Here is a 72,089-nt window from a genome sequence, read left to right on the forward strand (position 1 = left end):
AAAAAAAAACTTTCAGCAAGACCTTCAAAGACCTCCGGGCACTCACGAAGTGCATCCCAACTATAGTGCTGGAGGAGAAAATCGGAAGCCTTCCTCCAAAGCAACGCCTTGGTGTGAAGGCATGTTTCGAGGCAGCTTCCAGAAAGTCAACCCGGGGCATGCGGTTCAATCAGCTGTGGGTGTTGGAATGTAACCTCATGCGGATGAGGAGCCCACAGCTCCTGATCCGCATTTGCAAAGGGACAACGTCTGAAACATCGACACGACAGAACGGTTTGTAAAACTAATGGAAAGACTAATTTTTATAATGTCGTCTAGAATCCCATCAAAAGGCCTTCGTGCTGATTCAAGAAGTGCACAGTTTTTGAATGATTTTATTGTTTTTCTCAATAATTGGGAAGAATATGCTGCACAGCATGGTGGCGGCTTTTTAAGTGCAGGAACTGCCCTTGGGCTGCGTGTAATGCTGCAAAGCACTGCCGCTTGTAAAATACCTAACCACGTCCCTGCAATACAAGTACTTGTTGACCGCAAACCTAAGCCAAGACAGGATGGAGAATGTATTTGGTATTGCGTGCCAGTGCTTCGGTTGCAATGATCATCCAATAGTGGGGCAGGTTTTGATAATTATCAACAACCTGGCTTTCTACAGCCTCGCAAAGCCTCCAAAAGGAGCAAAAGTACCTGCAGAAGTAGTGACTGCCCTCTTGCAACCATCTCATGTCCCCAAAGAAAAAAATGCGCGAATAACTGAACTTGTCGATAATTTACTGGATGGCGGAAACTTGGCTTCTGCTGCATGCAGAGCTGCTCGAGGAGCACAGCAGCCTGAGCGATCCTCAGGGCTGCGTAGACAAAAAAAAAAGAAAGTGACAGCAGACTAATTTTTTTATGTAGCTGGGTATGTTGTAAGAAAAATCCTTAAAAGATTTCCTTGCCCTCAATGTGCAACTTGTTTCAGCACTTTGTCTTTGCAAGCCGAGTCAAACAACAATGCCTCGCTTAATCGAAATTTTGACCATGGAGGCTTAGTTTATCCATCAAGGCCAATTGAACAGCTCATAGCAAAGCTTGAGGACGCATTTACGGTGTTTTTCTGTCGCAATAAGCTACACGCAGATAGCATGGTCAGCTTTCTGCATTTTCTTCAGGGACGTGAGCTTCAATTGAAGCTCGGTGTGAGCTGCGAGGAGCATGGACGTCGAATTACGACAGAAGTGATGAAGTTTTACGCCTTGACTAGGATGCATTTTCTTGTAAAGTTAGTAAACAAAGAGCGCAGCGATAAAAGAAAAAGCAGCTGAAAATGAGGCGCTGTCGGTAGCCTCGCACAGGGCACTTCCCACAAGGAAAGACATTAGTATATTGTTGTCATGGAACCTTGTGTAATAAAGACATCCCGCCCTGCAATTTGTCCCGCTTCATTTTCTCGTTTCGGTATCATGTACAAGATGTGTTCCTACGCTTCTTTACGGCGCAGTAGGTCGGGCCCGATGTGACGCTTGCATTTGCTCCTGCCGCGGCCCGCTCTCGGCGTTACAGCTAGTCCGTGTCGAATCTAAATGACAAGAGAACCTATGCCAGAGTTTGCACTGTCTTTAGCACTTTAACGCCTTGTCAAAGCAGGGACAGCAGCACACACACGATCAACCGACTGAACCAGAGAGCACTACACCCATGAGGGCTTCTTGCGCCTGCCCGCGCGCCAGCGGGCGGTAGCGCCATCTGCTTTGCGCATAGCAAATTATTTCAGCTGCGCCGGCTCGTTCGTGACACTAGGAAAACCTTCTAGCCTCTATAGACGACCGCACGCCAAGTTTCATCCTAGACGCCAGCGCTCGTTTCTCCCCTGGCGGAGCGATTTCATCTCCAGCGGGACGAGACGGTCATTAGAGGAAACGCCAGTTCACGGGATTGGCCAGTCGTTTCAGCGGTTGCGAGAGAGAAAATCTGGGGGCGTTTGCGCCTGAAATTTCTCCCTTTGCCTAGGTACCACGGAGGAGCAGTTTCTTTGCTCGTTCTGTCCCTAGGCGTGCCTGGCGTGGCGGCATTTTGCCATGTGTCGGCTGGCGATCCGTGCGTCGTGTACAAGTTTTCCTCGTGCGTCTCCTTGGGTGTTGCTGGCACAGTGCACTGGCGCGAACGATTGTTGTCGTTTCGTCAGTGGTCTCCCGTGAAGGCGAGTATGATATGGCGTTGCCCTGTCACTACCAGTGTCACACGTATACTTCTGATCGCGATCGGCACCGATCCGGATCGAAATTCTCGACTGTGATTGGGTCTCTCGCTCATTTTGTCCAAAGGAGGCAATCACGACCGCGAAATTCGATCAGGATCGGGCGTGATCGCGATCGGCAGTGAGCCAGAACACAAGATACACACACAGCGCACACTGTCAACAATTTCATTGCGAAAGCATTGCGACCTTTGAAGATTAGAGCATGGCACTAGTCACTTCATAGATATAGCATATATTACATATATAGCAAAATATATAGTATCTCCACAGTTTGCCCTGTGTGTGCGTTTTCGTTCCTTGCTTGTGCCTCTGTCACACTGGTATCTTACCGTCCTCGCGAATTTTTCCATGCGTCGAACGCTTCGAGAGGGCTCAGTTGCGCGTTATTCAATTGCCATCATTTAAACTTTAAAATACTACTAACTTGTAGCGTGCGGTCTTTTTTTTCACGTTTCTGTGTCTTCGTCCGCTTCCGCTGCTGCCTTAGTATGTTAAACGGCAAACTTCTGACTGCTATTGCAGAAGTCTTTGCGTCACAAGTTGGCGGCTGGACGTAATAATATTTATTTTAAGTCCAGCACGCTTAGGCCTCCGCCACTCCAATCTACGGACCATCCTGCTTCCAGCTTTGATCTCCCCACTACCCCTTGGGTGCTCTCAGGTCCTCTCCTGAGGCCTTTGGTTGCATGTGCCCTCCTGGAGCAGTGCTTGTAAAAAATCCAATCTATCGTCGCGACTTAAAAAGCGACCTGCGACTTATACAACACCAGTCAGAACCTTGCCTAGGCGAAGCCGAAGCCTCCCTCCCCCTTCACCCCCCCCCACACACACACACCTAAAGTGCCAATACCAGTGCTTTGTCACCCACATCATTTGAGGTTTCTTTTCACTTTCCTCGACTTTTTCCCTTGAAATTTTACTGAGGCTAATAGCTTACTGCATCCTTGTTGGCGCGGACTTGAACGGCTTTTAATTAATATTTTCGATTATTTCTGCAAAAAAGAATATTAAATTATGCGGTTTTATGTGCCGAAACCACGATCTCATTGTGAGGCACCCTATAGTGGGGGACTCCGGAAACTTGGACCACGGGGGGCTCTTTAACAGGTACCTAAATCTAAGTACATTGGTGTTTTCACATTTCGCCCCCATCGAAATGCGGCCGTCGTGGCCGCGATTAGATGTGGCAATCTCGAGCTTAGCAGCCCAACACCATAGCCACAAAGCAACCACGGCGGGTCACTTTATTTCTTCAAATCCTGACAATAGGGGGACACGCCCATCAGAAGCACTCGCGGTGGCTGCCTTATCCATACTTTCTCACTTCAACATTATTTTAAAGTTCCACTGTAAACACCATGCACATATGCAATATATTTAAATATACACACAGGACAAAGTTTATAATATTTTTGAAAGAGATGGAGGCAGCCAATTAAGAATTATTTCTAACGGTATGGATAGCCTATGTCTAGAGAATGAATATGTTGTTGTAAGCTCACGATGCTTCAAATTGTTTTGCGTGCTTTTTTGATCATTAACGAAACCTATAAACTTCACTGACCCCGTCAGCAGACTCTTTTATCCACGGCGTATGAAATGCATGTGAATGTTGTGTGTCTCGGTGTTGCTTCTCTTTACAGTAAGCAATGTCAACGACTCAAGAAAAAAAGAACATTTCTAATAACTTACAACATTTATTACGTATGGGAACATTGTCACTTACATGCAAACGTAAATATATACAGAGTGTCCCAATTAATTATAATGCACCAAGATTTAAAAAGAGAGCAATGCGTTACTCGAAGAAAACCTAGCGCATATTGTTTGCAGTACATTGCAGTAGCTGCCAGTAATTTTTTCGTTCCAGATTTAATTTGGTCATTTAATTAGTTATCTAAGCCGACATGTACTATCCTAATTATCAAATGATAAATGAGGCATCTAAAGGCACAGCCAAGGGACACCTAACTGCGATATTTTCAGCGACGTACTAATTGTGTACTAATTTTTTATGATAGATAAATAAACCCTGTGAAATATGGAGAATACTACATGACTGTGCTCCCACTCGCATCATAAAGCAGCGCCCTCGAACATGCTCCCTCTGAGTAATCCAGGACGAAATAAAGGAAATAAAGAAAAACATTGTGATCGACCTAATGCCTTATCTGCCGCATCCCTGCCGAAGTAACACGTCTCGTTTGGTGTTACCTGGAAAATAGTTGTGATAGCTGTTGTTTTAGCGTAGATAAAGTGCACGAATGTTTTTTTTTTTTTGCTACAGAACCTGTCACCACAAAAGTGAATTGACGTCAGTGCAAAGATTTAAAGGTACGTTTTGTTCCATCCCATTTGCCATGTGTTTCTCTAATGAGCACCTGGTAAGCATGATCCTCGCCTTGGCATCTGCAAATGGCAACAAGAGGAAGACTACAAATATGTATATCACTAATGGAAGTGTGGCGGTAGACCAAATACATCGACTATCATCAGAAATTGTGAAAACCTGAGACAAACCGGCAGCTTCAACAAACCAGCGGAGGACTCCATGTTTGAGTCCTAGCCTACGCAGGGATGTTCTAGCATTTATGGCCTCAAATCCTCATGCTAGCATGCAGAACGTGGCCGCCCAGGTACCAATTCCCAAGTCAGTTTGGAGAATTCTAAATGACAGCCTTTCACCCGTCCCACCTTAACCAGCAACAATGCTTGGAAGATAGGGACCCGTAGAATCGTTTAAATTTCTCGCAAAAGCCCATGAGTCATCATACCTTTTGAGCAACATCATGTGCACAGATGAAGCCAATTTTCGCCGAAACGCCTAGGTACATTTGCATAATGCGCACTAGTGGAGGGACTCCAATCCACGCTGTGTGAAGTGCAATAGGCACCAGTACCAGTAGTTGCCCAAATTGTGATTCAGAATTTATGCTGGTGCTATAATCGGTCCCACCTTCTTCGATCACATACTCACTGGACAGTGTTACATCAACAAAATCCTTGAAAGAGTGGTGGATGAGTTTCTCTGTGAAGTCCCGCTGTCACCTCTTCCGCTTCTGTGGTATCAGCAAGATAGGGCACCTGCACACAGCAGCAGCCAAGCACAAAACTGGCTGGATGCGACTTTCAATGTGCAATAGATTGGAACGCACAGGCCTGTGAATTGGCCCGCTAGGTCATGTGACCTCTCTCCACTCGATTTCTTTCTTTGGGGTTATTTATGTGAATGATCTTGCTTACGTAATTGAGACAGAGTCAGATTAGTTCAAGGCAAGGATAACGGATGTCTGCCGTAGAACTCCGGCGTCGGTCATCAAGAAAGCCACTAAAGATGTTTCATATTTAAAACAGCACCAAAAAACACGGACAAGGAAGGACACAGAACGAGCACTGACTGCCGACAACACCTTTATTGAAGCTTGCACAAATATATACAATTCGCAATGGGCATAAAGAGAGTAAAAGAAGAAAGGGAAGGCGAGTCATCGTCATTCAACTCCTGCTGTGCATGCGTCAATAACATTAAACTTGAGCAAGGTTAGTGACATGTTAGTCGCACATTCAGCTACACAAACTATAAACAAAAATACTAGTGACCTATTTCACTAAGTGTCCCTTAATTCATAGAATAAGGGTTCTCTCTACTTTAACATGTCCAGCCAGCTCAATTGTTGGCGGCGGTGTGGTGTACAATCTTTACAACGATGTGACCGGTATTACGAACGATTTTGGAGGTCCCAGGCACTTTCTTATGTCTTTGACTGTACATGTCAATGCCCATCTATCTGTCACCCTGAAGGTCCAAGCCAAGTAGGTCCACTTGCTAAGTTTCTGTTACTGAGTAAGATGCATGCTAATCCCATTTTTTTAAAGACTTGCATGCCAAAGAACCAGCAATAAGTGCAACATTTTTTCTCAAAGTATAGATCAGAAGACACTTCTTGAAGCAAACCAGCTTGGTGCCTTTGTGCAAATGCTGCTTAGTCACTAAAAGTCGTACCATAACATGTTTGAGGAAAATCGATTAGAACATTGATGCTTTAATGCAGTGCTGCTGTCGTGCTTAACACTGCACTGTAAGTCAATTAGAACGCAGTATTTTTTCATTCCAGTTACAGTGGAATCTTGCTAATCCCAGTGGTTCTGAGGCACCACAATGCATTATTGCTGTAAACATTTTGCAAAGCCTTTGCCAGTAGGCAGTGAGCTGTCATGCTCATTTCAATATGCCTTTGTCTTCTTCACAACCTTGTGTTATACTGTGAGATGTGGATCCTTCAAATATTTCAGGAACTTGCATGGCTTGTGTACAGGATACAACATTTCCTGGGAGTGTTCTCAGCCTAGGTTGTGAAAGACTGCTTTAAACTCATGGGGACAACTGAGAGTGACAAGAGGCATTATTTTGTTGAGGTAAGCAATCCTTAAGCTAAACCAAGAGGTAGTATGCATGATTGGAACTGAACTTTCATATTGAGTGAGCAATCCTCTAGCAGCACTGGCACGATGCTTAGATCTCTGTGCTTCGTGCAGTTCTTTTTCTTTGCCTTGTTGTTGCCACAGTTTCACTTCCCTGCATTCGTGTCATTGACTCTTGCTAAGCTTGTGCAATTTTTCCTCCATGCAAGCATGGACTGATTTATCTTCTGTTTGGGAAACAGTCATAGTTTGTCCAGTGACCCACTGGGCTATGTGAATAATGTACATAATGATACCACTTCAGACTTTTAAATCATCATGATGTCGATGGCACTGTCTACAAAACTATCACCACTGGATTGCTCCTCTTCAGCGGGCAAGACAGCAGCAGCACCAATAGGTGTGGTACCATGATAATGCTTACTGCATATGTTCTGACCATCCCTTCATTGCTTCATAGCTTCATTGCCCACATAGTCGGTGCCTTAATTTTATTCCTACTTGTTGCCCAGGTGGTGTCCCAATCCTGTAACCCTCTGGTGAGTGGGGATATTGAGATGAACCATCGCCCTATTAGACCAACAGGATAAAAATTGTAATCTTGGTCCCCCACTTGATTTATGGCTAATGTCATGACTATTGTAGGGTTGATAGCTCAGATATGTTGAAATAATTTTTGCTCTTCAAAATGAGAAAACACATGACATTGCTGAACTGTGGCTGTTCGTCAACTCTTGATATTAAACAATAAAAAATCTTCTTACCGCCCTCAAATAGTTTGTGCGCAGTTTACAAGCTGGAACATACATTCAACAAACTTTCTCCTCAAAACTTAATAACCGCTTCTCAGAATTACAATATTGGAAATTGTTCATGGCAGAACAGCTCTTTTTGCATCATTTTGTGGAGTCTTGATAACAACAATTCCTTGCTATTGAAAGTTGTAACATTCTTTTCATTAACATTGAAGTTCAAATGCTTTCAAGTCCTCTTAAATAAAAAAAAATAGGAGGCTTGGGACATATTGTGATATAGGGCCTATACAGGCATTTTTTAAACTGCTGGAATAACAAGTTAACATTCACGAATGCTTGTACTGAGAAAAAGGTACTGAGTTCGATTTATCTAAGCAGTGGTTCATACACACCTCTAACACCACCCCAGGAGGAGCCAGACACTGCCAAACTTTTTCCAATATACCCCCCCCCCCCCACTTTCTCCCGCACGCAAGAGGTATTCGCCAAATGCCAGTTAGGTCGGAAGAGACAAAATAGAAAGGTCTCTTTTTGCACCTCTTGTTCATCGAGCAATGTTTAAGAAAAAATGAGGACATACAAGGCACTGTTTCCAACTAAATTTTTTATCCAAGAAAACCAATATACAGTAAACTACCACTTGAACGTCACTTGAACAAATTAGTCAGCTGTACGAAGTTTTTTATATCCCCCATCGAAACGCCGTTCAACCCAATGCAAATGCCTTTCAGTTTTACAAAATTCAGTACAGTGGCATTTCACTTCTGTGAACATATTCTGCTACATCATCATCATCATCATCATCATTTTTATTTTCACCACTGGATACAAGGTGAAAAAGGGAGAGCTGGGATAAAACCGAATTCTCTTCGGCTTGACAAAGTTCCGGTCTCCCAGACAGGCACGGAAGCGGCTGGTGTAGGAATACAATTACGGATAAAGTGTGGATATAAGTATGGACAGCTGGGCTAGTTGGTTATGATTAGCATTGTGAAACATAGTTCCAGCGCACATTTTGAACAAGGACGAGGCGAGAAAGACAACACAAACGCCGTTTTTTTTTTTCAGGCAAGTCACACTCACCGATGCAGGTAACTTGCTTTGGAGCAACATGCTGTCGCACTTGCGCTTTCTTCAACGCACACAGATTTCTAAGACACATGCTCCACAAAAACTCGGAAGTCCTTGTAGCCTCACTGTTCAGCGTTCGAAAAAGTGGGTCACCATTCTTTCCAGGCACTAACGAAGCGGAGTAGGTGCGCAGGCAGTTCTGCAGGTGTCTGATCTGTCGCCACAGCTCGGAGCGCATAATCTTCATTATCCTTCTTGAATGTCGGGCAGACGGGAAGCACAGTGCAAACAGGGCATGAACACCAGGTAGGACAAGACGGTGGTCCAGAGCGAACGTGAGCTCTCTTGCACGGCATGTGGTCACTGCTAATAGGTTGACAAGGGTCGAGGAAGGGTTTGCACATAAAGGAGGAGGGGGGAAAGGGCCCAATGTACTAGAAAGTATATCGCTAAGTATGGACAGCTGGGCTAGTTGGTTATGATTAGCATTGTGAAACATAGTTCCAGCGCACATTTTGAACAAGGACGAGGCGAGAAAGACAACACAAACGCCGTTTGTGTTGTCTTTCTCGCCTCGTCCTTGTTCAAAATGTGCGCTGGAACTATGTTTCACAATGTAGATATAAGAGTTTTTAAGCGCAAATACATATAGAAATTTTCATGTTATTACATGGAAACTAGTTGTAATACAGTTGTGTCAAATGACTCCCAGTATACAATTATGATCTGTTATCTTGCATATTATTATTTAACACAGGCTCAGTTGCATATATCATAGTGGACTTGGAAGCACCAAACGAGCGCGGATGCTGATCAAATTTTTTCTGATCGCAGAGATCGTGCTGTCGAGGACCAGATTCGTCGACGCAGGGTCTGAGCATGCACTGCATCAGGCCTATCTACTGGTACCTCTGGCTGTCTGCCCTGCTGGCTTCATCGAACGAAACAAGTCGCAGGAAGCTGTACCACGTGCACTGCACTGGGACCACCTGACCAGCACGGTGACGTCGACGGAGACACCATGGCACCCGGATAAAAGCAGCAGCCTTTTCGACGTTACCTTCAGTGGACTTGGAAGCACTGAACGAGTACGGATGCTGATCAAATTTTTTCTGATCGCACAGGTTAGTGACCAGCATTTAGTCTCTTCAACTAAAGACAATGACATAACGTTAACGGTGCTCCCAAGTCCACAATGCTGTGTTGCTATTTTGCGGGATTGTTTTAATGTTGTCCGCTTAATGTTACTAATATTCGGAGACGTTGAACAAAATCCAGGCCCTGACTCTGATTCAGATGAATGTTCGCAACGGGAACGAATGAAACGCATTCTAAGAGAACAAAAGGAAACGAACAAAACACTGAAACAACTGTCTTTAAATATCAAGCATGTGGAGACAATAGTTGCAGATTTGCAAGAAAGAATGACAGTTATTGAGAATGAAAGGGGATTATGGAAAGAATGCGAAGACAAGATAGTACACTGCGAGGAATCTTGTAAATCTACCATGACGCAAGTAGAATTTCTGGCATCGAAGGTCGATGATCTAGAAAATAGAAGTAGGCGGAATAACCTAGTAATTTATGGATTAAGAGAGAGCTCTGCTGAAGATGTTAAAACACTTGAAGAAGAAGTGCGAGATGGTATATTTAGGAAGATCCTAGGAATAGAAGTTAACTCAATAGAACGAGTTCACAGAATCGGTACAAAGCAAAGCCAAAGGACACGCCCCGTTATTATCAGGCTATTCAACTTCGCTGAGAAAAACAAAATATTATCAAGCTGCTTCAAGCTGAAAAACACCCAGATTTCAATATCCGAAGATTTCTCAAAGAAAGTACGCGACACACTTGCTAAATTATGGCGTTCTGCAGTAAGTGACAAGGCGAAAGGGGCAAAGGTATCTCTGGCATTTGATAAACTAAAAATAAATGGCAAAACCTTCATATGGAATGAGTGTGAGGACAGAAGAAGTGAACTATCTAAACCGATAACTTCTGCACACGCTGGCTCAGCAGCTCGCGATTGCACGTGACAAAATGCGCGCAGTGTAGTCAGTAAGTTCAGCCTACTTGAAAGCATAGTTGCAGCCCATCAACCACACGTTATAGTCATCACGGAAACCTGGCTTCACGAAAGCGTCCAGGATTCCGAAGTGTTTCCACCTTATCGGCTCATACGGAAAGACAGAGAATCGCGGGGGGGGGGTGTGTTGCTGTCGCAATTAAATCTAACATAAAATTCACAGTTTTAAAAAGCATACCTGACCATGAAAGCGTATGGTGTAAACTTACATTTAATGGAAAAAGAATATTTCTGGGTGGCCTATATCGACCTCCGAATGCGCCCCCTGTATACCTAGACGTTATGCACACTTACATTGCACAACACACTAATTCACATTCCAATATTATCATCACAGGTGATTTCAATTTACCAGGAATCAATTGGTCTAATCTTTCGCACAACAGCTGTGACGCAAAAAGTGCTGAATCTCTGTTGTTCATGTCATTTACCTTTTCTCTAGACCAGTTAGTTTCCGAACCGACTAGAATAGCTGGTCGGTCATGTTCTGTGCTTGATCTGATGTTCGTAAGCAGTCTATTTCAAAATAGCACATTAAACGTTGAAAATAGCATTTCGGACCATAAAATGATTGTATTCTCCTGTCCAATTTTAGGAAACCGTGAACGCGTTAAGCCATCGATTGCTGTTATCAGGGATTACTCAAGAGCGGATGACAATGCTATCTCAGAATATTTAAACGCCTGCTTTCTGCAGTTTTCATTACTTCATGATGTAAATTAATTATGGTTACGTTTTAAGCGTATTGTGCACTTTTGTGAAGAAAACTACATTCCCTCCAGAAATAAACGAGTGAACAGAGAACATCCTTGCGTATCGCGTGAAATAATACATTTAAAACGAAAAATTAAAAGGAAGCGCAGAAAGAAAACCACACGTGACCTTCAAGATCTCGTACGCTTATTACAATATAAGATCCATATGGCCAAGGAGCATTTTTTCACTGTTACTCTGCCTTCTTACCTGACGAATAAACCACAAAAATTCTGGCGCTACCTATCGAGGGAGCGGCACACCGTATCGCAGATTAATGTTTCGAACGGGACAGTTCTTCAGCCTGACGTCATAGCAAGCAAATTTTATGCATTTTTTCAATCTGTATTTAACAGAACTACCTTTAACTGTCCCTCTCCACAGTATCAGTTCGAGAATCCAATGCCTGAAATAGATATCGACCAACAAGGAATTTTTCGACTCTTACAAAATCTGGATGTAAAGAAACCCTGTGGCCGTGATCTTATATCAAATGCATTTTTGCAAAAACATGCAGTTTGGACGTCAAAATACTTACACGTAATTTACAGGCGATCTTTGGAAACTTCAGTGATACCTGATGACTGGCGAAGGGCCAAAGTAATACCTGTGCACAAATCTGGCTCTAAACTCGACGTAACTATAGACCTGTTTCATTAACATGTACATCCAGTAAATTGTTCGTACATATTATTTATAAGGCCATAATATTGCACTTAATATTTTTAGAGTAAGAGTGACGATTATTCGCTCAAAGAACAGTTTACACCCTTTCGAGTGCCCCTTCTGCCACACAACGATAATCGTCATCTGCCTTGATGCGTTTTTTTATTTAACGCTGCGAGCCCGGTAACGAACGGCACGCGCGTTATCAGCATGATAGCATTGCCTGTTACTTTCCTGTCGGGAATGCTATGTCATTCTGATAACGCGCATGCCGTTCGTTACTGAAAAGTACCAGGCTTGCCGCGTTAAAGAAAGGAAATGTGGGCAAGCAGATGACAATTATCGTTGTATGGCAAAAGGGTGTAATTATGCTTAAGAGTGTATGCTAGCCACCATACCCTTAGTATAAACATATCTTCTCTGTAAAAAAAAAAAAGTAACACAGCGATTTTCGTCTGGCGACAACAACAACAAAAAAAGGTCGCTTCCAAAGATTGTGCGCAGCTATTAGCGGCGAGAATTAGGAGTGGCGCCCTCTCGCGAGTGACGTCACGGCCAGGACGCCGCTCGCTCTGGCTCGCTCGGTTGCCGCGCGCGCTCGTTCCCTTCGTTTATGCTTGGGGTATGGGTGGCTCGAGCCATACGTATTGAAGAATACATCGGCTTCTTTCAGCTGCCATACCTTAACCACAGTTTCTTCTTCAAAAGCGTGTGAGTCGAGAAACTTTGCGGCTTGGATATCGCAAGCTAAGCAGCGTTAAAGGGGTCTACTAGGTTTTGCAATGCATATATGCGCCGTGTCTATCGGTAAATTTTGACAAAAAAAGAATATCTGCAAATTCAACGCGCGAAGTTGTGTGTGATGCTTCGCTAAACACTTAACATTCCTTTAGTATTTAGCTATGAGAGGCATTGCATTTTACGTGGAAGAAAAATTTGGTAATTGGCGTCAACATGTTATCCGATGTTAGAAAGACACTGCCCAGCGAAGCTGTCATCATGATTCCTATTACTCTGGTGTGTTGTTCTATTCAAATATGCCCATTCATTAATGCGTAAAAAAATAGTTAGGCGCGTATTTCTTATGAAAAAGTTTGCTGCTACTTTCATCCCCCTCTGAAACAGGCCTCCAAAAAACAAATTGCTCATGGCTGCTAACACGACGGCGCGTCATGTAGAGTATTTACATAGTTAATTCACAAACACCATAGTAGCAATCACCTGAGAGAAAAGTTTCATTGTTAAGATCGAGAGCCACTCAATTGAAAGTGATGAAACGTTTCATAGTGGCCCTCAGTAGCCTTTATCGACAATATGGCACACCCCTGATCACGTAACGGTAGCAATCGACTGTCCGTATAGCGAGGCACGCTATGATCGCGAAACCCATCAGTTCACTACAACTTCGAATTAAAACCATAAAGCATTTTTTTACAGCGCCAACTGGAATGGCTAAAGTATTCTCGAGCTACTACACCGCAGCTTAGATTGCCTACAAAAGGAAAATTCAAGCACCTTTTGTCTCACCATGTCTCGATCCAGCGTTATTTAATTATACAAACGGATAACAATTCGCTTCGTCGGTACATAAAAGAGAACCTTGCAGGCTAAATTAAGTTTGCTCCAATCCAATCGCAAACATTCATAAAGAAAGCACCGCAAGCCTTGCATATACTTTCACTTGATTTCTGACCCTCCACCGGGGGAATTTCGATATCTTGAATATGTCCCATACTACTAGTCATTGACGCTTCGACTTCTTTCTAGCTGCAGCTATGCGGTCCAGCAGGCATGCTTCACTAAAAAAATTGGGCCGAGTAGCCTGTGTCAGTTCGCCAAACAGATTCGTCATGTATATTCCTCAAGCAACAAGCACCAGTAAATTTCTCAAATGAGTTTGATTTGATTTGATTTATTAATTTCCATTTACACACACACATGTACAGAGGAGTGGTAAATGGAGGTGGATGAGGGAAAAAAGCCGCACAGACGCGGCTTGAGGTAACCTCACCCCCTTAGGTACAATATGGCTGGATGGGGTAACACATCAAGCGCCATATAAATTACATTTATATAGTCGCCATAAAACATTGCAGTTATACAATATATGAAAGAACAGTGAAATATTTCCACAATAACAATGCAAAACACACTGCGGCATTGAAATAAATAAATGATATACACTAGGTACCATAAACAAAAGAAGAGGAACATAACAAACATTATTAATCATTAACAAACATGCTCTAAAGAGGTGAGTTGAACGTGTAGCACGGAAAAGGGAATATATATTGGTACATTCCTATTTGTACTATGTAAATAGCTGTAAGCCTTCATTAACTTTACTTCAAGTTTCCGCCGCTTATAAAAAATTAACACGTGAAGAACCGCCTAGTGTTGACAAGCAGGTAAAGAAGCAAGTGAGGCGTGTAGAATCTAAGCTCCAGTATTAGTTAAGTCCCCGTGCTACTGCCGAGCGTTTCTGTGAGGAAATGCAAAAATTCGATATTATACCATGAACTACTCGTCGTGAGCAAACCTGTTTTAGCGGAATAAAATCAACGTGACTGCTGTAGAAGTCATATATAGCCAGCTTTGTGACATACTTGTTGCACCGCGGCAGGTATGGTATCATAACTGGATTCCTATAGGCTATGCTTTTGCGATTGTCTATCCGCGTATGAAAAACCGCAACGGGCTGGTCTGCGTCGCTTCGGCTGGCACTGTAGCGCTGCCTTCGAGAGCTGCATTGTTGTCTAAGAAATTAGCTCTTTGAATAAATGTTCTCAAAGGAAGACGTCGTAAAAATATATTTGAGACGACCACCATAAGTATACAAGCAGAGAGAACGAGGGCGAACAAACGAAAACACCGCAGAAAGCGCCCGGACAACGCCCGAACTGTAGCAGACGACAGGCGCGAGTCCGTGCCCTGACGTCACGCGAGCGGCGCTCGCAGCGCCGCTCGTGTTCGTTCTTGGGGCTAATAGCCAAGCCGATCCACGCCTAAAACTTCCCAAAATGGCCGACGGCATCGTCGACATCGTTAATACACTCTAATCGTTCACTTGATTTTTCGCTGCATTGGAAATGCAAGCGGTTAATTTCGCCGAGTGAAATGTCTCGACACTTTTCAGCGCCCGTCTCGTGCTTCCGAATAGAGCTTGCGGTATTGGCGTGAACAGACAGGCAAGTGGACGTATTTATTCTGGTTATTGAACAGTTGCTTATCTCACCTCAATGCGAAATTCTTGACTGCGTTCTCGAGTTTTGTTTAACGGTAATGAGAAGGAGTTAGATAATGCACAGAGGCAAGGTTTTGTCTGGTCTTGCAGGAGTCTCAGGTGCTTTTTCCGCCGCGTACACTGTCGCAATCGTTACACGTCTGAGAAACCAGACTGGCGGCCTGCTAGCCACAGTCCCCTACCTTGTCGCTATAAAGAGGAAATTTGTACGTGTACTAAGTGTACGCAATGTTTCTTTGTTTAGTATGATTTGGCGGCGCCTCCAGCAGACAAAATGTGGATACCATACTGCTCCTTCGGCTCGGGCTCGGCAATGCCTCCGCGTGGCGGGCGCGTTTAAGAGGAAGCTTTAGCTCGGGTGTTCCAATCTAAATACATGTAAACGGAGTATTCGTTTTTCTCGGCAACCACTGCACCAAATTTGACGAGGTTCGTTACATTTAAAACAAATGCTTAGAATCTAGAATTTCTGCTGGGTACACAAAAGATTTAAGCGAAACAATTGATGCAAAGCGGGGCATGGTGCTTTCAGTGCCCAATTTTTGATAGAACATGTAGTTTTCCATTATAAAGGGAACTGTAATGCGATGTCTTTAAGTAGGGGTTGTCTTATATTCAGAGTCGACTTATGTTTCAATATGAACGGGAATGAAGTGTTACGCAAATCTTCTAACGAAATTTACCCCTGCTGTTTAGTTTCCATATTGTGCGTAGAAGAAACAGTGCGTGCACTTTCAGCTGCTCAGTTTATCTTCAATGCTGCTCTCATTTTGTAGAATTCATCACATGTGCATGTGCAACACATTGGCGGAGGCAATACGAACTGCATTTCTCTCTAGCTGGACAAGTCGGAATGGCAATGCACCTTGGAGAACAAGACTCGAATTGTGAAAGTCTGGTGGTAAGTCTGAAGTAATATATTTTCATTTATATTTGGTGTTAACTTTCCAGCGCAAACTTTCTATCCTATCGAAGAAACATTTAGCCCCCTGTTTGGCCTGTTTTTTGAGGGCCTTACATCAGGCCCCCTAGCAAGTTTTATAGCGTCCTCGATCACCTTGCCCCGGGGTTGCGCTGAAACCAGAATGGTGCGCCTTGCACCGCCGTGGTGGCGCACTGCGGAGGGTCAACATCGAGGACAAAACTGCACCCATTGCAGGGTGCTTGCATGCAGCGCTATTTTGCCCCTGGCGCGCAAGACGTGCGCGAACGCGCGCGCGCGCACATTTTGTTGTTTGCAGGTGCTGAGCATCTGCGGCAAGCGCTCAAACCTTGTCAAACTGCATGCTCCGACATACCTGGTTGCAAGCAAACATCAATGGATCTTATAAATAATCCTGGCGACCCTTTCAACGAACCTGTCCACTTTCGGCCGCTCTTCACCACATTGTTTTTGGACGAGGTCGATAAGCATGCCGTCTTCGCTGTCCGAAGAACTTTAAAAAAGCTCATCGATTGCGGCAATTAGCAGCGCTTCCTTTCTCATTGCTGACATCTCCACTGGCTAACTCCGTCAACTCCATTGCAACCGCAGCTATCAGGCCAGAGCATCCGCAGCTATCGGGCCAGACCCCGGCGCACCGCCGATTTTCTCGGTGCGAGACGGGGCAATGGAAAACCGCTCCAACAGGGTGCGCTTCCGGTGATCGAGGATTAAAGTGCGCAGCAAGGCGCCCCGGTGCGAGTGATCGAGGACGCTATTAGTTTACACTGCAATTTAAAGCTTCTTGAGACCCGAATACAGCCATGGGACATAATTACTTTTCAAGCTGGTTATAATTGCCTCCAGGCATGTTTCGAACATGAAAGATGTTTTTTTAATAACATAGTTTTAAATAACTGGCATCTTTTTTAAATATCACAGTCATACGTAGACAGGCTAAGAGCTGCATCTCCAAGTAAACATCTCATGCTCGCTATGGTAAAAACTGCATTTTATTGCCTGAACGCAGAGGTGAAGATGGAGTTATGTGTAGTAGACTGTTACTTGGCTGCTGCATCCTGGATTTTCATGCATTAATGAGGAATTCAAAACAGACTTCAAGGTTGCTTCCTGCTGTTTGTGACAATGCAGAGGTCTACATCAATTTAGTGTGAAATTTCTTGAAAGTGGATGAGAAGAATATGAGTGAACCACTTTCGACAGTTCCACATGCATTGGACTTCATATCCACGATGAATGTTTGGAGTAACGACTTCAGACTTCTGGCATTTCTTTACAGAAATAATCTTTTAAACTGGTTTATTATTAGAGGAGACAGCAGAAATTGAATGCCCTCTTACCACACCACCATGAGGTGAGCATGACTGCCAACAGAGAGACACTCTGCCTCGAGTAGCCTCCACGAGCGACGTTCCTTCCTCGCCTTGTCACATACATGAGCCAAAGAACCACATCGGGTTCACGTGACTAGCACCACCCGCTTTTTTTTTTCTTATCCGGTTTTGTTGCATGGCACATTTTCCACCGTGGCATTGCGCATTCTGAATTGGGCGATTTACCTAAGTAATGCGTCATGGCGAGCGACACTTTTAAGACTCTATTTTATTTGTGTTGCCTTGACTCTGGCTGGGTGTGGCGCTTTCTCGAGAGGGAGGAAAGTGGTGTTTCATTTGAAATTTCAGCGGTCTGTGTGACATGCACAGATTTGTCATGAATACCTGTGTCATGTGCTGTAAACTTAAGAACAGCATTAAATACATTCTCTTAGTGGTGAATGCAACGCATACTTATCTTTTGCGCACAAAGAAAATGTGAACAGTGTACAGTGCTCCCACTTCTGCGTCAGTCTGATAAAAAGGCCAACAAAGAGTGATACTGCACTAAATCAAGTATCTTGAAATTGGGAGACATACTAGGGATGCTTCTGCAGCAGACATGATTGGCCAGAGAGGTTAACAATGTACAGCTGCTTGCAGTGACCAAATGCACAGCACCATCAGTTTTGTGCCATGCTATAGTTCTATCAAAACCGCCTAAAATTCTTGCAGCTTTTTAGGAAAGGATTAGTGGCACATAACACTGTGCCTATTTTTCCTGTTTTTTGAATGTATATTTTGCTCCCACGTAGCTGATGCGACTCAAAGGTTTATAGTCCTGAAAGCTTGTTTGCTTTGTTATGAATGTTACCAAAAACTTACGTGTGCAAGCTTACTCCTGCCCACACTAACGCAGACCCAGTGAGTTTATTTGGTATGGAAAGCTAAAACAATGTAGTGGTTGCACTATTGTTATGAATCTGTCGTAATGATAGATGTTGCTGATTTTATGAAGTGCTTGTTTTCATCACTCAGGATATCACCCAAAATGCTAGGAGGCAAAAAAAAAAATGTATATAATGTTCACAAGATATGGTTGAGTAGAGGCTGGGTGGTGGCAGCCGTTTGAGGGAACGAGCTCGCCTGCGGATCTTGCGACCACAAGAGGTTCAAGTAGATTTTATCGCATTAAAGTGCAACAAGTGACTAGAAAAAAAAAAAGCCTGGGCATGTCATCAGAAGATACCGTTGGGAACAAAAGTCTATGGATCTACACGCACCATGAAATACCCAAATTTCTTTTCTTACTTGCCATGTTGGCGTACACTGGTCCACAGTAAAGTTGCAGAATGGGGCGGGCCCTCCGTTTCATTCCTACTTGACAAAGTTGAGATTTCTTAATTCCACTCTTTTTAACTCCCCGGAATGCCAAGAGTTGTACTATTTCTCCAACTTTAAATGAAATTTTTACTATAGTTGTTTACTAGTTGTGCCTTTCAACAAAAAACTTATTTTTGAAGTTCTGACAACATTGCAGATAATGTTATGCTTCTTTAACGAGAACATATTCGCTCTGTGACCTTTTATTTTTGCAGTGCGTTGCTAGCTGTATAATCTCTCTCATATCTACTCTTTTTGACAGTACATGCATGTTACCTGCGCAAGTGTAATTCATGAATAAATAATGTGATTGCAGAATATATTCAGTAATGTTAATCTATAATGGCATCAATTGGGCAGATTTAGTTGGAATGGAACTGGCACAGTCCTGTAGTGCTAAACCTTCACTAGAATAAGACTGCAAAAACAGGTATCCTTGCCAATTACTCTAAACTAGACTAGGCCGAATTTTTTTACATTTATAAGTTTTTACTGAATACTGGCTCTTTCAGTATCTACCTATAGGTCGCTATCTCTGCCGTGGTACTTACCAACAAAATGGTATTCTACTTATTGTGAAATTCTGAAGTCCTGGAGACTGTTCCAATGACGAGCTTTAATTGCACTTAAACACTAACCTTTAGTTGCCAAGAATGATTCTATTTAGCAAGAACATGCTTGGACTATGACACAAGGATGGAGGCCAAAAAAGTTACTGCCCTTCCACTGCTGTGAAGCGGGGTGCAAGCGAAGCTTGGGATCTGCTGCTCTTTGTAACGCCTCACGGCGAGAGCGGCACATCAACGTCGACCCCTTTCTCGAATGAGTTCCCGGTGGCATCAATCAAACATTGCCTGTTCTTTGGCCAAACGCACAACACGTGGCCTGCTCCCACTGCCATTCCTTCAATGCAGCCTGCTCTTTGGCAGAACAGACCAAACGCGGCCTCCCCATCTGACTGCTGGGTCTGAACTGGTGTCAGGCGAGCAAACATGCGAACACACCCTTTCCCTCCTCTGGAGGAAGGGGACGCCCGTGATTGGCTCATGCCATGTGCTGCTTCTACTTACCCACCTTAAAGGCAGCGTTTGATGAACTGACGGTGGCTGAATCGGTTAGCGTGGTGGTCTCGCAATCCGCAGGTCGGTGGTTCAAATCCGCAGCCTGATAAGCAATTTCTATTTTTGCGCAGCTTGGGTTTTTTCGCGCGGTAACACCGACACCAGTGAGGCAATACAAGCTTCTGTTAAAAAGGTCGCAAGTGGTTGCATCTTATGCCCGTTCCTGTTGATGTGGACATTCAGTGTTATTTTTCACTGTCAGAAGTATCCTCGAAGAAAAAAGGGGAGGGGGTCAACACTACGGAGACAACGTCGACGTACATGGTAGTTGAAATAAATCGATGATTAAATGTAGATTATGCTGTCATGTACGACTCACAAATTGTTAGATGGATCTGGCGAGCTTCAAGCTCACGTGTCAGCACTCTCACTGGCCTGTTGAGCATGTGCAGTGTCGGTAAGATTAGCATTTCCTCTCTTCATGGTGGATCCACACGACAGACGAAATCCGTCTTTTTCGCGACGGACGGCGCATCACATGACTATGCGTCACGGATTTGTACCGTCCGCGCGTCGTCCGCGACCCCCACGGACGGAAAATGCCGTGCTATTTTTCGCATCCGGATTTTGGGAGTTGAACGCTGCGGATTTAGCCTAGCATGCTCTACAGTGTGGCAACAAGCGCGACTTTGGGATCTTTCTGAAACAGCTTCATCGCTGCTGACACCATTCATGTCTGTTCGCGAGCGTGCGACTCGCACAAGAGCGACTGAAATGAACCTGAGCGGACGAGGTAACTTTGTTCTTAAATCTCGTGGAGCAGTTCGCCGCGTTGTGGGATATGACTCTCACCGATAACGCGGACACGAGAGCGTAACAAGACCTCTTTCGATGAAACAAGCACTCGTCATCATCCAATTCGGACAAAACGACAGCCATTGCGGCCAACCGTCGTTTCCTTTCGATTGCCATTTTCATTCAGAGTGAAAAACACGTATGACAAAGTCTGACAAAGTCTTTGTTACACCGATGGCACCATCTAGAGTGAGTAGAAACAAGCAATCATAATAACTTACGTCCACTGAGATCCGCCCGGGCCGCCACAACATTGTCGACGCCATGTTCAGCCATACAGCCACTCTAAGCCTACACGCCGAGAATCTGAGTATCTCTTTCAGAAACGCTGCCCACTCATCACGAATGGATTGCTGTCGAAGCTTCTGGACACAAATTTAAACCAAATACAAGCCTCAGTTTGAAAATTACGGGTCACACAGTGGACGACGACGACTTCACAGGTTCGAGGCGGACGGCAGTCGCTTCGGGTGGTGCCGCCATGTTTATTTTTCCGGCGCGGTCGTCTGCTCAGTCTGTCCATCGTCTGGATGGGCGGCGGATTAAGCGTCTGCGGCACAGACTTGCGCGGAGCCGTCCGTCGTGTGGATACACCATCAGCGTTGACTGCTGCATTGTGGCGTGGTGGAGCACTGCCATTACGAATCCCCTCACAAACTATAAGCTACCAAGCTGCACTAAGACCAGTTTCACGTCTTTGCGCACTCAAGAATGACAGCACGCATGCATGCGCACTCAGATGTGCATACATACAAATTCTTGATTACGTCTCTCATTGTATTGTTACACTAAGGTACGTTTTAATACTGGATAAAATTGCTGCTTAATTTGCACATCACATAGCATTAATTATAAAAAATTCAGCATGTGCATATTATAGCCGGCTATAAAGAAAAAAAAGTTACGGGGCTCCTTCCAACACATCATGCTATGTTTCGCAAGCTGTTCCAACAATGAAATAGAGATGATTACACAATGGTGGCCGCTTTTCTTAAGTTAGCTTTGCTGGAATACATCCGTGTTAGTGGCAAAGCATACGAATTTGGTTTCGTGTCGTGGTGAACTGTGCAAGCTATTTCCGGCCCAAATTTCTTTTTAAAGAGTTGCACGCATTCACCATCATCATCATCCTATCTTAAAGTTCAATGCAGAACGAAGGCACCTTCCTGCAATTATCATTGTCTTGCACTAGCTGATGCGAACTTGTGCTTTCAAATTTCATCATCCTTGGCGAAGCTTCCCTTCCCTTGGCGCCCATTCTGCAACTCTAATGGTCCTCTGGTTATCTACCCTATGCATTACATGGCCTGCCCAGCTTCATTTTTTCCTCTTAATGTCTACTAGAATATCGACCATCCCCATTTGCTCTCTTATCCACACCGCTCTCTTCCTGTCTCTTAACATTTATCATTGCATTGCTCTTTGTACGGTCCTTAACGTGTTCTCGAGATTCTTTGTTAACCTCCAGGCTTATGTGCCATACTGCATGCTTAGAAGATCAACGTGTCTACCAAGTTGACATTTTCAAGTTCCCTGATTTTTTTCAGGTTTTCACCAAGTTTCATGTCAAGATGAGCTGACACCATGTCACCTGATGCTGTCACTCTCTGGTAAGCATGTTAAAAAAATAAAAACAATGCAGTTTGAACAGTAAGGAGTAGTGTTTATTTTATTCAAAATAGAAAACTGAAACGAGGGGTTTGTAAAATGCACAACTACTAAAAATATCTTCGAAAGAAACCCGGTGCCCCTTTACTCTGTAAAGGCTGACCAGCGAAGCTGCGTATGTGGGCCCCTTAATAGTGAACTGCACCTCTGCTGCGGGTCAGCTTGGTATTGCACTACCTATGGGATTGGCCCATGTGTGGGGAGTGCTTAAAGCCTGCTTCATCTCTGCCGGAGGTTGGACTGGCATTTCACGACCTTCGGGATCAGCCCACATATGGGGAGTGCTTAATGCTTGCTTCACTTCTGCCTCGGGTTGGCCTGGTATTGCAATTTCTTCAGGATCGGCCCATCGTATGAAAAATTGTTAATCTATGCACGGATGCGGTCCGCCAGATCCTCGCAATAGACAGCTTCACTGTAAAAAAAAAAAGTGGTCTAGCTCAGGGCAAATAGTCGAACATATTAAAATGCGAATAAAAAGAGATGCATACAAAAGCAAATAGAGCTATTTGTATCAACTGATAGCAAGCTCATTGGTATTATGCCCGAACTTTGTCACATATCAGATTCTCCAAGCAACTGGAAAGTCAACCTCAACTGTCCTGAGATACTCTCAGACTGCACATAATGCCTCAGTGTTGCATTTCACTGCACTGTTTAAGGGGTTTATTTTGGTGTGGATGTGGGTAACCTGCATCTTAGTGTCAGCCAACACTTTGCTTTTTGAGCTCGAGCTCCTTCAAAGAGGCGGCGGCACAGTTCCTTTCCCAGTCATTCCTCAAAGCAATGGTTCTTCCTGTTCTTGTCCTCGTTCCACTGCGTGTTATTTGAAGCATCCTTTTGATCAGTTGTACAGTCCAATTTTTCAGAGTCCCTAAGGGCCGCTACAATGTCCGAAAAAAATGAATGCATGTCTTTTACTGCCCTTAAGGGCCCAAATCGCCACAGGCACGTCCGAAAAAGCTCTGAAGGTCTGCCAGTACACTTATTAGGCATATAGGTGCTTGCACTGTGACAGGAGACGGCAAGTGCACGTATATGTGCTGCGTCCCATACAGTTCACCGCGTAGCATCACTGTGCTGAGGCAAAGCTGCCTTTCGAGGACCAGCAATATGCAACGCGCCGTGCTTTACGAGGATTGCAGAGGCAGAGTGGGTACCATTGCTGACAGCGGTGAATTCTTTCAATGAAAAAGACAGCACTGAATGGCAAGAACCGTAATAGCATACCTAGGCCTAGCGTTCCCGCCATGGTGATTACAGTGGATCTGTGTGTGAGAGTGTCAATTCAAGGTGGCGAGATAACACGGCGGTGTTGACTTTGATTAATGCCATTTCAAATCTGCTGTTGCAGATCAATGGTGAATATCTCGGCAACAGTGGGGACAAATTACTAGTGATTGAGGACCTTGACCAAAAAAGAGTTAGAGTGTGTTTGAAGATCAATATGCAGAAGACAATGTTCAAGAATTCACATCGCCAGTCAGCCTCTAGAGTCTGTACAGGAGTAATTTTACCTAGGTCAGTTGCTCGCAAGGGACCCTGATCATGAAAAGGCAATTTACTTAAGAATAAAAATGGGTTGATATGCATATGGCAGGCATTACCAAATTATGGCTGGGAGCTTACCACTGTCATTGAAAAAAAAAATTAAATTATGGGGTTTTACGTGCCAAAACCACTTTCTGATTATGAGGCACGCCGTAGTGGAGGACTCTGGAAATTTCGACCACCTGGGGTTCTTTAACGTGCACCTAAATCTAAGTACACGGGTGTTTTCGCATTTCGCCCCCATCGAAATGCAGCCGCCGTGGCCGGGATTCGATCCCGCGACCTCGTGCTCAGCAGCCCAACACCATAGTCACTGAGCAACCACAGCGGGTGTCATTGAAAAGAAAAGTGTACAACTATTGCATTCTACTAGTGCTAACATATGAGGCACACATTAGAATCAGGTAAATACCGTAATTAAACGTTGTGATATATGGTTCTTGCTTGAAAAGTTTCGTAGGGCAAGCATAAATGGGAGCTGTTGACACGCGATCACACGTGTTGAATGCATACATTGTTTCCTAAGCATCGCCGAGGTAGACGTGCTGCCACTAAAGGGGTCGCTATTGGGTTCACCATAGGGGTCAACAGCGAGTCACTGTTCCAAGTTCAAATTATCCTGCGAAAGCCAATTTTACGATCAAAATAAGAGATTCGGGACTGTAGAAATGTATGACTGCTGGCCAAGACCTTTGGCCAGGATTGAATTACCCGGAGTCGAATTAACAGAAGTCGACTGTACCATATATAAGGCAGTGGACTTCGCAGCGAGAATGTATCTCCTACTACACATAGCAGAATATTGGCATACTGCAGTGCTCAGTGGCTGCAGAACAGTAGACTTTGATCCCGGCTGAAAGTCCCAGCCGACACACGTGCATTTCTATAGGTCCAAACTTTAGTTATTTTGATACTAAAATAGGCCTTCACCCAATAATTCCAACTTGAGCAGTCGGCATGCATGCCGACCCCTACAGTGAACCCAATAAGCGACCCCTTTGGTGACACACCTCAGAGGACAGTAGATGTGTTAAACAGACTTTATCTCCTGCAGGAAATGCCTATTTTCTGCCTGCCCAGGAGGAGCTCCAAGCAGTAATCACAGATCAAAACGTCTGATTGTGTTATTTACCCATTTCTAATGTGCCATCTTTAACGAAACTTCCTTGGCGATTTTCGTATGCTTTACCGCATAACACGAATGTATTGCGGCGAAGCTCACTTTGGAAAATTGGTTGCAATGTGCAACACATTGGACCCTTGTCCATTTTTTTTAAATAGAAATTGTCTGCGCATTTGATTTCTCTTTCATTTTAGGGGCTTTTGTCCTTTCTATGCTAGTTTACACTTTGGACACACAGACAGCGGGCGTGTGTTTCACTCTGGGGGCATGTTAGAATCTGTACGTAAACCATGGCAAATAAATCAGTCATGCGTGTTGGCATTTCTTCTGCATCTTCTTAAATTTGACCCACCAAATAATTCAATCTGTTTCATCAGTCCCGTCAGTCGAATTAACGGAATGAAGTTAACTGCATTTTGCTTGCTGCTCAAAAGTATGAGCTTGAATAAAAAACATAACATTACAACACATAGGACATAAAGGAGACAAATGAAGTGCTGTAACATGTGCCAACTTGCGTAAGTTAGCACTATATAAGCTTGAACCCAGATGTGCCAGCTGCATTAAGATTGTGACAAAATGTAAAATCGCATGTGTTGGAGACTGAGTAGGTTGGCTTTCCTTCTTGAAAAAGTGTTGCAGAGTGCCTGTTAAGGATTCACTGATTAATGCTGTCAAACTGTCAACAAGGCTGCCAAAAATTATTCTTAATACAACCCTTTCATGGACACAACAAGGTAACAAATTGTTTTGTGTGTGAAGCATTAAGAGTATATTCGTGATCAAATATTGTTCTTAAAAAGTGACCTCAACGAGACAGCACACGACACCACACAAGATCTAACTCACCGTGTGAGCCCAGACTCCCTCTCGGCAGGATGGGCAAGCGAGCGCGATCCCCTCGTCACTTACAACGATCTCACCCAGCATTACAAGTTAGTCAAGAGAACCATGCTGCTACCACACAAAGCGCCCAATAAAGCACAAGAAGTCATGTACAGGTGGCTTCAGACGGGCACCTACCCATGCCCGGCCTTCCTGCACAAAATCTTTCCGGATGCGCACCCTCACAATGCGTGTCTCTACTGTAAGGATGTAGCTAGCCTTGATCACATGCTCTGGGCTTGCCCCCTGGTGCCGGGACCACCAAGGGAGAGTGGGACCAAGCTCCACACAGCTCGGACCTTGAAGCACAGCTCTGGGTTGTCCATCGAGCCTGCGACGCGGCGGAGGGGCATGGCCTCTCTGTCCCGACGTGGGATTGGCCCGCTGCGCACCAATCGCATGTACCAACGGACCGCAAGAAATTTATTCATCCATCCATCATCAAAGCAGTTGTCAGAAAACATACTGCAGGGAACAGCTAAAACACTATGCATTTCTCATTATAGTGATATTATGTGTGCGTGAGTTTAATAAATAGATAACTTGTGTATGGCAAATTCAGATGCTAACTTCACCAAAGTCATAAAAGCCCACAGCACTCTACTTAAAAGAAATCTGAGCATTTGGCCACTGTTGTGTCACCAAAGTGCACTGTTATAGCCGTCTTCATTACCAAGCAGAAATACACCCAACAAACTATTTTTTGGGCATGCATGAGAATTCGGGTATCTTCGCAACACAGCCACGTACCTCATAGAGGCAATTAATTATAAGGACAGCTGAAATTTTGGATGCTGAAATGCTTTGCCTTCGTAGTGCGGAAAGCACAACCATTGTTGAGTGTTGTATAATGCCGGTTTTCAAGCGTCAATTTTGCTGCAATATACCTTCCTACGAGAAGAAGCTTATGCAATGTATCGTGGTGAAGCATACCAGCAGTGGAAAGGGGCCATTGTAACATGGCATGATTTACATTTCTTTATTTACACACATACATACTCTCTTCTGCTACAGCACAAGCACCAAGAAGCCTAATAAGTGTTGTGGTTGGTTTACAAAATTAAGAAAAATTAAATTATGGGGTCTTGTGTGCCGAAACCACTTTTCTGATTATGAGGCATGCCGTAGTGTGGGACTCTGGAAATTTCGACCAACTGGGGTTTTTTAACGTTCTCCTAAATCTAAGTGCATGAGTGTTTTCGCCTTTTACCCCACTGAAATGCGGCGGCTCTGACCGAGATTCGATCCTGCAACCTCGTGCTTAGCAGGCCAACACCACAGCCACTAAGCAACTAGGGCGGGTACAAAATTAAGTTCTTTGCCTATCCAAACAAAAATGTTTGCAACATGATATGCATGGTATACCGTCCTTGGGAAGGCAAGCTTAATTGGTTGCTGTTGGCTTTGTGTCTTGCCTCACTCTTGAGCAGCACTTACTGACTGCACAGTAATAACAAGCTCCACCAAATGGCTAGATTACTTCTGTACTACTCCAAGTGTCCCAAAATCTTTTGGAACACGAAGTAGAAAAAAAATTCTGCTCCTAAACTGCTCCAGAATGACAACTTTGTGCTTGAAATCCTAAACTGTCTTGACCACCACCACTGAGGGGTTGATCTTCAACATCACTTATGTACTTAAGATAAAATCTTGAGTAACAATTACTGGTTGTCTAAACATTTTGAAATGGTTTCACAGGTTCTAATTTAACACTTGTTATATGCACTTTTTAAAACATAACAGTGAATAACAATTTTGGTATCAATTTCGGTAACATATTTCAGTATTCTACAGTTGATTTGGAGGATTATGCGCCATCACTGGTCTGCAATTATGGAAGTTTAGAGATAAAAAAGTGGGGGCAAGAATGTCTACGTTTTACACATTGTCGTTGTACAGAACAAAACCTATGCAAGTTGCTATAAAACTTATTTATATAGTATTTCAAATTACCCGAAGAGAGTATGTAAACAGCTGGGGTTTCATAGTTCTAGGTTCTTGTTATGTTTTCGACTAGCACCTCCCTTTAAATGGCAGTAAAAGGCATGCATTAATTTTTTTTTTGGACTGCCTGATTTTCTAAATGTTTTGTTTTTGCAGTCCTCAGGGAACCACCCCTTGCCGCCAAGAAAAAGCACCTTTGACTGTAGCAGTAATCAGTGATTCGCCTAATTGGCAAACAGTTCAGGATGCCAAACAGCCTCGAGACAGCTGTACCTCTGACAGAAGGCACTAATACACAGTGCAATGCACTGTTTCTGCACTTTAGACTGTGGGATTCTCATCCCTTACTCTTGGGTCAAAGGGACGACAGTACAGTAGTGCAAACAATCACAAGGGAATTTATTGCACGTTTCATAGATCAATGCCTGCTAGCCAAGTTGCTATCCACAAAACATGCCAATGGGCGCGCGACAAATCGCGGAAGTCCAACTCACCGTGACCGGATAGCGAGCGAATATGTTTGCCCCTTGCTGGATCCCAACGCCTGGTTGTTCGTGTGCACGGTCACGCGAACGGTGGCTCTTTCACACAAGGCCTCACGAGATGGTCTTGCAGAAGCATGGATCGGTGCACGCGTGGCACGTCCGCGCTGCTTGCCCTCCCAAACCAAAGAGGAAGCGTGTTCTCCCTTGCGCCCCCAAGTAACCCTGCCGTGAGGCGGCGTTGGCAGTGCAACACTTGCGCCATCTCTCGCATGGCCTGGGGCCCGCGGCGAAGCCGCAATGCAGGAGACGGAAGCTATACAGGAAAAACAACATATCAGGGGACGTGCGACAGTCGCGCATCCCCACAAGACAAATGTGATAAGAGCTGTATTATGTGACCTATCATAACTGCGTGGTACCAATACAGACAGGATATGCAGGGCATGTAGCGATGAGGACAGTAGCAATGGAATGATATCACCAGTGTACAGAGCGATGAATTCATTCTTGCTCTGTTACTGATAATCGAGAACTGCATCAATTAAAAAATGTGAGAAAAATTAAGAGAAAAATCATGTGTGAAGGAATACTACTCATCAAATCTATTGCAATTATTCTCAGACAGCATTCCCTCTTTTTTGCTTTTATTATTAGTGCATTTATATAGTACTGCTCACCTGCTGTTCCATGTGTTCCATCGACACATACACGATCAGTTCCAAGCCTCTTGAAAAGCTCCTGTTGTGGTATGGTCATGATGACTAGCATAAAATCTGTCATCCAAAAGGTCCTCATTTTTTTTCTCTAAAGGAATGTCACTTTTTGGTGTTTAAAGAAGAGCAATGGGTTCTCCTTTTCACTATGCATCCTCTCAACCCAGAGTTGCACGCTCACATAGTCATTATCATGCAGCCGCTCGGTCTTTGAGACTCTGGCATCCCTCATTATGTTGCGGAGACCCTGCTTGCTTAACAGGTTAATGCGGTGCAATGTCTCAACCACATTGGACTGCACATTATCCAGTACTGCATCAATGAACACGCCTTCTCGCAGCTTGTCTTGAGAGAGTAGAGAAAAAGTGTATATTAGTTGAAGCATAAGTAACTATTACCGAGCACGCAAGGAAGTGAAATGGGCACTGATGAACATTTTTAACATCATTATTTAGAATTCCTTTAATTGAATAATGAGTTACATTGCCTTACAAAAACCTTTTGCAATGGTGTGTGTTAAATAGTTCAAGCTGTCGCAATTTTTGTTCTTTTTAGGTCAGTTCTTTGCAAGGACATGGTGCTATGCAGCCTTCAGCTGCTGAAGAGGCAAGATTACATTTCTGAATTACACTACACGATTACATTACATTTGAAGAGGCAAGATTACATATTTAAGTGTTTCAATGTTTGGTGTCATTGATAAACCGTCATAGGGATTATCTGCACCAGTGCTATCAGGTACGTAAGTGAAGAAATTTATTGTGTGTACCAAGTTTACAGCTAGGCTGCCAATTTCATCCTTCACTGTTGGTAACCTTGTCCGCACAAAAGACATTACTGAAGCATTGTGAAAGCATTGCACTGGACTGGACATGTGAAGATTGTGGTTCATATCCTACCCAGGGCAAAAATGTCTTCCACTTTTATTTCCTTTACTAAATATTGCCATTATTTACAATTTCTATCCTTCAGTTAGAACTTCATTTTCCAATTACATTCCATAGCAGAAGTTATTGCCACTTCCATAGTGGCATGCCACCATAGAAGGGCAAAACAGAGTCGGCAATCAAAAACGTGCAGCATTTCCAGATTAACTTAAATATAAACATCACTGTTACTGACTGCATTGATGGACATAATTTGATTAATGTCAATATAAAAATTTTCAATTAAAGCTTTCAGCAATTATTTATAGAGTTGATTTATCAGTCACTCATCCATATTTACGGAGCAGACACAACTGTGAACGTATGCTTTGAAGGCTATGCAGTCATGTGGGTTTTTGAGTTAAAGGTATTATTTCAGTCAAGTAGAGTACTGACTGGACACTTGAAGCTGTTTTACGAGTTCATGTCTAATACCCAGGGTGTCTACCAAGTCGACATTTCCAAATTCCCTGAGTTTTCCAGGTTTTCCCCGAGTGCCATAGCAAATTTCCCTGAGTGATGCAGAACTATGTTTTATATCAACACGGGCTGAAACCATATCACCTGATGCTGTCACTCTCTAGTAAGCACATGAAAAAAAAAGCAACTTAATCCAATTTGAATACTAAGGAGCAGTTTTTATGTTATTCAAAAAGAGAATAGACGGCAGGGGTTATTAAAATGCACAGCAAATAAAGTGTCTTCGAAAACAATTGCAAATAGGGTCGGACATTATCAAATACGAATAAAAAGGAGATGCATACAAAGGCAAATATTTTCTAATATGAGCTATTTCTATCAACTGATAGCAACCTCAGTGGCATGAGGCCTGAACTCTCACAATTGAGATTCTGTCTCAACAGCTCGTAAGTCAACCTCAACAGTCCTTACATACTCTCAGCCCGCGCACAACGCCCGAGTGTTGTGTTGCACTGCTTCAAAGAGTGTATTTTGGTTTGGATGAGAGACACCTGCATCTCGGCATCAGCCAAAACTTTACTTTTTGAGCTCGAGCTCTTTCAAAACGGCGGCAGCAAGCTTCCTTTCTCGTTTATTCCTCAATGCGTAGGTCACTTCTGTTCTTGTCCGCCCCAAGGACCATTTGAAGCATCTTAATCAGTTGCACAGTCCACGACCGATTTTTCGAGCTCCCTAGGGGCTGCGAAAACGTCCGAAAAATCGGCCGGTTGGAAAAAAATAAATGCATGTCATTTACTGCCCTTAGGGGCTCAAACCGCCACAGGCACGTTCAAAAACGCTCTGAAGGCCTGTCGGTACACATATTAGGCATACCTGTGCTTGTACTGTGACAGGAAATGCCAGGTGCCCGCGTGCGTAATTAAGATATACATACTGTATTCCGTGGCAATAGCCCCTTCCCACACTTGTTATGCTTCACTGCAATACTTTTCCGTAAGCTTTACCGAGTAACATTTCTGTACAGAGGCGAAGCTGACTTTCACGAACCGGCATTATGCAACGCACCATGTTTTCCAAGTTTCTAAGCCAATCGCAAGGACCACAAAGGTGGAGTCCGTGCCATTGCTGACAGCAGCGAATTCTTTCAATAAAAAGTTCGGCACCTAATGGCAAGAAGCTTCGTAGCGAACTTCGAAGCAGCTAGGCCTAGCGTTGCCGCAGTGGTGGCAACGGGTGCCAGCGGATCTGCGTGCGAGTGCCGGTTCGAGGCGGCGAAGTAATCAAAACGGCAGCGGTGGTGCCTTTGATTAATGCCGTTTCGAACCTGCGGTCGCGGCAAAACGTCCGGAAAATCGGACGGCAAGGAGTTCTTACGTCGGAAATTTCACACGTTCTGATACGTTGACACTATGGGGTACGAGGTGGCGCCGCAAAGCCGTCCAAATTATCAGGAATCCGGAAAGTCGCTCGTTGACTGTACACTGGCAACTCCTCCTGCCAACGACAGGGCGTCAAAGACGAGTCATTACGATTCCTGTCTGCTACTCGAGCCAGCATTACCGCGACTTTCGACCCTTTCAATAAAATTGCCGCTAATTTTCCCTGATAGAGGCCCAAATTCCCCGAGTTTTCCCTGACTTTTTCCAGACTACTCAAAATCCCTGAGAATTCCTGGTTTTCCCGGTTGGTAGGCACCCTGAATACCCCTGTCACACGGCAAATCTAATGTCATTTACAACGAATGACATTTCCTGATAATGCCATTTCTTTGGTGTCACACGGTAAAACGTAAGGACATTTTCGAAAATGACATTTACAAACAAATGAGTTCGCCAAACTCATTTGCATTCGTTTGGAACTGAATGTGTATCCTCGACACCACAAGTTTACCAGTTTTTTGCAAACAGTACATGCTTCTTTTTTGTTTTAACAAGAAATAACTGTTATTCTATCCATTTTATTACCTAATTATTGCTTTAACAACATTAAAGTCCATCACGTGCGTAAATTCAGAAAACTACTCTCAGTTTAGTGACCAGACAGCCCTCTTTCGCTGCAGCAGTTGTGTTAGTTCTCACCGGAGCATCGGCCGCGGCCACTTCAATTGACTTGGCGTAAAAGCGTGCGCGTGTTTTCCTGTGGCACGCTCCAAGAATGAGGATATTAGAAGGTCGCATGCACATCAGAACGGCGATGACATGCAACTGCCCTTCTCTTACCACTTTAGCAGATGTAGCGGACGCACGTATCGTTCTCTTCGCCCTGTTGCTTGCCTTAGCTGGACTCGACTTCATTGGCAATGTCGACAAGTCAGTGATCAAACGCTACGGTTTGAAAGCAACGATCACATATTCTAGTGGAATTTAGCATATTGGAAAATAATTATTGGACAAAAGTGGGTTTGAGGCGTGTCTTTTTTTTACTATCGTCATTGTCATCATTTTCAAATGACAGTTTTCGCCGTGTGACAGCACACTGTGATAATGACATTAATCGCAAGAAATGTCATTTGTTGGAAATGACATTAGATTTGCCGTGTGACGGGGTGTAAGCCTAATTATCGTGATCATTCCAATCATGTTTTATTCACATAGCTGATTCATGAGCATTCAAAATATTTAGGTACCATAGGTGCCACTATTCTTTTCATTTTCGTCCAAACGTATTATACAACAGTGTAACTTATATATGCAAGACCAACATGAGATAATCTTTTTCTCCAGCAATGTGCTTGCAGTTTATTTTGCCTGCTAGAATGTGCGGCTCATGAAAATTTTTTTTACTGAAGTTTATTGCCCTGAAATGGCTAAGTACGACATTTTAGGATAAGTGTATAAACATGCACAATCGCATTTCACGATGCTGACCCAAGTTAAGATAGATGCATTTTATACAATGAGTTATATACACATATTTTTTCTTTGAAGGTTGTGAAAAGAGGGGGAAAGGGGGTGATTTGTACAACAGTTCAAATTATAGTCCAGAAAGTATGGCACATGGTTTGTGAGCCCTACATATGGTAGAGTAAAATACAACTTGAGCTGATGAAAGTTTCGCATGGAAAGCACATCTGCTGTGGATGACCTACAGTAGTGGTGAGAGGTCGCAGTTTCATCAATGTCTGTAATACTTGCACATCAGTTTCAGCAAAATGGCAGACATAATTATGTACAATGCACCTTAAGTAATCCCAAGTGGAAATTATTCCAGCTTACTGCTATTTTGAGACATTGAATCCCACTAGGATCATAAGTCATACCAATCCAGTTAACTGCAAGCCTGAAAAATAAAGCAGAAAGAGAAAAAGCCACAGTCTGCTGCGTGGCCTACAGTGCACCAGGAGGCACTACACCTTCCTGCTTGGTACATGAAGTGATGCAAACAAGTATAAAATAACTAAAGTCGTTGCCTGCAATAAGAATAGCCATATAGGTCAAATGTAGGCCACTGGCTGTGCCAAGGTAGTTGTTACCACTGTGAAATTGGAGAACGGTTCCCTTTTCTCTCTCTCTCTCTGAACTCTTCAGGCATTGATACAATGTAGCAAAATGATAAACATGTTTATGATGTCATTAACTATAATGCCCTGCAGTCAGTAAAGGTGGCCTCGAATGATGTGGAAATCATGAATTTCAAGCGCACTAACATGTGCTCCAAGTTCACTGCATGGTCTGGCATGAGTATTGCCTTGTATTTGGGGTGTTGAAAACTCAACAACCACTCTTTATGTATTATAAAGCAGAGCAAAAGTGGTTTCTTACCAGCAATAGCAGCTCTTTCCGACTTGGACAGAAAAACACGACCCAGTTCAAAGTCGTGGCCTCTGTGCTTGAATTGGAAAACCACATACATACCTGTGTTGTCTTCAGTCACAGCCATTGCAACAAAACATCTTTTTCCACACTTAACACTTGAAGGCCGCTTCAGCTTTTGTTTACTTGTAGCTGTGGAAAAAGATAACCGGGTGGTTTATTCTAACTTAAGCACTTTACATTTACACCATTTAGCTACTATTCAACTTGCCTGAAACCTGGCTACGTGAACGGCGCAAAGGTGCGGTATTTTCACGCTTTCAGGGCAACGCAGCGTTTTCAGCAGGGGTATGAGAAGAAGACCTAAATATAGGAAACAAATAGTGAACGTGCAAGTAATTCAGTTTGAGATGGATCATCTACTAGACTTTTCAAATATTGAGTAATATTTGCAGTAATGCAATGGATTGCCCGAGGTCAATGCATTGCATGCAGCATTTCAAGGGCACTTGGTTTGTCTCTAAACAAGAACACAAAACAAATCTGCGTTTTTACATGCCAATACCACGATCTGATTATCAGGCTTGCCTCTCTCAGTAAAAATTCGTCCTGGCTGTCAACACCAATCGAAGCAATTACTATATGCAATGCTAACAGGGTACGGTGACAAAAGCAGCATTCATAGCAAGCACAATGGCATGCGCTAAGACCCATTGACCACTGGAAGGCACACAGTCTGCATTGCATACATGTGTTCTTGCACGTGGTTCCGAACTGTATGGCAATTTGTGATCCTTTAAGTACAGAAACTAACTTCTGTGCACACTTGTGATGGTTGTTGACTTGTGAAAAGAGGGGGAGGTTACTTGTGCCAGGTTCAAATTATTGTCTGGAAAATATCGTATATGGTTTGTGAGCCCTGCATATAGTAGAATAATATGCAAGTTAAAGTGATGAAAGCTTCACATGGAAAGCAGATCTGCTGTGATCTTATGCACTGATACAGTAGTGCTTCATCAGTTATCAAAAACCCGTACGAATGATCTCGGAAACAATCGCCAATCGTACCAATATATTAACACCAAGCTTCCTGCGACTGCTTGCAGCCCATATCACTATCAACAAAAGCTAATTTCATGGCACACTACCCTGACCATTGGCCCTAATCAGCACCGCTTCATCAGGTCGGTTGGGTATCAGCAACTAAAGCTACAGTTAGCTGATGAATCGACTCATATCTATTTGCAGAGGCCAGCAAACCACCTTGTAACAAAAGAGTGCATGGAATGGTAGCAATGTTGTTTGTGTCCACCACTGCCATCTTTGCATCCATTTGTGCTATGGCCCCTCCTTCTGGACGCCGTTCATAGCCTCGCGGCAGTCTCTTGTCGAGCTTCTTGCATTGTTATCGGGTGTAATACACTTGTGCATATGCCGTAGTGCATATGAAAGCACATGCGTCATTTGCAATGCACATAAGACATTCACCTTCACTTCTTTTGTTATGTGTGACAGAGCGAATTGTTTTAGTGCAGTTGTAATTTCTTGCCTCTCCGACGCCTAGGCACACAGCTGCTTTCATTAGCCCACAAAACTTTTATTTAATTATTTACAAAGGCTTTCTACCTACTTAAATAAAAGTACTTGCAACATACTGGCATGGTACCAATTGGCTGGTTCTGGGTGTTAAAATTTTCTTAAATGTGTAAGCATCTCTATGCTTACCAAACCTCCATCACGCAAGATAAAACTGTGGGCCGATCCCAGAGATAGTGCAATACTGGGCCGACCCACGGCGGAGGTGAACAGCCTTCAAGCACTCAACAAAGTGAAAAGTGCATACAATATAGATAGAGCATGCAGCAGCGAGTGGCTTTACCTTTGTTCTGCCTGTCGCTACCACGAGATCGAAGCAGCGCTCGCAAATCTCTCAGCACACACCGCACCGTGCCCCTTTCGCAGATCGCTTTCAAGATATGGGCCCGCTCTTCAAGGCAAAGCGACGAGAACACGGCGTTCAAGATATGGTCCACGCAGCGCATAATGGTTTGACGTAGATGGATAAGGCACTAAAGAGCAGTATCAGCTTGTAATGATCAGAATGTCATCAGCACACCTGGTGCTGCCGTCTGCAGCAGTCCGTGTTGCTCCGACGCTGCTGTTTATACCGGTCATATTAACTTCCATAACACTTTTTTTTGTTCAAGTACTCTAAAGAGCCCAGGAGGCATAGAGGTGGGGGATGTTACGATTGGCCAGCGGGGATAGTGACCTTCTGGCTTCGCTGCAATGAATCGCTTCGTGAAGCCAACAACACGCCCCCTTCGAATAGCCCTTCGGAGCCAGTAAGGCTAGACACGTTTGGTGGACAGGATTGTTAGCTGGTTCGCTGTCACCTTCAGGGACCAATTGGAGCAAGAAAACTCCTGGAAATGTTTGTTCTATGGCGTTCCCCCATGTACTCTGGTAAAAGTCACAGTCATGACAGATTCAGCAGCTAACTGCAGAGTCAGCTCGGGAACCAAGACGTGCCAGCTTGAGTCAAGCGTGACAACACCTGTCTATGAGGCCCCACTCATTTTGGTGTGTTCAGTAAAACAAAAGTACAAGAGAGTGTGTGAACCTTCGCCCTCAAAGGCGGGTACTTCGACGACTTTGGACGCTTTGGTTGGATGAAGGTTGGATGGCAGCTTTCCCTGGCCTAGGGATCTAGTAAGGACAGAGAGTGTTTAAGCATTTTCGGCTGTTCAGTGTGCATTTCAGTCATGCTAGACTGATCAGATGTAATGTTCTCCACCCTTCATGTAGATATTGTAAATAAATCCCCTACTCCTCATTCTTAATGAGAACAAGTTCCTCCCTTCAACAACATCCTTAGCATGAATTAGTCGAACAATGGTATGGGCCAGGTACCCTTTTCATGGCAGACACCAACTCTTACAGGGATTACAATGAAAGGAGCAAAAAATACCAAATGTACACAACTAAACAAGAAATATGAATTGGAACAACATGAATTAGTGCAAAAAAATGACTTATTACAGGGTATATACAGTGTGTGAAAAAAACATAGTAATGACAAGGTTCAAGGTTCCTAAAATACTTGACTTATCACAATGAGCTGTTTCACATTACAAAACAATGGAAAAAAATTTAAGTATAGATTCCTAAACAGGAAAGCAAAATTGCATATTAAATAAGAACATCAAGAAATGCAACTGGAACAGAACAGCAAGGTAAGAGGTAGTTCAGATATCTAGGAACAACTTCAAATTATGTACAAATGAGTTGTGTCAGATAGCGAGGAGGAGAGGTGAGTGGAAAAACGGATTAGTGTGGGCGAAGATGGGTGCGATTTTAAGTTGGTGATCAAGCCGTCAAGACACACGTCACAAGCTAGTCTGATATTTAGAGTAACGTGGGACAACCGATTGGAGTAAAGTTTATGAATGAAGGACAATATTGTCAGAAGCCTGCGTATATTGAGAGGAGCTAAATTAATTTAATATTTGATTTCCGTAACTCTAGATGTATGCGAGTAGTTTCTTGTGATGAAGCGAGCAACCTTATTTTGCAAGGACTAGTTTGTGTTCGAGGTAGGCCTCGACACAAATTAGAGTCAGAGTCAAGTAAGCGAGAAATTTTGTCTTGGAGTTAGCCGAGTGCAAATAGTGCCTTATGAAGCCAAGTGATCTGGTTGCTTTAGTAGAGGTTGCCGTTTTTACACTCTGCTAAGCAGCTGAGCGGAAGCGCGAATGCACATGCGCCCTTCGCTTAGGTGCAAGCGGGCTGGCGGAGTCAGAAACACGGTCCGCTTACAAGCTGCCTGAGCAGAAGGTTGCTGCCATTTTTTCCTAGCAAGGGTGGTCGATGCACACACCCACTCTGGCTCGTGCATCGAGGCACCTTGTCTGCCTTGCTCTTTACAAGATAGATTTGCACAGACGAAGACTTATGTCTGCTAGAAGGTGCGCATGCTGACCCATTTGAAAACCTCGAAGAGCGGGAGTATGTGATGCACGCTGTGCAGCACGTTAGCATCAGAAAGGACCAGATTGGATGCAAAATGCAAGCTCGCTGGCTATCACGTGGCATTCCCCAAGATGCATTCCAAGATGGGGTTTATTTTCCACTGGATAAAATGGACCGGTAACGCATTACAAGTTCATGTTTAGATGCTTTATGGACAAATAAGCTATATGTTTTCGTTTTACTTATAAAAGTTTTACTTATAAGTTGCCGATTATGTAAATTTCATAAGTTGCCGAAAAGATGCCGATTATGTAAGTTTCATCTTTCCAATAACGTAAATTTATATGAGAATAAACAATGTTGTCTTTTTCTAAAATTGATGGGAACCTTACTTCTGGATCAACCCTCGTATGTCTATCATGTCATTAACGTAAATGTCGAAGGGGACCTAAAATGCTGCCCTGTGGGACACCTAACAATATTGCCCTGTCGAAGGAAATACTATTTCCAATGACAATGTATTGCCTGCAATCAAGCAGATACGAACACAACAAAATGTGTCATTCCGTGTACACCGTTGGCAGCGAACTCTGTTAATAAAATCTTGTGTTGCATTGTCAAAAGCCTTGCTGCAGTCAATAAATATCCGGACTACTAGGTTTCATTTTTCTAGCTTCTTGATTAACGCCTGCTGAACAAGCAGTGCAGTTTCTGTAGAGCAGGTCATCAAAGCTGTTTCTCCATCGCCAGGGTTCGTGTCATGCTCTCCAACCATGATTCCTCACTCCTTTGTGCCCTCCAGAGGGGCACGGTCATGGCCTCCGAAAGAAGGGGCTTAAATCACCACAGCAATTAAATTGCAATTTTTTGCTTTTAACATGCTTCAATGCATGTTAAATTGCATAAGCTTCCCTGCTTAACTCAACTGTAATGCGGCAGAGGTGACTTAAGGAACACTTTCTAGACATGCCAAACAATATGTGCATTCTGGTCGGAACTACACCTGACTTAACATTCCGACACGTCGGCATATGGATGGCCCTTGTGCAGTTTAAGAGCACAAATACGCATGCTGGTTGTGGCTTGAGGAAATGTGATTGCTTAAACAAGTTTCAATGCCAATGCCCTAGACTGAGCTTCACCGCAATGCAGTTGTGTTATGCACTGGAGCTTCCGTGATGTATTGCGGTCCATCACTGCAGCAACGTCAGAACCAGCTTTGAATGGGTGTCAGGTGAGTTATTAGATGTCTCGGTGCTCATATTGCGACAGATGACGGCACATGTGCGCATGTATAGCCGGGAACATGTGCAAGGCTGTGTTGCATTCTCGTATACGGAGCTTGCATATGGGCGAAGCAAGGGCCCAAATCACCACAGCCCTGCCGGAAATAGCCCTAAATCCCTGCCTGTACACTTCTTAAGGGTCTCGGTGCTTTTACCGTAACCGGAGATTGCACATATAATAGTATATTTTCAAAACTTAGCTCATTGGAACATCTTCCTGTTCATGCTACGCACACAAAAATGAGGAATAAGAGAAAAATTATGCAGATCCCACACCCTGTGGGAATTGATGTAAGTGAAGCTTTCCATGCTGGATGCTCTGATTGACGATAATTAGCAGTGTTGACGGCTAAAGCTTAATTTCTTCAACATTTAGGCTAACATGAGATTGGCGAATTGATGTTAAACGTTACCTTGTGGGCACCACTGCTGTTTGCCTGCGCAATAGGCAGAACACACAGGGAGGGGTGTTTGCATGAGGCATTGTTGTGGGCCATATCTTATAACTCCTGAGAAGGTTGAGTGTTGTCATTTCCTCATATGGCACATCGCGTTATGGCGGAAGTATTAAACTTGGATTGTGGGGCTGTACGTGCCAAAACGACACTCAGATTATGAAGCACAGCATAGTGGCAGACTCCAGATTAATTTTGACACCGTGATGTTCATTAATGTGTCCCAAAATCTAAGTGCACATGGGTTTTCTATTTCGCCCCTGTCGAAATGTGGCTCCCGCGATTGGGATCAAATCCATGACCTCTCGCAATGCCATAGCAGCAGAGCTAATGCGGCGGGCACAGAAGTGTTGATTTGACGGTCAACCACTTCTGTAGTGTTTCCTGGACGCTGCGGTGCGTTTTAATTAATGCGGCTCTGCTTCTGCACGCCCTGTGTGAGTTGCTCGCTTGACATATTTGCATGGTGTTTATTTTTTCAGAAATAGCAGCAACATATTGCACTGTGCCTTGAACATAAGCACCCCGCAACCGCTGTTGTATGTTAGTGGAGTTTCCTTGCCTTCTCACGTCACTTCCCCCATCTTATATGGGAACTGCCTCTTCTCCCTCTTCTCTCTACAGTTCTATCTGTGTCCCCTCTGGCCTCGCACGTAAGCATTGCAGTTTCTTCAGTGCTTCCGAAAGGAGTCACAGATAATTGCAGCTGTCAGGTGGCTAATGTGACAACGGCCAGGGAGCTCCAGAGGGCATTGTGCACATTCGATGCGCTGGGGTGAAAACAAGCTTCTCCCATCTCCTTTCCTCTCTTACTTGTGCCTGTCATGTATATACACACTCTGAACACCCCCCTCCCCCCTCCGACGTGGTGTGTGTGACATCAGCAGCTGGAGTGGGAAAGTGAAAGGAAGAGACAAAGAAAGCTTCACTTTAAAACAAAATGCGTAAAGGTTTCTATGCTTACCCAATGAAAAAACTCGTCCGTCACGTAAGATGATTGCTTTCAAGATAAGGCCCGCATGAGCGAGCGAATTGTGAGATCGGGCCTGCGCAGCCGCGCCATAAGCAGCGGCCGCTAATGTACAGTTGATAATGGTTTGCATCGAGAGGAGGCAGCATCATTGACATCTACGTATGACGTCTACCTAACGTGACACTGTTCAATTACGTCACGTAGAACAGCACGCATTGGCCAATGCTCATCTTCCATGAAGCAGCAACATCATCCAAACGCACCATGATATAAAAGGAGTGAAGAGTGCTACTACTGGCCTCTGCTTCATACTCATGCTGGTCTTTGTTTAACATTTTGGTGTTGCATCTGCGCTTCTCCATTTCATGATTTTTTCGTGGCATTTCTCGCAATTATATGAAACGCAGCAGCATATGACGACAAAACAGTAGGTGATCAGTAGCAAATGCTTATGCATCAATTAGATAACTCCGACAGGATACTCTGCATGTAATTTTATCTTTTTCCACTTTCAGTATGCTTCAGCGCTATGGTATGCTTGACCGCGTAACCTTGCTATGTCCAGTGTTTGTGACCCTTTCCCACTGTTGGTATACTTCATCACAATGCTAAGTGCATGGTTGAATGCGTAACACCACTGTATTGGGATGAAGCTAACTTATGGGTCTGACATTAGACAGCTTTAATTTAGCGTACGCAACTATAGCGTATGCTATACGCTATAGTATATATAGCGTATGCTAAGCAGCACACATTTTTTTCAGTTTTAGTTGGCCTGCGAGATGTTCAGATCTCAGAGGCCATGTGCCGTCATTGCAGCTATCTCCCTACTGTAGCTATAGGTGGTGCTAACATGTCGGATGTTTCTTTCGTTAGGCGTCGACTCACTCGAAACGAGAAGCGATCTCGAAAACACCACAAGGTTATCCATAATACTCTGTCATCGAAGCAGCCTGAGACTAAGCGAAAGCCATTTACACAGTCAGTTGCTAAGAACGAAATCCATTTACAAAAGCAACGCCAAATTCAATTCAATCAAAGCTGGCAGCCGGGGCCGCCGCCATGTTTCACGCCAATTCCGCAAACCACACAAAGACGCTAATGCTCAATCTGAGAAATAGTGTGTGTACGCTATACGCAATGGGTCGTTTAGCATTCTGCGCATGCACAGTGATGTATGCTAAACTAAAACTGTCTATTATGCAGCACATTTTAGATGCTTGCTGGTTTTAAAGTCCAAAAGCTGAGATACAACAGCGTCACACACTATCACGTGAGGAAAACGAACCGCGGCATGCAGCAAGTAGCGTCAGCATAAGCACTAGATTACAATCGAACAGCTCTAGAATGAAGACCACAATTAATTTGCCTGTAAAACAAAGAAACCAATGCGTCCCTGGTGGCTGATTGACGTTTATAAAACGAATGCCGCACCAGTGCCGCCACTGCCCCGCGAAGATGTCACCAGGGTAAGCTGTGTGCTAGCGCTAACAGCAGTGTATTTGAAGAGCGTGCTGATATTACTAGTGCTGTTGCTCTGCCCCGGGATTCACTCACCTCATATGCTACTTGTTGTAACGGATCAATGGCTGACGAATGCATGGATAGGCCGCGAATGTCAACGAAGGCGACCAAAAATTTTGCAGCAAGGGAGGCTTGGGGCACTAGACAATCGGGGGCTTTGCTTTGCATGGTTCCTGCATTTGGTTGGAGAGCAAGCTGGGAACCTCAATGGAGCACAGGGTGGCTACAGTAGAACATGCTGTCAGGGATATTTTGCAGAGAAAGATTAGCGGTCTATTTCATTAAGTCTCTCTTGAATTCTTGTTAAAGATTTTCTTTTGTTGAAAGTGCTTAGCTATTGTGAGCAGTGAGCTGCGCAACCTTTAAAACAAAGTGACCTGCATAGCGAAGGATTTTGAAGGTGCGAGCACTTTGTTAAAAAGGCTTTGACTACATAGATATATTCAGAGCAGCGCTTTCTGCCCTTTAGCCCATGCAGAATTTGTAGGTCCTATTTGCGCCACCAGGATCTTCCGATGTACTGCAGTGAAGCCTTTAATATGTGTCCCAATGTCCAATGCTGCGGAGTTCAATATATCCATTTAATGTCTGAGCAAGTTTGATGTATGAAGTTTCATATACATGTAATTCTCTTGGTGATTCACTACCTGTTATTTAAGCAATAATTCTATTTATAATTGTTTCATATAACAAGGTTCAATTGTAATGAATTATTGTATATGACATTCTTCCCATTATTATAACTAATACTCTCAAGCTTGGAACCTCCAAGCTTCCTCATACAGTTGGCCAATGTGACAGTACACCTGACACAACAAGCCATGTCGTACACTTACTCTGTGCATATTCACAGCCCATGCAAGCTTGTGCTGAAAGCTTGTTGCTGCTTGCAGAGGTAAACATTTCACTTGACTGTTGTAATGATCTCGCTGACTATGTGATGGAATAAACAGTTACTCCACAATAAAACATAGTATGAGGCCATTTTGTAAACATGAGTTTGAAGTAAAACTGTGCCATGCATCATCGAAAAAGGAAAACAACATTACAGGGATGAGCATAGTTATCGTGGGCTTGTCTCTATAGCTTTTATGTCTTGCTTTATCCACATTATGCTGCACAGTTTTAGTTGAAGCGGTTATTGGCTGGCAGACGTCTTCCCATCGTGTTACTACGAGTTTTGATGAAAGCAGTCTTGGCCAGCCTCTCTACCCCTGGTTCTCTGGCTTAGGTGCTGGTGCCTCCAGTAGTTCAGATTTGAATGGGTGCAAATTAATTTTCCCTCTCAGTGAAATCATACCAACTTTCCCAGGTTACCGGGCTTCTACAATTCCTCCTAAGTTGGACTTGTTCAACAGCTTTACCGAGTACTTTAAGTAGGCAGTGTATTCTATGTCGTAGGGCAAACAGAAAATTAGCATAAGCACTCTTGCTTTCAGGCTGCCATAGACTTCGAGTTAAAAGTGCAGTCCAGATCAACATGTCCGACCTTGATCCCTCCAGTCTATGTGCCAGCCTTCCCTATGAGCCAATACTTGTGCAGGTGAACATACCTTCTTTGTTCCATGCAAAACATTTTGTTAACTGTTTCCAGGAAAAAGTAGTTCAAGCATAAATGGCTAACACATGCTCTTCATACCAGGTTGCCATGGATAATGGAGACGATAGGAAAGTACAGGCCAGCGTCGCTGTCCCAGATCCATCCGTCAGCTTCTCTGTCACAGGTCCATGTGTCCTAACTGCTGGTCTTCAATGGGAGTTGACACTGTCTCCTTCTATAAGGGCATTTTCTGACACGCTCTTCTGTGGGAGAATGCCCCATTCATAAAAAGGAACAACAAAGATTGGACACGAAATGGTGCAGCTAAAAAAAAATTACTTGCTGGGTTCGCCACCGGGCCATACGCGTCGGCGCTCGTGACTCGACAAAAAGCAGCCGCAGCGGCACGCGCAAGCTCAGGCTTCACATAGTTTCGCACCCATCGCAAGAGAGGCACCTCACGGCTACATTCGGATATTGCCGGCGCACAAGGAGGAAGTGCAGAAACATGCACGCTTGCAGTCTCGGAGGGATGCGCATGCGTGCAAACTTGATACCGTGGGTGCACAGCTAGAAGGGGAGAAGGGTCGTTTTTCCACACGCTCGCGCACCCTGTAATATTTTGTGGGCGAGTGTACATACTAGACATATTGTCTGTAGTGCTTATTTTTTAAATGTGATCTTTTGGGACATATAATACATATAATATGCATCTTGGCTTTGTTGCACATTAAGAATTTATTTTATAAATACTATGTAATTATCTGAAAAGATTAATGTTTCTTTAGATTTCACACATTTCTTTTGCTACATTGTAAATGTATATCCTGATAGATTAGTGTTTCGTATGTTATGCGTTTGCCGATAGGAGACTTACTGCTGCCATGCAAGGGCCTTCAGGCACATTAAAGCTGTACGTTGCAGCTTTTCGCCTGGAGGACACCCAACAAAGTTTGTTGGAAATAAAACCATTTCTGGTACGATAAGTCGAAAATTCTATTTGAAGTCGCTGCCTCTAGACCCTTCGTGCCAACCGCCATTTTGGCAAGGCTGTGTGATGTCTGGGAATAAGGCTGCTTCGATGGATTTCAAGACCAGATAGCAGCCTTCCTTCGCACACTCTAGCACCAAAAAGGGCAGCACAGTGTCAGTGTTACTTGTGCTACAATTCCTTCACTTGTGCTATAAATAGCAGCAGCAAACTGCCAAGATGCAAAAGCAAAACAATGAATGAGGGCCATAACGTATTTCCCAGCTCCTGAAATCAGTTCCAGTGTTTGCAGTAGGCAAAGGCATGGCCTTCAAGATCAGCTTCGATTACCAGTGGGAACAGTTTCCGAGGATGCCAATTCATTTCATCAAGACTCAGTGTTGCCACACTGCTTTTGATTCAAGTGTGGGAAAAAAAATTGAAGTGAAAATTTTCTAACACATTGAATGCAGTCAAATTTTTTTTCTGTTATGCTTTCCTTTTATTTCAAAACAAAAAAAAACCAGAAATCTAAGAAACAAGAAGCAAAACAGAAAGAAAAATATCTCAGTATAGGGCGAACATCATTGCACAGTGTTGTGAAACCAGATGGGCATGCCTGTGAGGGTGATGATTGGCCAAGTGTGTGCACTATACATTCAGTGATGCTACAGGCACGCACTGTGCTGTTTGCGTTTCATTTGACGGTGATAGTACATCCACACAATGTAGCCACAGGGACAAGTGAGCAGTCAAGTGAAGCTTTTTGAGATCATGTTTAGTTGGATCATGCAAATAAAATGCATTAATTAATCATATGCCATGGAAGATACAAGCACAAGTACACAAATTACTGTGCATGACAGGAGTGGCTGCGAAGATGTATAAGGCTCACACAAAGGACGGACAGCGGACAAGGGACGATGATATTTAACTAATTTTGCCAGGGAAAATGACTTAAAAGTTTGTGTATTAAGTACGAAGAAAATCCGAGGACACCTAAGCACTTCTTATGAGTTCTGAATACTTTAATGTCCAACTGAACGCCACTGAGCAGTCCGAGTTATGAACTCCTCGCGGGCAAGCGGGTACGTTACGACGCTTGGCATATATTGATTTAGCCTTACCAAGGCACAATTAGAACACACACAAGAGCTTGAGTAGACAAGGAACAGGTGGTAACACAGGCTTGCGAGGGGGAAGGTGATGTGTTGTCGTAGCAATGCACTCTCCCCTCGCGAAGTAGCGCAGCAGCAGATGTTCCCATTCGCTCGCTTTCCTCCGCTGAGACACGAGCCAGCAAGTGCAAGCTAGTGTCATGAGCGCGCCTCGTGTGCTCACATGGCGTCACAGTCAACGGAAATTAAGCACCGTTTTGCTGCTACGGATGCTGCCGGCTTTTTCACTGAAGGAACCATTTAACTCTTGCATAAAAAAAAAATCCTGTCACTGACCACATAATAAACAGCAATAAAGAAATTCCATTAAAAGTATTGCATCAAACCAGCTCGGAGCACGAAAAATTGACCAAAACTGTCAGGCTTGGCTGCTGAAAATTGATGTCTTGTAGCAAGGTTTAACGAGCACAAATGATATGCAAGAATACTCAGAATGATGTGAATGCTCAGATGCTAAGCTCTGCTCTTGTGCAGGAGCTTGGCAATGCAGCTGGCATAAATGCCAGTCTTCTGACTACTACACTGGTTTCATGAAAAGTAGGTTATTCTGGCAAGAGTATCACTGCAACATCACTGCACTACACTTTTACTTCACTGTGTCAGATAAACAAGTCAACAGACGTCTGAAGTGGTCCAACCACAATTCACAGCTGGAGAACAGGATAGCAACCATAGAATTTGGCGAGATGATTAGACAACAGGCAAAGAAGAGTGGACAAATGTTGGAGGTGAAAGCTGTTCTGTTTGACTGTGACGAGGTGTATTGGAGTCGTCAAGCAACAGGCAATAGCGATGGTGCTTCCTAGCGTGCCGATATTGTTCTGGCTTCAAGGCACATAATGGTGATTATTGCATTTTATAGTGTCCCATTCTTCTTTAGATGACAAAGTATTTAAATTTGTGTATTGGTTACATTTGCAGTGATGTCCAAAATCTAGATTTGTAGTGGGCAAATACTTAAAAATTAAGCTCAGTGGTTTTACATGCCGAAATCACTAAATGATGATGAGGGATGCAATAGTGAGAAACTCTGGATTAATTCTGAGCACCTGGGTTTAACGTGCACCCAATGCATGGTGCAGAGCATTTTTTTGCATTTTGCCCCAATCGAAATGTGGCCGCAGGGGCTTGGATTTGATCTCACGGCCTTGGGCTTCGCAGCCAACACCAAAGCCACAGCACCAGTAACATTAAAACAAAGCAGTGATTTGATAAAGCGTGTAAGAGCACAACAGTTTTTAAGCATTGCTTCATGCTAAGGTCTAAGTCATAAGCTCGGTGCTGTCACACAACAGCCACATTAACCAGACGAACAATGGGGATAAAATGCCAAATTAAGCTGCAAAATTATGAAGCAAAAGCCTTTGAAGCTGTGAAGTTCTTTAGGAACTTGGACAGTGCGGACATTTGGACATGCAAAGGATGCAGTCTTTGGAAACAACTTGCCAAGTTAATTAGTTGTTTTTTACCAAAGTAATATTTCATCACAAAGCAAATAGCTATAATTTCAATATGCTCCAAGATTGAATGCCCTATGATAAAGATTTCTATTGCATTTCTAGCAAGTTATATGGCGCAACCAAAGGTAAGAGACATTTGATGCTAGTGTCCAATAAATTTCAGTTATTAGAAAGCACTCGTCCTGTGCCCTTCTGTGTGTCTTCCGTTATTTCCGCACTGATTAGTAAGTATGACGCTAGTGACTGCAATAGAATACGTGAAGGCCGAGAAAATAGCAATGGCAATGAAGAGCTATTGCTTGAACAACAACACCAAAAAAAAGCTTAGGTGTAGTGACAAAGCAGAAAGGCAAGAGAAAGCAGCAGGCAAGATGTGGTGAGCAGGGGGGTGGGGTGTGGGGAGGACTATTCTGTAAGAGCCCACCTAGGGGACTGTCCATTACGGCCGCTACTGATTGGCTAGGGCTGCTCGTCTCCTCCTCTCACAGCCGAATCCAATCAGCAGCGGCCGAAATAGACAGCCCACTAGGTGTACTCTTACAGAATACCCCCCCCCAGGAGAAAATGATTAGATGGATTCTTGCCTTGTGAAGTGCAGCAACTGTTCTTTTTTTTTTCTGTTCAGAGCAAACGTGAATGAGACTGGAGATGTAATGGTGATACGAGGCTTTGATGTGGAGATAAGCTGTGGTCTGGGATGAAGCACAATTTTGGTTTCCAGCTGTGAATGAATTTCCAGGAGACCCTGCAGATAAAAGTTTTTTTAGCAATTAACAATTCACGTATCTGGCGAAGGAAATCATTACAGTGAACATGCGGCATAAGCAATAGACAGCCAGGCACATATAGCAAAAGACGGTGCCACTGTAGATGAACGGCGACAGGGAAGAGCAACAAAAAGTGATCAAGCATGTGCAGGGAGAAGGGTACAGAAAAAGTACAAGGGATCACACAAAGGAGATCAGTTTGACAGTGACGACAAGAGCAGCACTTATGAGCACAAATTTCAGAAGAAAGTAGCAAATTAATTGGGTCATCAGTTGCCAAAGAGCAAGCATTTTCTGTCACAAATGCTACTGATGCCAAGCATCAGTCCTGGCGCTGTTAACGAAATGAAGGCGCAGTTGTGGCAAGAGATAGCAGCAGCAGGTGTCTCATAAAAATGGCAGTAACAGGCTGGTACACTTGGCTACAGTGAGCCAAGTGTACCAGCCTGTGCTTCTGGAAATCTGTCACCTATGTCGAGTTGAAATGTACTGCTAAAGTGGGTTTACGTCGGAAAGACTTTCTCGCCCGTACGGCGCTCGTGCCGAGTTGGTGATGACGGATTATTGATTTAATGAGCCATCTTTCGTCTCATTAAAAATGTTTTGTGTCTCTTCCCGGGCGAGGAGTAGGGGCCACAGTGTAGACCAGGCATGCTCTCCTGGAGCAGTACCTTTGCTCGTGCAACACTTTTTGTACGCTGCTCTCTGACTTTTAAATGGAATATTTGAATGGTCCCCTTCGATATAAATAAAGGTTCTTCAGCAAAACCATGTGCAATAAATCGGTAAGCGGGAGCCGCAGAGCGAGCGAAACGGAAGCAAAGCAGGAAAGTCGGACGTACATTTAAATTAAATTATGGGGTCTTACGTGCCAAAACCACTTTCTGATTATAAGGCACGCCGTAGTGGAGGACTCCGGAAATTTCGACCCCCTGGGGTTCTTTAACATGCACCTAAACTTAAGCACACGGGTGTTTTCGCAGTTCGCCCCCATCGAAATGCGGCCGCCGTGGCCGGGATCGGATGTACATTTAGACAGAGCGTTATTATAAGCTCAGGTGCTCTCGTGAGGGCTCCGTTTGCCGGTGATGTATGCCGTCCTGTCGCAGTATTGGTAAAAATCCATTATATCGTCGGGACGAAAAAAGCACCCCGCCACTTCTATAACACCAGTCGGAACACTGCGGCCGCCATCACGATTCAGAGTGGTCTACGGCCATAAATTGCATAACGACTTTCGCTTTTCCCAGCTACAGGGTGATAAATGTGTTTCGGCATGCAGACATGCATGTTCACGCGTATCTCTTGAAGGGTGCAGTATGCACCGATAACCAACACACGATGGACACGGCGTAATGCCAAAGTGGCATTACGCCGTGGCATTAAGTTATCCGATTGGTCCTCCATATCACAGGTTCACTGATCCCGTCGCACGTTCCGTATGTTACCAAAAAGCGCAACAAACCTACCGGCAACATCCAAGGAGACGCAGGAGGAAAACTTATGCACGACGCACGGCACGCACGGCTTCGTCAAGAAAGGAGACATTGATTTGAAGGAATCGCCAGCCGACACACGGCAAAATGCGCGCCTAGGGACAAACGCATACGAAACAAGCAAATCGGCTTCTCCTCCGTGGTACCTAGGCAAAGGGAGAAATTTCAGGCGCAAACGCCCCCAGATTTTCTCTCTCGCACCCGCTGAAACGGCTAGCCAATCCCGTGAACTGGCGTTTCCTCTAATGACCGTCTCGTTCCAGCGGGGGTTTCCGTCGCCGCTTCCCTTCACGGTCGCGCCCGCGTTCAGTTCGCGCTGCGCGCGAAACGTCTCTTGTTTGCGACGGCACCTCTTCGGATGACCGGAAATTATTATTGTGTTGTTAACTGTCACGACAGCAATGTAAACATGAAAAGGTTGATGCCACCAGTGAAATTCTGCCGATTCACAAGAAAATGGTACGAAAGAAGCAGACGACAGACATGGATTACTGCGGTGCGCCGAGCGAAGTAAACATCTGGCAAACGAAGCGAGCTCGTTCATTGATCCCTCCTGAGTGTATGACGGTTTCTATATGTAACCCACGTGAAATTAATAATTACTCGGTACATAATCCTTTTATTCATATAAAAACTTTAAGTTAAACGAGCGCTTGTCCTGTCTTCTTTCTCGTGTTTCGTTTGTGTGTGCGCTGTCTAAGAATGGAAACCACGTCTGTTGTATGCGCTAGCAGTGGCCGAAGTTCACGCGTGCCGAGAAATTGAATATGTGCATGATGCATTGAACATGACCGGAGTTCATTCCCGCTTCACAACCGCACCGATTGATCGGGTTACTGGACGATACACACCCGCGTCTTGGTCGCACCGGCATTGCTGAAGCAGGAATGATTAATAATACTTTCAACTTCCTTCTCTTGAGTACTGTTAAAAAATGACCAAGCTGTCTACATTGCTGCCTCTATTCCATATTGTAGGGGACGTACTAGTTAAAGTTGTGTGCGCATGTCGTACTTGTGCTATGCAGCGATATATCTTGTTTATTTCCGCACAGTGTCGATAGAAGTCCGTTGTCGCCATCAGAGACAACACGGATTTGTAGCAAACATAATGTGAGAAACTGCAAAAATGACTTTAGCTCGTAGGTGCCGTATGTATGTGCCGCATCGTATGTGCTGAAGATTTTTCCGGCGGCACATACGATGTCGTTTCCAATTACCTCCTCAGCGTCCCTTACATGGTTAAGCAGACGCTGCCCTTTCGCCGCATTGCAGCCATAAAAATAATCGTCAAGCGTACCGATCTTCTTAAAGCCAAATATAGCGTGTGCAGTTTGTTTCACACTAAGGGGAAAACTCGGAACGTATTGCGTCGCGATGCGGCAAGCAATGGAGTCGTGCGGCGGCAGCAGCTCGAGTAGGCGCACACGCTTGAGGGGCAGTGTCGTGATCTGCGTCGTCTGCTACGGCGGCGCGCGCTGGCCGCATTTTCGGGAAGCGTGGTACTGTCAGGGGCAGTGCATCGATTTCATCGGTACTGCGGGAACTGAGCTGATATTCTTTACTAAACGTTGTGCGTCGCCACACTCTGATCCTTTATTGGCGATAATGGAGTTCCACAAACTTCTTTTGACAGCATGGTTCATTTGTTCTTTCGAAAGGCCGGAGTACTGCGCGTGTGCACGTATATGTCTTCACTGTGTGTGCTACCGTAATGAGCAGCGACAAAAGGCACCAAGATGTGCGCGCAACGTGCTCAGTCTTTGTTTGACTCGAAAGGAAAACAAAGCACTCAACAATGGGAGTCGAACACGATGAAAAAAAACGGACACGATTAAATGAACGTTTTCGGTTCAGACAATGAGCTGGAAGTGATTTTTCTCGATAATCATTCGCTACACCAGACAGACCCTGCCCGCCGGTGGGGAATTGGACACGTCACGCTCGGAACTTCAGTTAGTATCTCGTCATGTCCCCAGCGGCAGCGATGACAGCGCTCATCCTGGAAGGCAGTGAAGTGTAGAATGACTTGATCAGGGATGTGTTCATTCGCTGCACGTCTCAGTCACTGACGATGGTGGATCGAAGCCTATCCTCGGGCGACTGATAGAGGGGATGTTTCGCCAGAGATACTTTCAACGAGCCCCAGACATTTTAAATGATGTTGGCGCCCGGGGATTGAGGCGGCCGCTCCAAAAGAGTGACTGCGCGCTCTTCTAGCAGTTCTTGCACAGCACGAGCAGTGTGGATCGGCGTCCTATCGCGTTAGAATATATAGTCGCCTTCCAGAAACGGGCCGTCAAGAATGTATGGAATCAGTACGTCGTCTATGCCTGCCATGCAGCGATGAACTTACATTCGAGGCGTATCAGTGGGCGTAGCGCAACGCTTAGCAAAGAATACCGGCTCATTTCACGCAGTAACGATGTGATCAGCGCCCTGCACCTCACAGTACAACGTTTCTCGACAATGCGGCCAGCGTGCGCCGCCGTAGCAGACGACGCCGTTCAAGATTCCGCCCCTCGAGCATCTGCGCGAGCTGCTGCCGCCGCCTGACTCAAGCGCTCGCCGCATCGCGATGCAATGCGCTTCGAGTTTTCCCCTAAATGTCAGAGAGACTGTACACCGCCCATCGAAGGAAATGTCCACGCGCACACACCGCGCGCGGCGCGAAACGTGCCCAAACACGCGCAGTGCAGGAGGCAATCAAGGCGGCGCGAACGAGAGATGGGAGAGGGGTACCACCGGCTAATAGAATTTTGCTCCGCATGCGGCGCTCTCAACGCCGGCGCAGCAGCGCCGCTCTCGGTGCCGTTCTTGTCTATAGCCCGGAGCCACCTTGTCGGCGGGTTTGGCTGCCATCTTGTAAAGATGCTCTCGCGTGTTCGAGACCTCGCGAGATCGTTGCGTGGAGCTCTCTACGTGTGCAAAGAACGCACGCAAAATTTTGAGTCTCAAGTACGTCCGTGAGACTGGCGCAAACCCTGTGCGCTCTGCGCAGGCGCACTGCTCACACGTAAAAGCGCTACGTAAGCAAAGCCTTTACCTACGCTAAAATAAACTCTATTGTATGGCCCGATTTACGACTTTAGAAAAGTTGATGCACCTTGGCGTCATTCCAATGTATAAGTACACATGGTAGCGAAGCTCCCATAGAAGCCCATACGTCCTGCACTGGCAGCTTGTGGAGGCATGACAGCATCATCTACATTTCGCGGAGCCAGTTTCTTGTTGAAAAAAATCTACGTTTTCCGTTCGAGGCTTGTTGCGCTAAGTCGTCAACTGCGCCAGCTCACTTCACATGTCATACAAACAGCTAACATCAGTACAAATGAAGCGTAAGTGAGAACATTTGCCACAACTTCGCGTCGCAATCGATTACGAATACACCCATCTGCAAGTAAAGCCCTCATACTATAACGGCAAGCATTACACCAGTGAATCTACAGAGTCTTGCATGAATTCAGAGCAGTGGGCTCAAACTGATTTTGAACTCAGTACAACATGCATATGTTCTTTATCTAAAGTACGACTTTTGAAATGTCAAGGCACCTTTCGCATTATAAGTTTATGAGAACTTTGCACCCATCAAATTTAGAAATTGAAATCCATGCGTTCTGTAGATTCCTCGTCCTCCGCTAGTAACTAGCAATCAAAACTTTTTCTGACAACTCGCACTCCAGGTCGCCGTGGCTGAAGACCCCCAGCTTCTCATGTCGACTATTATCAGCGGGGAACAACGGGGCTCTTGCTGGCAAAGATGTATTTTTTGCACCGTTATGACATTATTGCATATCGGCTTTGTGTTGTGTCCACTGTATTAGAAGCAGACGACGAGTGGTGACTGCACATGCGGACATAAACAAACGCAGCATCTCTAATAAAGCAGTATATCGACGCGGAAAGCAGCGCTCTGTCGCTTCTTGAAGTGAACATCGCATTGGTCTAGACTAGCGGCAAAATTATTTTAAAATGCACTGCTTCGCGTGTAGAAATCAACGACAAATTGCAAGACAGCCGCATCGGCAAACAAAGCCGGCTAAGGGCGTCTGAACCATGCAGTCACTCAGAGCTACATAGCTTCCAGGAACCACGGGCTGCCCCGGAGAAGTAATAAATATTGAACTGCGAACTAGGGAACACAAAACCGAGGAACAGAAAGCACTCGACGAAAGGACACAAAGCAGTAGGCGAAGACCCCGCTACCTTCCAAAACGTTTCCAGCAGTGTGAGGCAAAGTGTAACAAAGGTAAACAAGGAGAGCTGGATTATCGTATCCTTGCGGTTTTCGGTATGTACAGCGTATGCAAATAATGCAGTGAAATAGCCCATCTGGTTTACTATAGCGGCATCGTAAAAGTGATGTGCCTCAAATATGACGGAAACGTGTCTAGCAGCAGCTAAAAACGCACAACTGACGCCTTATGCCGATAAAGTTCCACGCGGAAAGAGTTTTCATTGCACAAATCCAAATTTATTTCATAACCAGAATGTGAAATTGACATACGTAATGAAAGCGATTTACAAAGATGCTCACACATATCGATCAGAGACACGCGTCCACTCAGAGAAGCATTACGTAGCTTTTGAAATCGCATCGAGACAGGCACACAGTCAAGTGGAAACATGAAATCTTGATCTCGAAGAGGATAACGAGCGCTGTCCTGTGTGACAAGACGTCGTTGCGAAATGTCCAGCAATATGATGTCACCACGGATGGACCTTTGCGGTTGTAGTACACGCTTTGACGAAATTGTAGAAGGAAACCTAGCCCAAGGGTCCACATGCTCGAAGAAGGCATCTCACCTAGTACTGGCTTACGTTGTAGCCGGAGGCCTCCAGCGCCTCGTGGAACAAGTCTATGGCGATGCATCCGTGATTCTCTGGACCAAAATGCTGCAATACAGATGCCCAGCACTCGATGGCTCTGTAGGCGAGGGAGACCAGCTTCATTTCGTCAGAAATCCCGCTGGTATGCACGTAGTCCAGCACGAATTTCGCCATCACTCGCGAGATAGGGCGCTGAGTGGGACAATCATTGAGCTGGGACAGGGATTTGTGCATCTGTAGAGCATCCGTGGCGGCGATGAGGGCTTCGACGCTGAGGGTGAGCGCTAACTTCACACTGTTCAGTTCGAAACCATCAGTTGGAAGTCAGCTCTCACCGTGTTCTCCGTTCCTACTCATTACTGCTTCCACCTTCCTTTTTTGCCTGTTCTGAGCTGCGCTACAAGCATAAAAAAGTCGTGACAAAGCAACTCGTCCAAACTGCCACGTTTTTGATCTTCACATCTAGTAAACACGAAGCAAAAAACCGAAGGGAAAGTGAAGTGGTAGTGCACATCTGGAAACCATGTCTCTGAGAAAAAAAAATGAAGCGACAATGATGTACTTGTTGTGCTAATAGAAAGAAATGTGAACGGCTGATAGCATGGCCTTAAAAGCAGGGGTGCCAATACCCACGGAGTTTCACCAAACCAAGAAGTGCACTTACATAGTAAAGAAGAGCATGACGACATTTTTTTTTTCAATGAAGGAAGCGCAATACATTCGGCGACAAAATAAATTGTGCTAACATTACCATTCAGTTGAAGAAAGAAAATCTATTTATTTCTGAGTAAGATAAATGTTATTGAACACTTCAACGTGAGAAAAGAAAGGTCTTAGCACGCGGGTTAGGAAACATAAGGTCATAGTGAGGCGGAGGCGACGGAGATTCGAGTGTAAAGGTTCAAAGCACCAAGCCGTGAGGGTGTATACCACGCGTCTACGCACTTCCTTTGCGTGAATTCATAACATTTGTTTGAGTGTTTGCATCAACAAAAAAAGGAAAGAAGAGTGGAGTTAGCGATTATGAAGGCTACCTGACCCCAATAATAATTCATGATCTGTCTCACTTGTGCTTGCTTCCTTGAAAACATAGCGCTAGCTACATTCCTGTCAGAAAGGCTGTCACGCTGATAGCATGCATGACGATGAGCGAAGTGAGAACAAGGTGAAAGCAGCAGTCAACGTTTTGACAAGTGGACTTTTCTTCAAAGTGACATATGTTTTCCTCGCCACAGTATATATAGGTTGGGGTTCTTCGAAAGGGAAGAGGGCGTAAGGCGGATGGGTGCGTCAAAGGGGGAAGGTGTGTTACTGGCGATGATGTAGAATTTAGAATAAAAAAGCGCTGTGCGCAAGGACACTGACGCGGCCATCTGTCAATCACGTGTCAATGGCCGTGCGTAGGCCGCAGTGTCAACGGCGTGCACAGCAGCCCTCTATTACCTGTTTTGCTGGTGGCCGTGGGCTATCGTTCTCTCAAAGAGATAATAGAAGGATCGGCAGAAGCAGATGCTCGTGAAAAAAAAAATTAGGAGAATACTAAAATGGAATAAATAAATAAAAGAAAAAAAACCACAAAAACACTAAGCAATCAAAATAAGTGCTGTTCCCTATAGCCTGAAATTTAGCATAGCGAATAAATTCTTAAGCTCCCTTTGAAACGTTTATGCCTGTTGGTTGCAATGTCTTCAACTTATGGATAATGTATGGTTCTCTGTATTTTCTTTCTCGTTCAGAACGGAAATTCGACTGTAAGAAGCAGAGTTCATCAAAGTTATGACCTGATTGGTTGAAATGCCCGGTGATGGATTTGGGTAGCTTTTTAGCTGTGTCCGCGCGTTATGCGTTTAATCTGACGTTCATTGATTGTCCCCTTTCACCGATATACTGTTTCTTACAGAAGGAACATTCGAGCATATGAATCATATACGAACTTGGGCAAGTGAAGCTAGATTTGACTACGTGTCTATAACTATTTGTGGTGCTTTTAATTTTAAGGTAACTTTGAAGGTGCCTGCATGTTTTGCACCTGGGGCGACCACATGCTTTCATTACAGGGGAATGATGTTGGCCGACTTTTCCATAATAAGGTGCATGCCGTTCGTGGCCTGGAAGTACTGGACGCGTCGTGTTAGATGACGAGTAATGTTTGGCGACAGTGTAAAACCTAACGAGTGTAAAGTATTCTTAGAGTGAGAGATAAATGAAAAACACTCCATCCCCGTCGTGTTTTTGCACGACGGGGATGTTAGGCAAGAATATCAAGCATGTTGTAAACAATCCCGATGCTGCACTCGGTCTCGTAATAGAATATTGCTCCATTTGCAAAAAATAAAGTAAGGTCAGTGCATAAAACGCTCTAAAAAATTAATTCTTTTCTATTTCGTGCCAAAACCACGATAAACGGCGCGCCGTTGTGGAGCCCTCTGGAATTATTCTGGCTGTCTTGAGGTCTTCAACGTGCACCTAAATCTGAGTACAATTGCGCTCTTTTTTATTTCGCTAGAAAGTCACCTGCAAACACTACATTTTCCCTTCTGGGTGCAGTGCAGCCCCCCCCCCCCCCCTCCCCTTCCCGGAAAGGCGAATGCAAGGACGTTGGAAGAGTTTCCGCATAAAATAACTGTTATTGCTGGACCACACTGCTCAACTTCCCCCCGATAGCGAATGTATTGTTGTCACGAGCTAACCCTCCCCAAGTTATTGGTGTGGTCGGGGCTCGGTGGCGGTAAAGGCGAAACAATTGAACAGGGCCAATATTTTGTTCTGCGATAGTCTTGGGTTCAAAATAATTTGGTTGCAAAATATAATTTTGGTGAATGTGTAGCTACATTTATGCACGTGATCACTTCAACCAGAAAAGTACCCAAAGGCAGGTCAAACAATGACCCACGCTCCTCGTTGCGTTCTCTCATTGCCAGCTTGCCGAGACATGAAGAGCCAACCGTTCACGGTGGTTTTCAAGCGCAAACTGGTCTGACCATTTCATCCTTAAACAAACCTTCGGCAATATGACTCTCTTTGGCACAGGGGTGAAAGGAATTGGAGCTACTTAACGCTGTCTAGTCTAGAAGCTGCGGAGTCTGTGACTTTTGTTTTTGTTTTAATGTAGCGATCGCGTGTCGCAGTCTCCGCTTTGTGTGCATGTAGTTTTTTTTCAAGTAGAACACTCGGTTGCCTACAGCAGTCCAGGCTAAAAATTTCAGCGTCCATTGATCTTGCTGTGAAAAGATGCATAAACAAAAATGGCAAGAATTTTAAAGCTTTTTCGGTCACTATGATTACCCGTGCAAGGGGCCCACTTTTTGCCAATAAAGGAACTCCCGTCCTCCAAATAACAGAAGTGTAATGATGGCGCCGCTGCGCATATTGCGTCTACCGGTGAACTCTGCTACAACCTGCTCCATTTCAGCAAAATATGAGGAGTCTGCTCACACCCTGCATCTGAGGATGGTTCGGGCTCTCCAAAACGGAACTAGGTCCTCAACAGTCGTTTCTTCGCGCCATCAAAAGTGGCATGGCGTTGACCCGCGGCTGCGTTGAGGTGACGGTATAACGCCCGCCATATTGCATGTAGTTCACATTATTCCACCAAGCGACGCCACTCATTCATGATTGGTAGATTTTATTTTTTGGGCAGACGAGGTAGGTGTTGAAGAGGTAAAAAATGATTAAGGAGATGTCTACAAAAATGCTATCTAAAAAACTTGTATAGCATACCTGATTAAATCAAGTAGGCTACCGACAAATTTGCACCACACTGTTTGAAAGGGGATGCCAACAAATCATCATTGCATTTTGGTAAAAGGGTAAGAAATCTGCTCGTTGCCATTGCAGCATGCTCAGGTGCATCCCTGTCTCGACGTGGCCACCTCCCTACCTCTTTTCAGGACTGGCTGTGCCTGGCCCCATTGTTGTTTTGTTGATGCGCATGGTGACCTTCTGCCCGCTGATGCTTTCAACAATGGCTCGGTCGAAACTTTATCTGTGTGAAATTGTTAGTGCTGTTGATGGTGGGTGTAGCCGTGGTGAGTGATGGTCACTGCCGCCTGTGACGTCACTCTATTGTGCGTGCGGGCCGCTGCTTCGAAACAGTCTCGGTAGATGGCCTGCAGACTGCAGTGCACACTACCTCAGTGGAACACAACACCTGTAGCAGTAAAAACAGATTGAGACTGAAATGGACGGAGCTTTGAGCAACGTTGATCGTCAATTAGTTTTGTCTCGTTTTCTTCCTCGTGTGGACTTTTCTTTACTATATTTAGCATTGTGCAAAGCAAAAATGAAATACTTATGACTGAACTTCTAAGTAAAAAGTAAAAAAGGACAGTACGTTTGTGGAGTGGCTTCCTCGAGGAAGGTTGCCACCGGCATTGTTAGGTCGCGTGGAACATTGGGGTGGCAAGGCCCGACTGCTCGTAGAAGTCGCGGTGCTTTTGTAGGCTATCCCAGACCACGTGCGCGTGCATAGAAAGTACAGTTTTGTGCACCGCTGACACTAGTTTTCTTTCGACTGCATGCTGCCACGTGACCTGATGCCTATTTCTCTAAGTTTAGAAGCTGTACAGAAAACTCGTTTACATTACTTCGCTGCAACATTACGCAAAGCCCCTGTTGCGCGCTTTGCATTCTGCCACAAGGGGTGCTTTTATATAGATGCGCGACGGAAAGGCTTTGCGTGCAGTCAAATAAAGCACCATCAGCCTCATTCATCCCAAAACAGATGTCGTTTATGTAAGGGGTGCTGCTTTTTTTTTTCAGCGCTCTTTGCAAACTGCATGAACATGATTGGTGATTACTGTGGCGAACAAATGTTCCTAGGCAATCGGCCATGTTTGGGTGCAAGAGTACGGGTTCCTGAAATCGCCGAAGCTAAGCAGTGTTGATGAGAGCTAGTACATGAGAGGGTGAACACCTCCTCGAACACCTACTGATGATGGCTGCACCCGCCGTGAAATAGTTCAAATGTTCAGCTTGTGCGATATAGTTACAGTAACGGCAGCGAGGGATCTCTCCTTCCGCCACACTAACAACAATTCCTCATCACCAAAAATGCATGAAAAGCTGACGATAAGTTAGCAGACGCTATCCACACAAAGGTGATGGAAAGGGGACACAACCGGCAAGCGCCCCCTTCTCTCTGTCGATGGCTTGCTTCCCTTCTGGCGTGCGCGGTGCGTTGTTGAACACGTCTTTTTCCTATTGCCTCACGAGCCGGCCGAATGGTTTTTGGCACTCGTCGCCGTGTCCAAACATGCGGACAATGCAATGCTTGCAATGCTTGTCACCAGTATGTTCAGTATTCGGGCACTAGAAAACGTATGTCATAAATATTTGAGGTTTCCGTCTGTATACGGCCCTCGGACGAAGCACACACAGCAGCACTTCCGGACAAGAAGTCACGTCATAAAACCGGGATTACCTCGTGCCTGTTTACCTCATGCAGCAATGGTGTGGGATTGTTTCTGATTCTTTCGTCCGTATGCTTTTAGGCCACTGTCAGTGTGGGATGGGCTGTGAGAGAAACTTGAGAAGGATGCTGTTTATATAAGCTAGTACAGGTAAACTCGCAACTTGCAGTTTCGTTCCTTCACACGTGTCTGCATTTCGATGCCTGTGGGATGCACCTACTTGCGTACCCCTTAGCACAAATGTGCGTCCGGCAATTATGATATTATTTATTTATTTATTTATTTTTGAGTACCTTAAAAGGGCCCCGTAGGGAGCATTGACTATGGGGGGCGTCGCTGAACGAATGATAACCGAAAGCCGATCAATGTGAACTAAAAATGTGAGAGCTAGAAACGTTTACGATGATAACGTGCTTGCAAAAGAATGTTACAAATAAAAACATTAAAGCAAAAGAAAGAGTTGTCAGGAAAGCAATAAAAAGTACAGTTCACCGTAACTTAAAAAGCGCCGCTTCACTGGCGCAAAATAACGCACATAACGCGAGAACTTAAAACAAACAACAAAATTGAAACAAATTAAAAAAAGGAAAATAATAAGGGTGCCCAGAAAAAGAGACAATTCAACCCGGCGTACAGAACGGCGCATAAGAAGCAGAGAGAGAGACATGGCACATATTTGACACGTATTATAAGGGATGACATATTTACAGGTGAACGTATTTGTTATAATGAAAACTGCGAGTTCAGTAGTTGTCTGAATTTCTGGAGTTACGTTGAGAAGAATCATCCGTGTGTCATGACCTCCTGCTGCCTATGCAACTTATTTATGAAGACTTCTTCAAGCGAACACGTGAAGGAAGGAACGCAACCTGAAGAACACTTTTCGTGTGTCGCTGTATTCTCTGCAGGAAAAACAGGAGAAAATGAAAGAATTTTGATTGAACTGACAAGTGTCATTGAGTGATATGATGAATATGCACATGGGCGTATAATAAAATGTTAATTTTATGCGTTTGTCCCAACGTTTCCCATCAGTCACTTGCTGATGTCGGCTTATTTGTCCTTTACCTAAATATATTGCAGTCGTAGAACCCTGTCATGAGACGGCAGCTATGAATTCATATGTTGCAGGTGTACTGCCGAGATAAATTAAGATAATAGGGGTGTGCGAAATTTGGGTAAATGTTCGATTCAATTTGTCTTACATAGTACACGCGGTTAGGCTATATTATGGAATAGAAATCACGCCCACTTCCGGCGCACCCGCTTGATAGCCCGCGCGCATGGTATTGGAGGTCGCGTCATTCGAGTTTCAGAGCTGCGGTGCAGCAAAATGGCAAAAGAAGCGGTAGCGCAGGACTTTCGCTTTAGGAAATGCTCATGCGCTCACCGCTGCTGGCACAGATCACGCAAGCGTTATGATTGCAATGGCAATAGCAAGTGCTCGCGCATAGCCTTCCCTCATGTGCTTTCCATGTCTCGCCGGCAGCCATTTTCGTTGGTTTTGGGAATGACAGCTTTTATATCTCCCCGTGAGCCAGGCGTCCAATGTCAAGTCCTTACACTTTTCTCTGGAATAATATCACAGGCTCTACACAACCAGGAACCGCATAAATAGATTAAGTGCCGCAATTATTATTTTTTTTTCTTGAAGTCAGCAGTCTACATAGCGAAAATTCTGCACGTGTTGTCCTTTTTATCGCGGGGTCCGCGCTTTTTATTTTTAGGCGAAGCTTCCTTTGCTTCTTCTTTCTACTTTTCCACTGCTGTAGCTGCTGCTGCTGTGTGGCACACCACGTCAGGGAGTGTGGTAGAGAGTGTGCATGCGTGAAAGGAACGCGGCATAGAAGCAAGGCGATGCCAGGAACTCATTTGGACCTTTGCGCCACGTCGAATGTGCACAATGAGCTCGGGAGCCACCCGAGCATCACCACATTAGCCCTTTGACAGCTGTAATTATCCGTGACGCCCCTCAATACTAATCGAGCCACTGCAAGGCCTACCTTTCTCATCACGTCCAACTCAAGGAAGGAAGCTATAGGTAGAATGACTGACAGGAGGGGGAGAGGAGGCATAGAGTAGGTAGAGCGGATGTAGGCATGACATCCTTGCCATTCTTGCCAGTTCCAATGCTATTGGGGGGGGGGGGTGGTGAGGTGACGTGAGAAGGTCAGGAAAAGCTGTTGCGGGCAGACAGAATAAATTTAGGTTCAAGGTACGGTACGGTAAGTTACTACTATTTTTTGAAAAATAGGCGCCATGCATATTTGTCAAGCAGACAACTTATTCAAGGCGTGCAGAATCTGAGCCGCATTAAAGCGCACCGTAGGATCTAGGTGACAGTACGGAAGGTGTCGCACGTAAAATGAACACTTCTCTGCCCGCTGCTGTAGTTTCGTGGACGTGGAATTGCTGAAGATCGTGGATTTAATCCAGACCGCGGCAGCCGCATTTGGACCGGGGCTAAAAAAAAAAACAAGAAACGCTCGTGCACATAGTTTTATGGATACGTTGAAGAACGCCACGGCGTCAGAATTATTACGAAGTCCGCCCCTACGGCGTGCCTCATAATGCGATTGTGGTTTTGGTACGTACAGTCTATAACTACGATAAAAATTAATGCTTCTGCAACTATGCGATGTTCCATGCGTAACAATTAATATGGTCAATGCTCTCAAAGTTCATGAACTATGGCGCAGAACAAAGCCTCAAGCAAACACCTATCCCAGTGCACCACGCAGACAAACAGCAGTGGTACACGCGAAGTAATGTTTAACGGGGAGCTTTAGGTTAGGAGTTCAGACTGGGATACATAGCGCAAAAAATGACACAGGGACAAGCAAAGCACAGGTCGTCCTGTGTTCTGCTTGTCCCTGTGTCATTTTTGGCGCTATGTATGCCAGTCTGAATGTATCCCACCAACACGCCCAAACTTCTTCCCTGCTTAGGTTAGAAGGTCGTAAGCGTTGGGGCATCCAAGCGCTAGGGAGCGCCAACGCTTGCATTACCCCTAATATAAAACTCTCAAATATCAACTCGCCTCGCACTAAACTTTGAAAAAATAAATATTCGCCATCAACATCACCGCTAATTGTCGTCAATTGAAGCAAACAGCAGAGAAAGCTTCGCTTACATCAATTCCCTCAGTGCAGGGGATCCACATATTTTGTTTTAATTTTCTGCTGAATTCGGAGAGTTTCTAGCGCATATGCGCTGTTCTGCACATGCGGAACACTCTGTTCAATCGGCTGCAATGAGCCGCAAGAATCAGGCGCCACTCACTGCAGTAATTTTCGAGGCTACAATATTACTCGCAAAAGAAAGTGGGCAATGGTGGCGGGGAGAGGGGGGGGGGGGTGTTAGAGCATTATGTGAGTGCGATGATTGCGCCGGTAAATACCAGATATCTTTGTACGAGAAGACCACCTACTCGAAATGACGCCTCTCAAAACTTCACTCGTCGTCGGAACACGTGAGATTCGGTTCGTTGTACGCGGAATGCTGCCGGTGACCCGGCTGTCCACACTTGTTGCAGCTGGGGGAAATAAAGGCTCGCTCATTGTTTGCTGCAAATCCTGTCGTTCAACTGGCGCCGCGTTAAATAGGGTAAACACGGTATTCTACCAAACACGCGGCACCTCGGCGCGTGGAGAAAGCGAGCTTTCAGAATATCGTTTTACAAGCCTGGAAACTAGGAAGAGGCGAGGGCAAGTTCTGTGTGCACTTCAAAAACGCTTCCAAGGACGTCTGTGAAAAGAAGAGAGGGCAGAAGAAATTTCAGGAATCTTGCCTTATCTGCAACAATCCTGGACACAATGGCACAATAGCCTAAGCTGTTGACTAGCTGGCATGCAGCCATGATGTACCATGGAGAGCGATTTTTTGTTTGTTTCTTTTTCCCCCACACAGCCCCAATTGAGTGGGACTTGGGACCACGTTCAAAGTCTGGTTGCAGACAGGTGCTTAAAGCAATGGGGCGGCGACTAAACAGAGCGACACACTCAAACCTGAAGAAAGAATCCATCTGCGTATGGCCCTTTTTGTAATGTTTAGTGGCTGCACATTTGATAAATGTAGGAACTGACGTGAAACAGCCTGATACTTTTTTTTTGCACAGCTGGCGCCATCAGCAAAAAACTCCTTAAAAGTTGTTATTTATTGAAAACTGTTTTCTTTCATGTTCTACTTAGTAAAACCAGTGAGTACTAGTAATTACAAAATTACAAAACATTGTATGGCTCTACTATCCAACTCTCATTTTAAATTACCGTGTACATGAAAAAGAATGCAAATTTTAGTAACGTCTGCTGCCGGGCTAGTTGGTACACGGCTTGTACCTAGTAAGGTAATGTAAACAGGTATGTAAATTTTCAAGGATATGATCAGCAGAAAAACTAGCTAAATTCACTGCTATCTTGTAGATTTCTTAATTAACATAAAAACATTTCTTTTCACAGAATAACAGAGAAGAAATTGCCGCTCTATCCCTGAAGATTTCAATGTTCCAGCTTTAATAGTTTTGTCCCTTCCTCCGTAATGCATGGCCAACTATACCCATAAATCGCAAAATTTAAGTAATAATAACTCATGAAACAAACTCGTTTAGATCATAAGGGCACTGTAGCCTAGAAAACGTCTAAATATTATTGTTCTGCGTTGAAAAGGAAGGAAATATATTCATTCATAAACTTCTTTTGTTTTGCCCCAATTTTTTAGCGCCTGCATAAATTTCTAATTACTTTACACACGATATCTGTTCATAGAAAGCTTGTGTAACATGTAGTTTGAAGGCAGACGAAAGTTCATTTGGTTATGATGAACAGGTTTGCCGGAAACGCAGTACAACTTAGGCCAGTACAGCAAAAACGCCGTTTTTCGCTCTCTTTTGAATGCCGACAGTTAATGCTTCAGAGTAGGCGATAATATTAGGAACCATTGTAAAACGTGGAAAGCAAGCCTTCTTATACAATATTAATTCACATCTGTCCAATGAGCGCCGTATGCCAGAAACAATGACTAAATATGCGGAGCGCTTGCCGCCGTAGTGGGACCGCCACTGACGGAGCCAAGCCTCTCCGGTTAAACCTGGATTGTACCGCTGTTTCTTTAGTGGGCTGTTGTCTATTTTCAGTGCATTCTGCCTCGCCGCATGCGGGGTGCTTAGGAAACGGTTCAGCGGCGATTTTCAGGCGGCAGTGAGTGACGGCAATAGTGCTGAGCCAGATCCCGAACTTCTCTCGTGTGTGACGAATGTGAATTGAGTGACGTAAGTGTCGGAGCCTGCATGGTGTTTCGCTCGATTCCTTGAACATATCGCGAAAGATGGCGCCGAAATGGAGGCAGTGAAGAAAGGCTCGCCTTTGTCGCCTACATTCCGCACTCTCGTTGGCGAGGTGAAATCGCGGCTTTGGGGATACCGTACGGCTGCTAATAATATTTTGGTCGACTCATCACCAAATAGCAACTTGCACGGCGGAATACTGAAGAAGCGGTGCTGGTTAGGCCTAGATGCTGGTCTGGTCTACGGGTGACATGTTGGCAACTACCAGAATTGGTTTTGCGTGTTTCATTTACTTAATGAGCATAAAGTTGTAGGCGGAAAGCTACAAACTGAATTCGCGAACCAGAACCTCATCACACCGCATCGTAGAGTCAAAGGTCGTGCGTACATAACTTTACTTTGCGACGGCACGCGACGCACATCGAACTACCCGACGAGCGAAAGCGAAGTGCCAGCGACGTCTGGACCACCGCAGCATTTTATATAGATGGCATATGGGTGAAGCACAGAGATAGAGAATTTAGCTAACCTTTCGTAGCGCTGGCGTTCGATAACGCAACAAAATTGCTTGACCACTAAAGTTCATGGCGTTGGACTGACCGATTATTCGGATCTGTTTAGCTAAAAGTAAGAAAAGATCGGTTGGCGACTGTTTTGGGGGATTGGTTAAAGGGCGAATACACGCAAAATTGCGGCGCGACTGGCAGTTCGATTCCCACTGCGCGCATTGGCGGGCTTCGTTCACGCTTGTAAAACACTGTTATGTAACATAAATTGAGCAAAAGAAAGGTGCATGGGGAGTTTTTCATGTTGCTCTATCATTTGCTCACTGGCACTTTTTATTTAATTACAGTTACTGACGAGTGGATTAATCTAGATTAATTGGGTATTTACGCGGAATGAAAAAAAAAGTCATCTGACTATCTCCAAGCGATGACAAGAAAGATTGCTCTGGATATCGTCCAGCTACGTGGAATTTGCATATATTTAAATCTTGGAGCATGATAGTTGGGACACTTTTTATATAGTGCTTTCTGCTATTTGGCAGTGCATGCAGAGCACACGGACAGCAGAATTGTACAAACACACAGCGCCAACTTTAACAAGATGTATTCGCATTTGTTACGTGCCATGCATGCTCAATGGCTCTGGCCTTGTGCTGCTAAGCATGAGGTCGCGGCACCACATCCCGGCCACGGGGGCAGCATTTCGATGGGAGCGTAATGTGAAAACACCTGTGTACTAAGATTTAGTCGCACATTAAAGAACCCCAGGTTGTCCAGCATTTCGCGGAGTCCCCCACTATATATGTGCCGCATACTCAGGTCATAGTGCTCCCTCGTAAAGCCACGTAATTTGTTTTCTTTTATTTACAGTTCTTGCAGGAGATTTTCTGATCACCTGCAAGAACTGAAAAAAAAATATGCAGGCCCCATGGCCTGCGGGAATCGATGTAAGGGAAGCATTCTATGGTGGTTGCGTTGACTTATGATAACTAGGGGTGATGTTGACGGCGAAAGCTTAATTTCTTCGACGCTTAGTCTAATACGAGAGTGGCAAATTGATGTTAAACGTTACCTTGCGTGCACCACTACTGTTTGTCTGCGTAGCACACAGAACACAATGGGAGGAGTGCTTGCTTGAGCATTTGTGCGCTATACATACTTCATAACCTCTAATAGAGTTCAGCATCGTCATTGCCTCACATGACACATCGCATCGTGACAGAAGTATTAAGCTTGAATTGCATTATGGTACTCTACGTGCTAAAAGCACAATCGGATTATGAGGCACGCCGTATTGGCGGACTGCAGGTTAATTTTGACAGCGTGATGTTCTCTAAGGTGACCGAAAATATATGTGCACGTGCACTTTCTATTTCGCCACAGGAGAAATGCGGCGGCCGCGATTGGGATGAAATCCACGGCCTCTAGTAATACCATGGTCGTAAAGCTAGAGCGGCGGGTGCATAAGTGCTGATTTGACAGTCCACCACTTCCATAGTGTCACCTGGACCCGGCAATCCGCGTTAATTAATGCGGCTCTGCTTCTGCACGCGCTGCGTAATTTGTCCGCTTGAAATATTCACATGGTGTTTATTTTTTCAAAAAAAAGCAGGAGCGATCTATTTCTTTTTTTTTTTGCACGGTACCTGGAACTTTATACAGTTTCCGCGCAACCGCTGCCCCATAGTAGAAGGGCTTCCTTGCCTTGCTATCTCACCTTCCCCGCGCCCCTTTTTTCTTGTATGGGAACTGCATCTTCACCCACCTCTCTACAGCTCTTTCCACGTGCCCTCTGGACACGCACATTCCCTGAAGAAGCCCTGCATTTCTGAGGAAGGCCTGCATTTTCTGCAGTGCTTTTGTGGGGCGTCACGGGTAATTACAGTTGTGAAGAGCCTCATCGGGGACGCCCAGGATGCTCTAGGGGGGCATCGAGCGCATTCGTTGCGGTGGGGTCAAAACGAGTTTCTGGTGTTGCCTTTCCTCTGTGACCCGCTCCTGTCATGTATACTCACAGTCTGAACTAACGCCCCCCCCCCCCCCCCCCCCACACACAACGCGGTATGCCAAGCAGCACCATGCCGCAGTGGGAAAGTCGAAGGAAAAGGCAAAGAAAGCTTCGCTTAAAAAATAAAAACGAGTGAATGCAACGCAAAAACCGGAAGCACAGAAAGAGAACAATATTAAGGAATGAAGTTGGTTTATTTATAGTACTTACAATATAGCGACAATAGGCGCCATTTACTAAGTACAGTGCCAGGCAGGCCTTGATTGCGCATGCTACCTTATCGGCATGCATGGCAAGTCATCGTGCTGATGGGTAATTGACTGATTAGATCCCGAAAATTCGCAGGTTCGCGAGCCAGTGCGGTAGAATTCTTGAAGGGAACACAACACATAGCCTCGCCTCCCCAAACTTCCCAGGCGCCTAAGCTGGTATTGTCGAATAGAGAGAGATCCATTGAGTTACTCTGCTTCCGGCAGACTAGGCAGAGTAAAATTTATTTGCATCACATGGTTCGGTTCCAGACATTTGCGGTTCCCGGGAGAGGAGTTGAATTAAAACAATTTCTTTTTAATGTTTGAAGACAGCTATGCGCCCCAAACTGTCTTCTAGAGCCTTGCATGGTACTGGATTTATAGTTTCCATTCTCTTTTTGGAAATCGAGCAATCTCTTCGTACAAGACAGAGTGCGGCATCGGGGTTTAGATTTGGCTTTATATTCTTGACCAACCTTCCTCTTTCCACGTTTCTCCTCAGTGTCTATTACGAACGGAAAACGGGCCGTCGTGCAGAAGCTGCACTCCTTTCTCGTTCTTTGTCCGGCACTAAGAAAAGTATGTTGTCCACCGCATGGGCAAAAACGCGAAGGGGATGGAGCCTTTTTCAAACATCTCTCATTCTAAGGACAATTTACACACGTTAGGTTTTACCCTGTCCCCAAATAATAATCGTCATCTACCGTGCGTGTTAGACCCATCTATATGTCGGCGCGCCCGATACTTCCAGGCCATGAATGGCGTGCGCGTTATTAGCGTGACATAGCGCTTCAGACAGGAATGCAGCGAGCGCTTAGTTTTCAAGAAAGAAACGCTAGTGAGATATATGAATAATTCTTGGGGTCAAGGTACCGTTCAGCATAGCTAACCTCATTCTACTTTTCTGTTTTTGTTGGTACGAACACTCAAACAAATGTTACGAGCTATAACACAGGAAACGTGTAGATTCGTGACATACGCCCTCTCGTCTTGGTGATGTGAAAGTTTACACTCGCATCTCCGTAGCCTCCGTATCGCTATGAGATTGTGTTTTCTAACTAACCCACGTACTACGACCTTTATTATTTCACGTTCAAGTGGTCAATAACATTTACCTCACCCAGAAATAAATAGGTTTCGTTTCTCGAATTGTATGGTAATGTTATCAAATTCATTTTGCCGCCAAATGTATTACATGTCATTCAGTGAAAAAAAAAGTCGTCTTGCTTTTCTTTATTATCTAAGTGCACTTCTTGCTTTGGCCAAACTCCGTGGGTGTACAGGCACCCCTGCCTTTGAGCCCATAAGATCAGCCCTTCGCATTTATTTCCATTAGCAGAACAAATACATGAATTTCACTGTATATTTTTTCTTCTCAGGCACGTGTTTTGGAGACATTCACTACCACTTCCTGTTCCCTTCGTGTTTTGAGTTTCCTATTTACTGAATGTGGCTCGCTGCATAGGCTTCCTAAGGGTCGGATAGTTACCCTTGAAATAAAAAAAAGTTAACGACTAGTCTATCGTTGGCTGCTTCCTTTATCTCTGATTGGTCACACTACTCAAGCAAACTGAGAGCTGGAGAAGGAAGGCTTCTGCGAAAACGCTTTTAGGAATGCGAGACCCAGCATAGGAGCTTATTGTAGTAGCACAGGTGCTACACTGGACTCATGAGCACGTGGTCTCGCCTGTTCTCGTTCAGCTGCTGGCAGGTTTGTCTGAACGTGCTTTGGAGAGAAAGGTGCGAAAAATGCGTTTGTACTGAGAGACAGCAGGAGAGAGGGATAAGGAAGTGGAAAGGAAATGCTTGGTGCGGTTGTATAAAAAGCCGACTGACATTTCCAACTGGTCACTCGACTCGCTCGTCCGATCACACAGTCAGCTTCCCGGCTACCCACCGAAGCCCACACCGCCGTCATGGATGCTCTGCAGATGTACAAATCCCTGTCGCAGCTCAACGACTGGCCCACGCAGCGCCCTGTCTCTCGTCTGACCGCAAAATTCGTGCTGGACTACGTGCTCACCAGCGGGATTTCTGACGAAATAGAACTCGTCTCCCTCGCCTACAGAGCCATCGAGTACTGGGCATCTGTCTTCCAGAATTTCGATCCAGAGAATCATGGGTGCATCTCAAGTGACGTCTTTCACGAGGCGCTGGAGGCGTGCGGCTACAACGTGAGCAAGTACTACGTGAGATGCCTGCTTCGAGCGTGTGAACGCTTAGGCCTGGTTTCCTTCGACAGCTTCATCAAAGCGTGCGCTACAACCGCGAAGGTGCACCCGTGACGACAGCGTATTGCTTGACACTTCGCAAGGACAATCTGTAACACAGGACCGCCGCTCGTTATCCTCTTCAGGATCAAGATTTCCTGCTTCCACGTGACTGTGTGCCTTTCTCGATGGGACTGCAAAAGCTACGTGATGCTTCTTCTCTGCGTGGACGTGTCTGTGATCAGCATATGTGTGAGCTTCTTTGTAAAGCGCTTTTATAAGGCTTGTCAATTTCAAGTCCTAGTTATAAAATAAAATCGGATTTGTGCAATGATAACCATTTCCGCGTGGAACTTTATTGGGCTCAGGCGTCGGTTTGCGTGTTTAGCTGCTGCTAGACATGGTTCCGTCGCATTCGTGGCACATCGCTTTCACGATGCCGCTATAGCTAACTAGATATGCTATGTCTCTGCATTATTTGGATGCACTCTGCATATCAAATATCGCAAGAATACGATAATCCAGGCTTTTTTTTATTCACTGATGCCGTACTTTGCCTCACTCTGAGAGAAACGTTTTAATATGTAGCCGGGGTCGTCACGTAGTGCTTTGTGTACTTATGTCGGGTGTTTGCTGGTCCTCGGTTGTACGTTCCCTGGATCGCAGTTCATTAATTATTACTTCCCTAGGGCAGCCTGTGGTTCCTGGAAGCTATGTAGCTCTGAGCGAATGCTGGCCTAGACGCCGTGAGCGGGCTTTATCTTTTGTTGATTCCTGCACGCGAGGCACCGTATATTTTAATTATATTGGCCACTCGTTTAGGCAAACGCGATGTTCACTTTGAGAAGCGATAGAGCGCAGCTTTACGTGTCGGTTTACTGCGTTACTAGAGATGTTGCATTTGCTTATGTCCGCATGTGCGGTCACCACTCTTCTTTGCTTCCTATATAGTGGACACAACGCAACGCCGCTATAGAATAATGTCACAACGATGAAAACAATGCATATTTGCGAGCATGAGCTCTGTCGTTCGCAGCTGATAACAGTCCACATTAGGAGGCTGTGTTCTACAACAACGGCGAACTGAAGGGGAAGTTTTCATAGCAAAATTTTTATTCCTCGTTCTTCCTTTTTAGTTAGCTTCATGCTCGGAGTCTGCGTGTTTCACACGGTATTACGGGGAACTGCGCCCAAAACCGTTATTTCATAGACCATTACTTTTCTGGTGAAGTCCATTGGCTTCCCCATGGGCTGCTGAGCGATGCGATGTGGTTTGCGCTGGTGTACCGAACGCACCGTCAATTGTTTCCGGTTTGATATTATAAGTGAATAGCGGGGTGTTGACCCTCCCCCCCTGCTCTCCTAAATAGTCGTTTGGTTCGAGTTCAGTGATCTGGTTTGCAAAACTAATGCGGTTCAGCTGAGTAAACTTTATCCTGCTCTATGATGAAACGCATGCTTCGAGTCTGCGTGTTCCGTAGGGTATTACGGGAGACTGCGCGCATGACCACTAGTTTACACGCCTCTCGTTTTTTCGCGGATGTCGTTTGCTGACACCATGGGCCACTGACCGAGCCGATGTGGTTTCCTCTGCTGCACCGATGTCACTGTCACTGGTTTCCGGTTGGATATCAGAGGTAAGTAGGGTGTTGAACCGAAAAGAAAATAGTAGTTCGGTTCGAGTTCATCGTGCAACCATTTTGTTGTTGTTTGG

The 72,089-nt window shown here is 44.8% G+C and overlaps 2 protein-coding genes across 12 annotated transcripts; both read left to right on the forward strand.

Annotated features, from left to right (window-relative positions):
- The first annotated feature begins 1,942 nt into the window (after positions 1-1,942).
- Positions 1,943-44,244, forward strand: LOC139046684 (uncharacterized). 11 transcript variants are annotated; one of them, XR_011507878.1, is made up of 9 exons: positions 1,943-2,179; positions 4,527-4,573; positions 6,533-6,655; positions 6,966-7,061; positions 9,322-9,611; positions 16,076-16,137; positions 22,339-22,401; positions 43,908-44,011; positions 44,111-44,244. XR_011507878.1 is itself a non-coding variant. In XM_070523259.1 (8 exons), exons 4-7 carry the CDS (start codon positions 6,980-6,982, stop codon positions 22,364-22,366), a joined length of 462 nt encoding a protein of 153 aa, XP_070379360.1. In that variant the 5' UTR covers positions 1,943-2,179; positions 4,527-4,573; positions 6,533-6,655; positions 6,966-6,979; the 3' UTR covers positions 22,367-22,401; positions 43,908-44,112. The 11 variants fall into 11 exon arrangements, 7 of the variants coding, with proteins under 7 accessions (XP_070379360.1, XP_070379358.1, XP_070379356.1 ...); XR_011507877.1 differs by lacking the exons at positions 43,908-44,011; positions 44,111-44,244 and adding exons at positions 29,716-29,766; positions 36,221-37,159; XM_070523259.1 differs by having other exon boundaries at positions 43,908-44,112.
- A 25,837-nt stretch (positions 44,245-70,081) lies between these two features.
- On the forward strand, positions 70,082-70,450 carry LOC139049225 (sorcin-like). The gene has a single exon (XM_070524593.1). The coding sequence runs from the start codon at positions 70,082-70,084 to the stop codon at positions 70,448-70,450; it is 369 nt and encodes a 122-aa protein (XP_070380694.1).
- Positions 70,451-72,089: the final 1,639 nt, after the last annotated feature.

This window comes from Dermacentor albipictus, chromosome 8 (assembly GCF_038994185.2).
Source record: "Dermacentor albipictus isolate Rhodes 1998 colony chromosome 8, USDA_Dalb.pri_finalv2, whole genome shotgun sequence".
Lineage (NCBI taxonomy): Eukaryota > Metazoa > Arthropoda > Arachnida > Ixodida > Ixodidae > Dermacentor > Dermacentor albipictus.

Excerpts from the sequence above, each read along its gene's own strand:
- LOC139046684 (XM_070523259.1), top strand. The coding sequence starts at position 6,980 with ATGATGTCGATGGCACTGTCTACAAAACTATCACCACTGGATTGCTCC. Across the intron at positions 9,612-16,075 it reads AATTTTTTCTGATCGCACAG|CTGGACAAGTCGGAATGGCA; the intron begins GTTAGTGACCAG and ends ATTTCTCTCTAG. Across the intron at positions 16,138-22,338 it reads CGAATTGTGAAAGTCTGGTG|GTTTTCACCAAGTTTCATGT; the intron begins GTAAGTCTGAAG and ends GATTTTTTTCAG.
- LOC139049225 (XM_070524593.1), top strand. The coding sequence starts at position 70,082 with ATGGATGCTCTGCAGATGTACAAATCCCTGTCGCAGCTCAACGACTGG.